The sequence below is a fragment of the Mustela putorius genome, unplaced genomic scaffold (genome assembly GCF_011764305.1).
Source record: "Mustela putorius furo isolate JIRA1106 unplaced genomic scaffold, ASM1176430v1.1 tig00000127_pilon_pilon_pilon, whole genome shotgun sequence".
Lineage (NCBI taxonomy): Eukaryota > Metazoa > Chordata > Mammalia > Carnivora > Mustelidae > Mustela > Mustela putorius.
Genome location: NW_025421288.1, coordinates 7,616,216 through 7,670,671, shown reverse-complemented (window position 1 = coordinate 7,670,671; position 54,456 = coordinate 7,616,216). Strand labels below are relative to the sequence as shown.

At 59.0% G+C, this 54,456-nt stretch overlaps 2 protein-coding genes across 5 annotated transcripts; one reads left to right on the top strand and one right to left on the bottom strand.

The window, feature by feature from the left end:
• The first annotated feature begins 4,509 nt into the window (after positions 1 to 4,509).
• On the top strand, positions 4,510 to 18,015 carry FADS3 (fatty acid desaturase 3). 3 transcript variants are annotated; one of them, XM_004770323.3, is made up of 12 exons: positions 4,511 to 4,904; positions 12,452 to 12,562; positions 13,063 to 13,260; positions 13,610 to 13,711; positions 13,848 to 13,970; positions 14,235 to 14,295; positions 14,816 to 14,892; positions 15,277 to 15,374; positions 15,778 to 15,874; positions 15,983 to 16,062; positions 16,269 to 16,394; positions 17,688 to 18,015. In XM_004770323.3, exons 1-12 carry the CDS (start codon positions 4,698 to 4,700, stop codon positions 17,737 to 17,739), a joined length of 1,332 nt encoding a protein of 443 aa, XP_004770380.1. In that variant the 5' UTR covers positions 4,511 to 4,697; the 3' UTR covers positions 17,740 to 18,015. The 3 variants fall into 3 exon arrangements, with proteins under 3 accessions (XP_044919304.1, XP_044919299.1, XP_004770380.1); XM_045063369.1 differs by lacking the exon at positions 13,063 to 13,260 and having other exon boundaries at positions 4,510 to 4,904; XM_045063364.1 differs by lacking the exon at positions 17,688 to 18,015 and having other exon boundaries at positions 4,510 to 4,904; positions 15,983 to 16,097; positions 16,269 to 16,396.
• A 4,417-nt stretch (positions 18,016 to 22,432) lies between these two features.
• Positions 22,433 to 54,080, bottom strand: FADS2 (fatty acid desaturase 2). 2 transcript variants are annotated; one of them, XM_013044579.2, is made up of 13 exons: positions 53,530 to 54,080; positions 45,472 to 45,582; positions 43,647 to 43,844; positions 43,433 to 43,534; positions 38,522 to 38,647; positions 31,111 to 31,171; positions 30,663 to 30,739; positions 25,756 to 25,853; positions 25,452 to 25,548; positions 25,107 to 25,186; positions 24,506 to 24,631; positions 24,080 to 24,171; positions 22,433 to 22,690 (listed from the first exon to the last, which is right to left on the bottom strand). In XM_013044579.2, the coding sequence occupies exons 1-12, from the start codon at positions 53,734 to 53,736 to the stop codon at positions 24,120 to 24,122; spliced, it is 1,335 nt and encodes a 444-aa protein (XP_012900033.1). In that variant the 5' UTR covers positions 53,737 to 54,080; the 3' UTR covers positions 22,433 to 22,690; positions 24,080 to 24,119. The 2 variants fall into 2 exon arrangements, with proteins under 2 accessions (XP_012900033.1, XP_044919282.1); XM_045063347.1 differs by having other exon boundaries at positions 22,433 to 24,171.
• Between the last annotated feature and the right edge of the window lie 376 nt (positions 54,081 to 54,456).

Here is a 54,456-nt window from a genome sequence, read left to right as displayed (position 1 = left end):
ATGCCAGATCCCCCCCCACCACCTGTAGGGCTGTGGTCAAAGCCCGTGGGGGTCTCGGGGAGGAGGGGAGCAGAGCAACTTCTGAGTCAATGTGTCCTGGGGCTGGTGAGGGGGTCCCTACTGGTCTGAGGCCTCAGGCTGACTGTGAGCCGGCCGGGCCTCTGTCAAGGCCACCCAACCCTATCCCTCTCTCCAGCCAGTAGCCTTTTTGCTTTTGTCTACTGCCTCACAGATTTCCCCTCTCTTCCCCCACTGCCTCTCCTCCCCGCTCCCCCTCCCATCCGTGACTTGAATTCCCGCCCTCCCCCGCCTCTCAGATACCCACTGGTCAGGTCTCTGACGGACGTCCACCCTCGTCCCCCGGGTGCTGTGTGGAGCACAGAAATCAGTGAGGGGGGTCAGGGGAGGACGTGTGTGGCCACGTTACACAGGGTTACCCCAACACCCTCTCCTACGTACCTGCCTCTTTCTGCCCTTCCCTTTGTCAGTCCTGGGTCAGCTGGGGGAGAAAGAGCATGAAGGCGTGGGCCTCGAATCTTCCCTGCCTCTGGATGAGCCACCACCAGGGCCGAGGAGACAGCAGGCCATGTTTCAGGAGCCAGGACAGAGCGTCCCACAGCCCCGACTTGTTCGCCCTGCCCCCGGGAAAGGATTGCTCGTCAGGCCCGTGGGGCTGTGGTGGGCACACAACAGCGGAGATACGGAGATAGTCGGGTGAGGTGCTTGTCCAGGACCCAGGGACTCAAGATCTGGCTTCAGGACCTCCCAATGGTGACTGATATCTGTGCACCACCATTGGCCCTGGGGCCTTTAAACAAGCCTTGCCCTAGAAGCGAACCAATGCAACCTCAGAGCCATTCTGTTTCTCCATTGTGCAGCTCTATGCCCTGAGGCACTGAGAGGTCACGTGGGCTAGCATGGGAATGCAGGATCCCAGCTCCAGAGCTCAGATCCAGGACCCCTTCCGCTGAACACCGGCCTTGGGCCTGACATAGGATTAGGCCCCTCCCTGTTTCTCAGAGATGTAGAAACCGAGTCTCAGGCAGAGGCTGAGCTGGATTTTCCTCACGTCTGTTCCCCACGTTTTTACCCACTTACATCTGCCCTCACCGCCATTCTTCAGGCTTCTGGGGGTAGCGGACTGGGGGGGCTCTCTGGAGGGAGGGGCTCAGGGCTTTGGTTCTCGGAGTTGGGAGAGCAGGGTTAACTGACATCAGCAGGACAGGGGTTGGTCCTCTTACGTGAATTTTCTAGAAAACTAAGTGCTGCCGGCATATGGGGTCACCTCTTAAAGGCGGGCAACAACCACGGCCACGAGCCCAAGCCCTCGAGGGGGCTTTCCTCTGTGCCCTGCCATGTCGTATTTTCCCATCTGCAAAGTGCATCCTGATGGGATGTTGCTGGGACTGGGTACCTGGGCAACAGCTAGGCTCCTGTCGGGGCCTCAGTTTGCCCCTCTGTGAGTTGGGAAGATTAGACCACATGCCCTTTGCAGCCCCTCCCCCACTCCTTTTTCATTTATCTTATTGGGGTAAAAAGCACAATTTAGCATCTGAACTTCCTGCCATGGTCTGTATGAGCCATGCTTTCTTTACCCACCACCCATCCTCTGTTGGACACGTGCACCGCTTCCACCTGTGGCCTAGCGTGGACCATGCCACGACGGACACGGGAGTGCGGTGATTTCTTCGAGGCCCTGCTCTCAGTCCCTTCGGATATTCACTGAGAGGTGGGTTTGCCGGGTGACAGGCCACCGTTCTGTCTTCAGTTTTCTGAGGAAAACTCCAGACCGTCTTCCGTGGAGGGTGTGCCATCTTACGGTCCTGCTAGCAGCGCACTCTGGTTCCGGTTTCACCACATCCTCGCCCACATGTGTCACGTGGGTGTTTCTGGATCACGGCCATCCTAATGGCTGTGGGGTGATCGCTCACCGTGGTTTCGAGGTGCATTTTTCCGATGCCTAATGCCCACGAGCATCCTTTCATTTGCTTCTTGGGCACTTCCGAGCAGCTGCCTTGTACCAAGGGGCACTTCGGGGAGGCCCGCCACGCGCCGCAGTGATGCCTCTGGGAAGGGACTGTCGTGGCTGGTCAGGCCACCGCTCTAATGTCATTCTGTGCCCCGGGCCCCTTCACACGGTGAAGAGCTGTGTCCAGGGCCTACTAACCAAGCCCATCATGTGGTGAGCTTTCACTCAAAGTCAAGTTATAAAACTTGCAGAACCCAGGCTTGGGCTTTAGGGCTGCTCTTTCTGGTAGGCCCAGAACTTTCCCCTCAAGCTTCCCCAAACTGGGCTATTTCTTGCTGCACCTCTGCCTCTTGCCTGAACCTCGCTGGCCTGCACAAGCATCACTTGGCTCCACGACCTTGGCTAGCGGTTCCACGGGGGGTGGAGACTTGAGTGGGTCCCACGAGAGGCCTGCGTGTCAGCTCACAGTCCTGGGAGAAGCTCTGGGCCAGGGGCCAGTTGCGGGTTGGAGGGGCTCAACCCCAAGCAGGCACCCTCCCCGCAAAATGCTCCAGCTGCCCAGACCACCCTCTCCTGCCTTTCGGTTAGCTCTCCCCTCCCCTTGCCTAAGGCTGAAGCCTGGCGGGGACCCAATGGCAGTTCAGGAATGTCAAGTGGAGCCTCTCCCTTTCCAAGTGGTCCCAGTGCCCTGACAGGGAGGGGGCGGGGAGGGGGATAATAGAGTCTCAGGTTCTCCCAGGGCCCCTGATTTTAGGAGAGTTGCAAGGTCCATTGGGTTGAAGCCTGGAAGGGTAAAGCCACCTATGGAAGGCCCCGAGGCCTGCAGAGAAATCGTGTGGGCAGCTGTTGGTTTCACTCCAAGAAAGAGACACACAGTTCAGGCCTTACAGGAACATAACAACAGACGGCTGGAGAACTCAGCCATCGCTGTCTCCTTGCCAGGGTTGAGTGCCTGGAGGCATGGCTCTGTGGCCCCAAGCCCTGTCCTTGCTTTACCTCCTGGGGGGCCCTTTGCAGGCCTTCATCAGCTGGGGCAGGTGGAGGTTCCGACCCACTCCACTCCTTCAGCCGCCTTGCACGTGGTTGAGAACCAGGTCGGGGCCCAGGGAAGGTGGCTGGGGTGAGCATCTGAACAGTGAGGGCTGCTGAAGCTGGGGTGGGGGCCACGCCCATTGTGCAGGGGCTGGAGATTGGGGCAGGAGGTTCAGTTCTGGTAAGAGCCTACCCTCTCTATCTTTGTGCTCACCTGCGGACATGGTGGCAGCTGGGGTATCTGCAGTCACCGCCCACCTCAGCCACCAGCCACACACAACATGCTCAGGGAGGGGGTTCAAGGGCACCTCAGTGATCAGGCAGCCCAGGGCCATGGTGACAGCAAGGCCTTACCGGTTGTCCTGGCAACCAAATAAAGTCTCTTGGTACCAAGGGAATCCAGAGGCCACTTCAACCTTTCTTGGCACCCCAGCCCTCTTGCCCCACAAACACTGGCTTTAATGATTTCCTACAAATTGTTAAACCAAGATAAAAGGTTAGCACATCAGAGAAACATACTTAGTGTTCTCCGAGTGCATTCCCAGAACCAGCCCAGCGGCAATCTCCCCTGCGAACCTGTTCCAAGCACAGTTCTCCGCCCCCAAACCAGCCCAGCTGAATCCCACCCTGGGGGTGAGGGCAGCGCTCCTGCCTTAGGCTCCCCGGCGATGCTGCTGGGCTCACCTGATGCCCCGCTGCAGAACCTTGGCCTGACTGCACTCCACATCATTTGGGGACGCTTCGCTTCTAGGAACAGGTGTCTTTATCTCAAAAACACATAAAAAGTAGTTTGGGGAGCACCTTACACTCTCAAAAGGACTTGAATTTATTTAGGTAAAAGTGGGGGAGGGTGCTGTACCAGGCAAGCCACCCGCCAGGGCAGCCAGAGGACGACAGCTGCCCACTACGGATTCGGGTGCCCCTGCTCCCCTTCCACATCCCCACCCTGCAGCCCCAGCCTCAGAAAGACCACGGCCCCCCGCAGACGGCCCCGCGCCGGGCGGGTTGGTGCAGCCGGTCGCTCAGCCCCGACGGCGGCCTCGCTGCGCAGAGCTGGGGGGCCGATCGTTTGAGAGCTGTTTACAGTCACCCCGAGGCGGCGTTCCCACCTCCGAGCGCTCGGGACTGAACGTTCCGGGACGCGTGGCTGGAAGCCCCGTGTGCGCAGACTGTGGCTCCAAGCCCCGCCGGCACAGACCTGGGCCCCGAGGGCACAGCCGCACAGGTCAAGGGTGTATAAAGTCCCGGTCCCTCTCCAGTGCACCCCGCCCCGCCCGCCGGGAGCCGGGAGCCGGCCGCGGACGGCGCCCCGGGGCAGCGCCGGGCGTGGTGGCCACGGCCCCCGCGGCCGGGGTGGGCCCGCCTGGACACCGCCCTCGCCGGCCCGGAGCGCGGCGCAGCCAATGGAGGCCGAGGCGCCGCGCGGGGATTGGAGCGGGTTCGGGGTGGGCCGGCGGGGCCGGGCGAGGGGAGGAGGCGAGGCGGGCGCTGTCAGCGCGGTTATAAGGGAGGGAAAAGTTCCCTGCGCCGGGAGCCGGGCAGGCGCACGCTCGTACGGCGGCCGCAGCGGCAGGGCGGGGCCGCGGAGGAGCCGGTGGCGGCGGAGGACGCCCCCGGGGCCGCGACGCGCTCCCCTCCGGGTCTCCGGCAGACGTCGCCAAGGTACCGGGGGGCCCGAGGGCGTTCGCACGCAGCCATGGGCGGCGTCGGGGAGCCCGGCGAGGGGCCCGCGCCTCCGGGGGCGCCGCTGCCCACCTTCCGCTGGGAGCAGATCCGCCAGCACAACCTGCCGGGCGACAAGTGGCTGGTCATCGAGCGTCGCGTCTACGACATCAGCCGCTGGGCACAGCGGCACCCCGGGGGCAGTCGCCTCATTGGCCACCACGGTGCTGAGGACGCCACGGTAAGGAAGCCCACCGCTGGCCGGGTGGAGCCTGCCGCTCGCTGGGGCCTGGTGGTGGGCACTGGGACCCTCTCCACTTGCGGGGTCTGGCATCCTTTCTGCTCTTCGCTGACCTTTGATCTCCCGTTCTGGGACCCAGAATTGGGATGGACAAGCCAGGGCCCGATGTGGAGTAAGGAGGCCACGTCCCCCGCATGGAGGACCTGCACACGGGGCCATGGAACAGGGCTGGGCTGGGTGCAGCGGGTATGTGCAGGAGTGAGGGGCTCTCAGAGGTGGGTGTGTCATGGTCAAGGAGCCCTCCCTGGGCCCTGAGCTTCTCCTCTGGGATCTGGGTCCCCCAGGCCAGGTTCCTTTTGCTGAGTGCCAGGAGTAGGGTGGGTCCCCTCCCCCCCCATCCCGGACTGCAAGGATGTGCCATCAGAGGCTGGGGGCTGGGCAGCAAAGCCTGGGCAGGGCCCAGAGGTCTGTGGCTTTCCTGAGAACCGCTGTAAACTGCTCTGAGGGGCAGTGACTCACCTCTCCTGGGCTGGCAGCTGCACGTGGGAGAACTTTGCCAGCCAGGCTGGGTGGGCCTCCTCGGGAAGCACGATCATCCCAGGAATAGGCTGGTCCTGGGGGACCCTGACTTCCCCTTCCCAGCCCATGTCTAGACATGTCTTGCCAAGGAGGGATGTGGCCCGGTCCACTCGGACTGCCTGGCCAGAGTCCAGTGGTAGAACAGCCTGTTGTGGGGAGCCCCCTTTCTCACCAGCCCCTTTCTGGAATCCAGCAGGCCCCATCCTAAGACGAGGAGTCGAGGCCATGTTATGCTCTGTCTTGACCATCTAAAATTCTTGGCTGGCTACTCAGGGTACCAGGAATCTTCCAGATATCAGGAGATGAATCCCTAACTGGCAGAACTCTTAAGCGGCAGAAGAGACTGTTCTGTCCCAGGAGGTCAGTGTCCCTGTTTACCAGGGCTGCTGGTTTGGACAATCCCCATGGACTCTGTAAGGGAGAAGGTCTCTCTTCGCTACATCCACCCCAGGAACCTGAGGGTTTAAAGTCAGAAGCCTCCTGGAAGTTGAGAACGTGACAGAAAGCCTTGTCCGTGGGCCAGGTGGTGGCCACGGCATTGAAACTGACTGGGGGCCGACAAGCGTGTGACCACGCACGGGCCTGTATGCGTGTGAGCACTGTACGCGTTTGTGTGCGTGGTCTTATGCGTGTGTGTTTCTGCCAGGGGAGAGGGTGGGGATGAAATGCCAGGGTGCTGGCCCCCCCTCAAGGCCACCCCAACCTTGGAGCAGGATGGAGGCAGCTGAGAGGAAGGGTGACACAGAGCATTTCTGAATTACTTGTTCCTGCTTGGTGCCCGGGCCTGTGCTGGGGGCCTCCCTCATGGGAACCCCATCAGACAGTTAGCCCTCCACCCAAGACCTCCATCAGACAGTTTTCGCGTTGGTTCAATCGCCAGTAATTTCCATTTCCCATTTCCAAAAAGCGATCTCCCATCGGAGACTCAGATTGACCTTGAACCAGGTGTTACTCCTCTGAGCCTCAGTTTCTTCATCTGTAAAGTGGGGAGAGCTGGGCCAGCCAGTGAGCCGGCTGCGGGCAGGACTGTGCCTTCTCAACAACTTTGTGGCCCTAGGGCTGCCATGTAGTCGCTCCTGGTCGGTACGTGTGGCCAGTAAGTGCGAGTGCGCCCTGCAGACCACATAGGGCAGGGGACTAGCCGTGGCATAGCCGCCCCTGGGCCACTCGGCCTTGTCTGGCTCTGTCCACGCCTGCACCAGGAAGGAGTTGCATTGAGGCCCATCTTAGCTTTCTCAGGGCTCCAAACACCAGGCCGGAGTTGCCAGAAATAACCTGGGCTGTTTGGACCAAAGAGGTTCTGAGGTGCCTGGGGGGGAACCCCAACCTTGGTCTCTGCGGGGCCTACAGCACAGATAACAGATGTGAGCAGCCCAGTGCTGTGTGTGGTCAAGTCCAGGCCCTGGGCACCCCATTCCAGGCCCTGGAGCACAGGTAGGGGTGGCATAGCTGTCCTGCTAGGGCTGTGCTCCCCCGGCCACCTCTCCGTAGCCCCAGCCGTCCCATCAGCTGTTCTCATGTCCAGGCAGCAGAAGCCTTCCTGCCAGGAAATTCCCAGAGTTCCTGTGCCATGAAGTCAGCCTGTGGCCATCCTGGGATACAAAGCTGGGTACCCTGGGGAGAGTGATCTGGGCCCCGAGCCAGGTTTGCCTAAGAGTCAGAGGCAGCTTGAGACTAGTGGAGCCAGCCACGGAGGGGCAAGACCCGGCTGCTGCTGGTCAGAAGCATACCAGGGCTGGGCACCGAGTACCTACTGTGAGCTGGGCTCCAAGTTCAGCATTTGACTCTTCTAACCCTCAGGATTCCCATGTGAGGCAGGTACTCTTTGTGATTTTTCCCACTTTACAGATGGGAAAGCTGAGGTTCAAAAAGAGAAAGTGACGTGATATTCAGTGGCAGGGTCTGAGATGTGAATCCGTAGCCCATCCTCTTAACCACATGCTGCCCTGTGACTTAACTGGTTTTTTTCCATTCATTCATTCTTCACTTACTGACTCATTAAACCCACCCGCAGATCCTCAGTGAGCATATCGCAGCCACCAAACTGTGCTCCAACCTCTAAAAATACAGCCACGAATGAAACATCGCAAGGATAAAGTTCCTTGGCAGAGGGTCGAGCTAGAGCAGAGGCTCAGAAGTGGGAAGGTGCTCAAGGAAATAAGCAAGGAAGCCAGCGGGGCTGGAGTGGAGCAGAGGGGAGAGGGCAGGCAGTGAGGTCCAGAGGTGGTGGGAGTGGGCTCCCACTGGGTGTCTGGGTCCCTGAAAGCAGAACTTTGCTTTATTCTAAGGGGATCTTGGAGGCCAGAGTGGGGAAGCCAGGGCAATATAAGGTACATTTAGAAGGATCCCTAATGGGGATGGGAAGGCAGAGCCCTCCAGGAGAAGGGCAGCAGGCTAAGGGAAGAGATAGTGGGGACCTACCTTCTCCCAGCTGAGGTCCCAGTCACCTGGGCTCAGAAGGGCAGGCATGGCCAGGGCAGAAGGCAGGAGCTGCTGGGGGCCCAGGAGCACCAGAATGGGGTGGGTGGGTGGTATAGGAGTTAGCTTTAGGGGTGTTCGGACAACAACCCATCCAAGGCACGTATGCGTGTTGACCCGTTTCACAGATGAGGAGACAGGCTGGATGTGGGTGACGTGCAGGGACCTTTTTGCAACCCTCAAAGAGCAGGGCCTGAGTCCTTGGGCTTGGAGAGTGGGGCTTGTGTCTGGGTTGGAGCTGGGAGGAGGTGGGCAGAGGGGAGGCTCTGAGGGGTGGGTTTAGAGGGGGCCGGGCAGGAACGCAGAGGACCTGGCTCCAGAGCCCACACTGCTTCCACCCAGCACGCTGGCCGCCTGCGGGGACTCCGCATGAAGGGTGACCTCCCTGGGCACTGCCTTGGTTTCTGCAGGGTCCCCACCCACTCAGGCTCCTTCCCACGCTAGTTGCAGTGCCTGGCTCCTGCCCTGGGGGCATGCTGGGCAGGAACACAGTGCCTATGGAGGGACGCTGGTGGCCCCACCCGCCTGGTGGCCCTCCGTGCATTTCTTCCTGAGGGCATGCAAGCCTCGTGCTTTCCCATGAAGCGGCTAGGGAGAGCCAGAGCTCCCAGAGGGAGCTGGGCGGGGGGGTGGGGGGGGTGTGTGGCTGAGAAAGCACCACATGTCAGAGGGCCTGGCCCCTTTGGGGTGCTGGGCGGAGCCCTAACCTGGGTGCCGGCTAGTCACTGGGGGCACCAGGAGTGGCTCTCTGGGAGGGTTGGTCCTTGTGTCAGGCTGGCCTGCATGGGTGGGGGTTGCACGAGCTGTGTGCCCTTTGGCCTCTGTCTCTATGTGTCCTCGTCTATAAAACGGGGACCCTGGTACTACTTCCCCACTGACCCCGATGAGGCAGGTGGGGGGGCATGGGAAGGAGCACACAGGCTGGGCCTGAGGGCTTCCTGTATCTTCCCACAGGGAGAGGAGGGACGGAAGGATTCCTCGGGTATCCCGTCAGGCTTACCCCCCTACCCACCATTGTCACAATTCAACAGAGGCTTAAGGAGGCTGCATGGACAGACTCAGACCACTTGAGCCCCCAGCAGCCCCGCTCCATTCCCTTCCTGATCTGGAACATTCCCAAATCTTTGGGGAGTGACCAGAAATGCTTGCCTGTCCCCACTATGTGTCCAGCTTCAGGCTGGCTAGGATTTGAATGTTGGGGTGCACACCACTCCCCTGCCTCACTCCCACAGGCCCGCCCTGGGAGGCACTAAATTCCAGTGGGCTCAGGAGAAGGGCACATCGGGCCAGTGCAGGACTCGGCCGGAGCTGGATGCCAGGCCCTTCTCAGTGCACTTCTACCTGCCCAGATCCGTCCTCCCGGCAGCCCCATGAGATGGGCACTGGTGGTTTCTGCTGTACTGTTGAGGAAATGCAAAATGGGGGGGAGGTGTGCAATCTTGTTTGTGGCTTCACAGCTCAGTTCATGATGGCTGGTCCCCAGCAGCCTGGCACGGAACCCCCCACTCCCACCCGTTGGCCGACTGCTACTGGGGGCTCACGAGGAGCTGTGGGGGCAGGGCAGGAGCTCAGAGAGCATGGATATCACAGATCTATTTGGGTTGGAATCCCCACTGGGCTGTGATGGACTCTGGCCTGGGCAGGGGTCCCTACCACTCCAAGCCTCTGTTCCAGTAAAATGGTTCTTATCCCTGCCTTGCGGACTCTTGTCCACTTACTCACACCTGCTATCCAGCGCCTGCTCTGCCAGTGGGGGAGGATCATAGGATGTTTCCCAGGGCACAGGGGTGGAGGAGGGTGGGGCCCCCCACAGTGCCCTGAAACTCAGGCAATACAGCCCAAGAAGCACCAGGACCCCCCCTCCTGTGCCTCACAGTCTAGCCTCCAAGCAGCCAGGTCCTTGGTTCTGTGGGATGGTGGCCAGCTTAGTGGTGAGAGCCACTTTCCACGTCACTGCCCCCCCCCCAAGATCCACTGCCTCCCCCCAGCCCCACCCAGGAGTGGCCACCCTGGGGCTACTGTTGAGTGGCCCCAAGCACAGTTTTGCATTCTGATCCAATCAGAATCCAATCTCCATCAGATGGAGCTGTGTGAGTGGCTTGACCTCTCTGAGTCTTCTGCCCAGCCCCTGGGTCCTTAAGCAGTGGCCCAGGGAGGGTCTGCTCACATGGCCCCCCGCATGGGTTCCAGCAAAAGCTGTCTGCTGGTGCATCAGGCTTTGGCCCAAGGCCAGCGACCCACCTTGTTGGGACTGAGCACAAGAACAGTTCGGGGCACCTGGGCGGCTCAGTCTGTTGGGTGTCCGACTCTTGGTTTCAGCTCAGGTTGTGATCTGGTAGTTGTGGGATCGAGCCCTGCATCGCGCTCCACACTATGTGGCGTTGGCTTCAGATTCTTTCTCCTCACCCCATCTCAAATAAATAAATAAAATCTTAAAAAAAAAAAAAAAAAAAAAAGACAGGCTCAGTGGTGCTGACCTGCTTCCCACGGACCAGCCACCACCCTGCCCCTTCTGTCCCCCATCAGCCAGACCCTTGTCTGTGGGCTGCTGGATTTTCTCACCAGCCCTTTGGGGCCTAACCAGCCCCTGTCATGCCAGGGGATAGATCAGGCTGGAAGTCCCTCTGGTGGCCCTTGCCCCCAGCGCATCCCCAAGCCTGGCCTGGGTGAATCGGGACCCAGGGACAGCGTCAGGAGGGAGCTCCTATGGCTCCTCAGGAGATCTGGGGGTCTGGTGGGCACCAGGGTGACCCCAGAACACAGGATGGGGGAGAAGAAGGGGCTGAAAGAGGAATGAAGAAATCCTGGGGCTGCAGCCACGTGCAGCCGGGGGAGTTTCAGAGGAAGCAAGAGGGGCTCAGAGTCGGTGCTCATCAGCGTCGGAAAGGAAGGGGATTCTGCCACCTGCTCCAACAGGGATGAAGCTTGAGGGCCTGATGCTGAGTGGCAGGTCAGCCACAAGAGGACAGATAAATATGTTTGATCCTTCTTATCAGAGGTCCCGCGAGTAGTCAAATTCATAGACCGCAGAGTGGTGACTGCCAGGGTCTGGGGGGCGGGGAGAGTCCGCGTTTCATGGGGGCAGAGATGAGAAGGTGGTGGAGGTGGACGCTGGCCATGGTGGCTCGGCCGGGTGAGGGCGCTTCATGCCTGAAAGGCGCTGGAGTCTGGAGTCTTGCCCTCTTTTGCCTGGTCCCCGCAGGAGGGTAGACTTGCTCAAGGTCACAGTGGGTGGGGTCAGCTGAGCCCCAGAGCTGTCTACCCTCGCAGCTCCCCAGGAGGCCCCGGGGCCAGGCAGCTTCCGGTGGGGCCAGTCTCCTCTCCACCTCCTCCCTCCAAAGTCAAGATCAACTCGGAGAGCGGAGAGGTCTACATAATACAGCTCTCTCCCTGCTTAGGAGCTCAGGGAAGGGTTCCAAGTCATATTCCCCAGGACCTAGGTTATTCCAGAAGCTGGACCCTCCTGGGCCCCACCCCCAGCCCCCAGAGGTCTCTAGGTTGCCCCGGGCCAGCAAGCAAGCATTGGACAGGAAAAGGGACCCTGGGGTGGATCCTGGAGGTGTGGCTTCTAAGTGGGAGCTGGAGGGGCCTGAAGGGTTTCCTCCCCGCAGGACCGTGCGGGATGTCCAGTAGCAAGTAGAGGGGCCCAGCCTTCCGTCTGAACGTCCCCCAGAAGCTGGAAGGCTTGTTAGCAGGAGAACAATGGGAGGCCCCGTTCTCAGTGTTCTTGAGAGCTGTTTCCTTCGGCAGCCAGCAGGGCCCTGTCCCAGGCCCCACGGGGACAGCCCCTCACCCCCATCCCTGCTTGTTCTAGCTGGTCAGGGCAAGCCGGTGAGGGCTAGTTCCTTCAGAGATAGCCTCTGCGAGTTCAAGGGTGAAAATCCAGTGAAGAGCTGAGAGCGAGGACAAGCCCGTTGCACCAGGACTCGATTGGCAAGACTAAGGGAGCCCAGTTGTACAGGCCGGTTTGCTCAACGTTTCAGAAGCCCCTGGGCCGGCTTCCCCACTGGTCCCAGTCCCTAGCGCTTTGCTGTTCTGGCCTCTAACCCCTGTTATAGTGTGTCTCGCCCCATTCCCATCCCCAGTGGTTTCAGAGAGCCATGGGAGTATGTGATGTTTATTTAATTTGCTTTTTTTTAAAAAAATGATATTTTCTCCTCCTGCTTTTAAAATCAAATGAGCTTAACCATTTGAGTCTCTTCCTTGCCAACCTAAGAACTCAGTCTGTGTGGCCCTTGCCTGATTTTTGGCGAGCCCCCCCCCCCCCGCCACCAGTGCTGGGGAAAGTAGCTGCAGCCTGGCTTCCAGCGGGACACCCAGGTCCTGGGGAGGACTCGGCCAGGCCAGTGGGCAAGGCTGACCCATGTGGCCCTGTTTATGTGACCGCAGATCCACCAGCTGCCTCTCCATCCCAGGCTCTCCCACCCATGCTGCCTCTGGGGACCGCTGCAGCGGGCTGGCTGTCCCCCTGACTGTTGGCTCTCCTTCAGGATGCCTTCCGCGCCTTCCACCAGGACCTCAATTTTGTGCGCAAGTTCCTGCAGCCCCTGTTGATTGGAGAGCTGGCCCCAGAGGAGCCCAGCCAGGATGGACCCCAGGACGTGAGCGGGGCCCTGGTGGAGGCCAAGCTGCCAACGGAGGGGTGGGGGTGGGGGCATCGCCAGTAGCAGCTCCGTCCACATTCCTCCCAGGGGCCCCCGGGGGCCAAGGCTGGGTCGGCCATCCCTTCCTGGGCAGGTAGCTGGCAGTGGAGGCAGAAGCCCCCAGTGGGGGCTGGCCGGGCTGCAGCATCTGCTGTGTTTCCTGCTCTGGGCCCAGTATCCCCATCTACACCGAGGGTTTGGATGCACTGGGCTTTAAGGGTCTTCCCTGCTCTGGCTTTCTCTGCTTCTCATGTGCCCCACACCTTTTGTGGGGCCAGCCCTTGCCACCAGCTGCCTCCCCAGCTCAGACCCCGGGCTGGAGCTCTCCCCTCCGTTCCTTCGGCTGCACCCCATGGGCCTGGCCCCGGGACTGGCTGGGGCATGGGTCGCTGTGGGGGGACTCCCGGAGATCACTGGGGCCTCGCTGCTGTAGCCCACCAGCCCTCCCACCGTGGCAGGCCCAGCTGGTGGAGGACTTCCGCGCCCTACGCCAGGCGGCCGAGGACATGGAGCTGTTTGAGGCCAAGCCCGCCTTCTTCGCTCTCCTGCTGGGCCACATCCTGGCCATGGAGGTGCTCGCTTGGCTTCTCGTCTACCTCTTCGGCCCGGGCTGGGTGCCCAGCACCCTTGCCGCCCTTGTCCTGGCCACCTCCCAGGTGACTCCAGCGCTGTCTTGCCGCCGCCCAAGCTATCTAGTAGATACAGGGCCTGGCACCCGAGGGCACTCTGGATGTATTTGCTGAGTGAATACATGAATGAATGAGCCGCAGAGTCCCCAAGAGGCGTGTATCTGTAGGTCAAGCTGCGTGTTAAACAAGCTCGGTGAGAGACTTCCAAGTCCCCAGGCCTCCTGATGCTCAGCTGTCCTCATCTGTCAAACAGAGGAAGATGGCCCACTGGGTCTTAAAATGCAGCAATAACTGTGGGGGTGCCCTGGGAGCTGGGAGGGAACCCTGGGCTGTCCGGTCCTGGGTCACCGGCTCCTGACCCTGCCTCGGTCCCCAGGCTCAGTGCTGGTGTCTGCAGCATGACCTGGGCCACACGTCGGTCTTCAGGAAGTCCCAGTGGAACCACGTGGCCCAGCAGTTTGTGATGGGGCAGCTGAAGGTGAGGGTGGGGGGGCAGGCGGCGGGGAGCCACGCGCAGAGCTGGGGGTGTCTCCCTGGCAGCCCGAGTGTGCAGGCGGGGACGGGGGGTGCACCCGGCCTCGCCCCGGCCCTGAGTGCTCCCTCATCCCCTACAGGGCTTCTCGGCCCACTGGTGGAACTTCCGCCACTTCCAGCACCATGCCAAGCCCAACATCTTCCACAAAGACCCAGATGTCACCGTGGCGCCCGTCTTCCTCCTGGGGGAGTCGTCTGTTGAGGTGCGTGGGGAGAACATGGACTCACCCCGCTGGCCCTGCGGCTTGGTGGTGGGAGTTGGGAGGAGGGACTGTGGCCACTGAGTCCCTTGTTGTGGCCCAGGCCTGGCCCCTGACCAAGCTCCCCAACAAATCCAGGCTGAGCCACTGCTCAAGGGGCCCCCCTTCCCCACTTGCCAGCCCTCCGGGGAGGGGGGATGGGCCCAATGGCTGGAACCTAGGGCTGCCTTGGCCCCAGCCAGCCTCCAGCCTGTGCTGTCTCCGCAGTACGGCAAAAAGAAGCGCCGGTACCTGCCCTACCATCGCCAGCACCTGTACTTCTTCCTGAGTGAGTGGGCGTGCATTGGCCCTGAGATGGGGGCACAGCGGGGCCGGGCCTGCCGACCCTCTCGACAGCTTCCGCTGCCTCCCAGGGCGGGGGCCCACTTGTTAAAGCCTCCCTCCTACGGCCCCTGCTGGCCTCTCCTGCCCAGTTCTCTCTCTCCCCCCAACCCCCCCATCCCCTCAACCATTCCCCCCCACCACCACCACCTGCAGCCAGGGCTGACTCTCCCCTCGCCAGCTGCAGCCTCGGCCTGGGCATTCAGAGTTCCTTCCTGCACTCGCAGCACGGGGCTCCGGAGCCCTAGAGCACGGGGCAGTCGGTGGGGAGGCCTGCTTGAGGCTGGGAACCTGGCCCTGGCCTGCAGAAGACTCGTGGGTGACATGGGGTTGGGTACCTGGAGGGGACCGGCACCCGGTAGCACGGGCGTTCCCGGGGTAACAGCGCCTCGCTCCCCCACTCCCTCGGCCTCTCCTGCTTGGCAGCCCAGCCCTGTTCCTCCTGACCCCGCTGTTCCCTCTTGCAGTCGGCCCACCGCTGCTCACCCTGGTGAACTTCGAGGTGGAAAATCTGGCCTACATGCTGGTGTGCATGCAGTGGACGGTAAGCGGGGGTGGTAGGGGCGTGGGGGGGACTCGGCGCGGGTCTCCCAGGGAAGCTGGCGGTGGTGGGAGGAGGGGGGGCACGAGGTGTGCACGTGCAAGTGTGCACAGGACGTGCTGGGGGTCTGTCCGGGTCAGGTTGCCCTACCTGGAAGCGGGGACCCCCTGGGCCGACTCTGCCAGTTCTGTGTCTCCCAGGGAGGGGTCCCTCCATGACACCTTCTCCTCCAGAGTTAGCCCCACAAGGCTGGCAGGGCCAGGACCCTGGCCCTCTACCTTGCTAGGAAAACCTTGCTGAGGCACAGCCAGCAAGAAGGGGTGGGTGACCCCAGCTCCCACTCCCGACTGCCTCAGGGCCTCTGTGCTCCTCTCCCCTCTTCTGCAGGACCTGCTGTGGGCCGCCAGCTTTTACTCCCGCTTCTTCCTGTGCTACGCCCCCTTCTACGGCCTCCCTGGGGCTCTGCTCCTCTTCGTTGCTGTCAGGTATGGCCAGACTCGGAAGGGCCGGGAGTTGGAGAGACCACACGCAGGCGGCAGGGGACCTTGGCCACAGCCCTCCATGCTCAGAGCCTCCACGTCCCCATCTGCAGTATGGGGACAGCGGGGCTTCCTGCCTGGGGTGGCTGAGAAGCACGAGGGGCGGGGTCCCAGGGGCGGCGGGTCTGGAGGCCGTGGCCCGGCTTACAAGCGGCCCCATGGACGGCCATCCTTGTGCGCTGGGCTGCTCCGGGCTCCGCCGAGCCATGGCCCCTGCTTCGCTCAGCTTCCTCAGACACCAGTGGGGGAGGGGTTACAGCAGTCCCGGGGCACAGATGAGGATGCTGAGGCCCAGGCCTGATCTAAGCAGTGAGCTAGACACGGGCAGTGCCTGAGCCTCTCCTCTCAGGGTCCTGGAGAGCCACTGGTTCGTGTGGATCACGCAGATGAACCACATCCCCAAGGAGATTGGCCACGAGAAGCACCGGGACTGGGCCAGCTCTCAGGTGGGCTGCAGGGGTGTGACCTGGCCGGGGCCCCGCTAGCCCCTGGTGGGGCTCCCAGGGCAGGGCCCTGTGCCCACCTCTCAGCGGTGCCCCACCTGTTTCTGGCAGCTGGCGGCCACCTGCAACGTGGAGCCCTCGCTCTTCATTGACTGGTTCAGCGGCCACCTCAACTTCCAGATCGAGCACCAGTGAGTGCGGCCCTGGAGGCCCCACGGGGGTGGGAGTGAGTCCTGAGCCTGGGGGGGCTGGCCAGGGGCCCCTGTGTCCAGTCTTTCCCTGGGGAGACCAAGACATAAGCCCTGGACTCCCTGGGGGCCTGGGAGGGGTTGGGTGGGGAAGGGGGCTCCCTCTGGCACCCCCCACTTCAGGTGCCAACCCACGCTCTCCCCACCAGCCTCTTCCCCACGATGCCGAGGCACAACTACCGCAGGGTGGCCCCGCTGGTCAAGGCACTGTGTGCCAAGCACGGCCTCAACTACGAGGTGAAGCCCTTCCTGACCGCCCTGGTGGACATCGTTGGGTAAGGACCCCCCATGCACGGCAGCTCCCCTCGGGCACCTTCCCGGACACCTGGCTCTCAGAGCCCACACGGGTCCCTCTTCAAGAGCTGGCACTTGAGGCTTTTCCGATCAACCTCTCTGTCCTCAGCCTGTGCCCTCCCTCCCTTCCCGGGGCTCTCTCACACCACCGGGTTTTGGGGGCACCTGTCGTGGGCCCAGGCCCTGTCCTGCATCCCTGTCTCTGAGCAGAACAGACTGAGATCCCAACCTTTCTGGAGGTGACGTCCTAGTAGGGGCCATAGGAAGGTTAAAATAAGTCAAGTACAGAGGACGTGGGAAGAGAAGATACGCTTTGGCAAAAGAAAACCATAAAACCTAAGAATGGGGATGGGTGAGGGGACGTGAGTGCCAGGTAGGACTCGCGGGTTTCTGATAGGGTGACAGGGAGGGTGGTATTGAGAAGCGGCCACGTGAGCAGGGACGGGGAGGAGGGGGGAGGGCTGGCCATGGGGTCAGGTGTGACGGGGTGACTATCTGGGGCAAGGGAACAGCCGTGCCAAGGCTGTGAGGCAAGAGTGTGCCAACGGGAGTGGAGGAGGGACACGCAGGACTGGGGTTCTGGAGAGATGCCCTGATGGGGGCTCGATTCGAAGCAGAAAGAAGCAGAGCAGAGGTTCCTGTAGCTGTCCACGCGAGGGATGGGGTAGTTGGCCCTGCAGGTACCCTTGGCCATGGGGAACCGTGGTCAGATTCCACAGCCAGAGCTCGGCCCCCTCTGTGCTCCGCCGCACACTGTTCCCTGGACTCCGAGGCCCTTCCTTCCATGCTGGGGTTGGACCTCCTGCGGCTTCTCCTGCACGACCCTTCCTGGCCCTTGGCTCTGAGCGCCTGCCCTGGGCACAGAGTTTCCCTGCGAGTTGTGGCTGGTTCTGGCTGCTCTGTCTGCCGTCAGGCTCAGGGTAGGGAGGGTGGGCAGGCGGCAGGCTCCTTGACTTAGAAATGGGTCCCGGGATCGCAGGGCCCAGCAGAAGGTGACAAAAGAGAGAGTGGGGAAGAACGAGGGACAGGCCCGTGCTGACTGCAGTCTGGACTTGGCCTTGGTGCCCTGTCTGCTCCCAGGCAACGTCTAGATTCTACTCCAGTGAATGAAAGTGGAGCTTCCACTCCCGGTTACCTGGCTGCCCCACCCCCACCCCAGCGGCCTGTCCCAGAGGAATGGGGACAAGTCCATTCACTCACCCTCACTGTCCTGGGGGCTGGGGGTAGTATCTTGCAGTCAACAGCCCCCCCCACCCCCCATCTCTGTCTCCTAGGTCACTGAAGAAGTCTGGCGATGTCTGGCTGGAAGCCTACCTCCACCAGTGAGGACAGCCGGACCCCGGGCCCGGCTGCCACCAAGCTGGCCTAGGCAGACTTGTCCGCCCCCCTCCCCACCTGGCCTAGGGGGCCCTGCCCACCCTTCTGGATCTGCTCACCTCAGCCCCCTCACCTGTGTGCTTGGCAGCCCTAAGGCCATGGCTCTTGGCCAAACAGGACCAGGGCTAGGGGGATGGTACATAAAGCCACACAGCATGGCATGTTTTCCTAGAGCAAAAATTTAGGGAAAACTGTTATTTTTATATAAAAACAAACCCAGATACATGATGGAGTATTGACTCTATAAGGCTCTTGGGGCTGGAGTTTGCCCCAGACTTCCTCAGAGGCATCGGGCCCTTGGGCCATTGGGGTGCTGGGAGATGGCAATTGGGGGGTGCCAGTGAATGATGGCTTTTAGAGGTCCCCTCTGCCAGGGGTTGGGGAGCTGGCAGCTGCCCCAGGCTCAGCTCTCTCTGTAGGCCTGGGCCTTCCCTTCGTGTTCTTGGCCCACTCACCAGCAACCTCCGGCAGTCACGATGGGCTCCCCTCGCTTGACTCCTCTGCACAGTGGATCTGCACAGTGGGACCGGGGCCTGTCCAGCAGACCAGGGCTCAGGGCGGAAGGCCATGTCCAAGGCGCCCCCTGAGCACAGAAAGGGGGAGCCAGCATGGCCCAGACGTGCCCTGGCCTCCTCCTGCAGCCTCCTTGTTGAGGGGTCTCCTAGGACCACCCACTGGTTCCGCACTTGGCATCCGGCTGGTGGGGTGCAGCCTGACTGTGCTCAGTGGCCCCCAAGGGGAAACACAGGCTTTCTCGCATGCCTGCCTGGGACCAGGTGCCTGCTTGGCATCAGCAGCTTAAAGAAAATGAAATGCGAAGCTAGGATTTCTCTGAGGGCCTTTCTGGAGAGGGAGCTGGAGTCCCCTGACCCCACCCCCATCTGCCGCAGGATCGTCCCTCCATTTGTCAGAGCCGCCATTGTCCTGGGCTGGGTTCTCTTGAGGAGGTCAAGGGGCACACGTCCTGGAGGTCTTATCCAGTCCTTTCCCAAGGACACCTGCCCCCCCGCCATGCGACTCCCGCCCCCACTTCTCTGGTCAGGAAAACCCTGGTGGGGTGGAGGGATCCTGCCTTTGCTGGGAGTCATGGCTATATGACTTTGTGGGAAGTTATTCAACCTCTGAGCGGTAGTATGACCTAGGGTGATGGAAGGTAAAAGGGGATGCTGTGTGGAAGTTTCTTTGCATAGGGCTTGGCAACAGGGTTCAGAAATTTAAAAAAATGCACGTGTGCAGTCCAGCACCCTGGGGCCCCACCTGCTCTCACCTGGGACAAGCCGGCGGCTGTCTCTGACCCAGTTTGTTTCTTGAGAGGTACTTCCTACCTTGAAAGCAAACTCTGTATGTCTAGAGCAGACCTCACATTCAGGTTCCCTGCCCGGGCTGTTCCCTCTGCTGGGAGATCCCCTTCCTGTGGCCACCTACGGAAATGCTGCTGACTCCGGGTGCCGTGTGAGCCCTGGGTTGGCATTCCTTCCACCTCCTGAGCAGCCAGGGCAGTTCCTGCAGTTGCCCTGATTGCTCGTGCACTTAGGGGAAATGTCAACACCCCGTACTTGGGTGGGGGGGCAGCACCTCCCTGCCTTAGGGAATGCTGAGCCTGGGGCGCCACCTAGGGGCGTCCAGAGTACCTGCCCCGTTGTGGGGCAGGCCCCGCTCCGCGCTGCCCCTAGTGGTGGCCTCGGGGAGCGCGCGCTCCCTCTTCAAATCAGGGGTGGCCTAGTGACTTGCTCAGAGGACCCTTGTGGAAGCCGCCTGGCCTCAAGTAGCCAACCGATCTGGATCTCCCCTTACTGCCTAAAATCCACTGGCGGGATGTCTTGGCCCTTGCCCCACTCTGTCCCGCATGTGCGCAGGTCATCACCCCTCTCCTGAGCTGAGCTCCCCCTCTCCATCAGGAGTTCTCTTCCAGAGTCCCGAAACAAAAAACTCTAGGCATTGTGGGCCAGCTTTGTAAAAGGAGGGAAGGAAGGGCCTTGGGGGTGCCTCCAAGAAACCCCGGATCCCTTCCTGATGGTGTACACTCAGTCTTGAGCGCAGAGGAAAAGCAGAAAGGCTGCGGGCAGCTGGGACTTGCTGATTTATTCCTTCCGTCAACCAGCACGGACAGAGTCTCCCGTGGGCATCCCCAGCAGGTGGTGGGAAAGCAGATTCACAAGAGCCAGCCCTGCCTGTAATGGTGAATGGCTCGTCTGGGTTATGAAGGAACTCGTATGTGATAGGCCAGATCACAGACCTTTCACGGGGCTTACACACCCACACACACACACACACTGCCCCGGCAGGTCTGAGAGTGCCTGGCTGCCTCTTCCGCTTGGCCCTTTCCAAGCTCTCAGGACCTGACCTTAATTCTCCTGGACATTTGCTCTTGAACGGGGTGATTTGGCTTGGGCTAGTATGAAAAACGTCAAATGCAGCGAAAAGAAACCTGGAGTTCTAGACCTGGGCCATGCCTTCCCCTTGGGCCTCAGTTTCTTCCTTAGAGGTTGTAGGCACTCCCTGAGACCCACAGCTTATCGTTTCCAGGCCAGGCATCAGACCAGGGTCTCTCTGAGAAGCTGCATCCCATCCAAAGGGGCACATCTCTCCAGGGACGGAGCAGCTGGGACAGGGAAGGAGTCCTGATTGGCGCAAGGCACTGTCTCTGGAGCAGTGGTTGGCGACTCCCAAGGGCAGCGGGAGTCCGGGGCTGCCAGCCACCTCCACCCTGCCCTTCGTCACCAAAGGCCTCCTCGCTCCTCCCAAAGGACCAAGAGGGTTCCTGAGTGTCCCACCGGAGGCCTCAGCAACTTGCCAGGTCCGCTGGGGGGCTCCAGGTCCACACACAGCCCAGGCCACTCTGTCAACCCTTCCTCTGGGCCCCAGGGCCCTGCACATGTTCGGGCCATCCACCATGCTGAGCGGACTCTCGGCTTCCCAAGGCCTCCCTCCACCGCCTCCGCCCCTCTGGCCAGCTGCTGAGCCTCTTGGGAGTGGTCTGACATTTGACATGATGGTGTCAGGGGACATCTGGTTCTGGGAAACAGCCCTTCCCTTGAGGGAGTGAAGGAGATGGGCTGGCGGAGTGTTGGGTGAGGAGCAGGGATCTGGCTGCCACCACCGCGTGGCCTCCAACCAGCCCCTTCCCTGCTGGTCCCAGCCTCCCCCGAGAATGGAAGCTTCGGGTCTTGTGATCACTAAGGACCTTACAAGTCAGGGACTCATGACTTTGCGGGGAAGGTGCGGGGGTGGGGAAACCCATGATTCCGTGTTGGGCAAGACCCTCCATGGAGTATGTGGACAGAAGGGATTCAGCAGAGAGCAGGTACAGGTGTTCCCAGCTTCATGCCACCGGCGTAATAATATTTGAGCACACAGATGGCGCGGTGGGAAAAAGACACAGGAAAGATCCCAGTGCCCCCTGACCCGAGCCCACATTTAGCTGGTGCCTTCAGAGCCACAGTGTCCACCTAGACCATCAGTCCTCCCTGCGACCCTCCCCATCCCTGGGAGCCTGTACTGTCCCATCCTGGGGGACAGGGTACCACGCCCAGCCCAGGCAGGAGGCGGAACACAGGCACAGGTAAGAAGGATGGAAGGTGTGTATCTCATGGTCTCTCAGACTCAAAGTCCTCTCTACTGCAAGGTCCGGGCCAAGGGCTCACAGGCGGGGAGAGTGACAGCCTCACTCTAGCCTGGTGCCTTTGGTGAATCAACGGCGGGACCCACCCAGAGAGCCAGGCCAGAGGACTCACCCAAGGCCACTCAGTGGGTCTCTGTCTTCTGGCTCAGGGCTCCTTCTGCAACCTTGGATCCCACTGCCGAATCCCTGGACCCACTGGGGAACCACCTCCACCCTACCCGGGACAGCTGGCTGTCCCTGCGCACGATACTGGGGTCCCAGGGAAAACACAAAGGCCACAAGGGTCTACTCTGGGACTCTCTGCAGCCCTGCTGGGAGGAGAGGCAAGGCCGGGCGCTGGCTATGCTGAACCCTTCCCGGACACACCTAGCTTGACCTGCCGCCTGAGCCAACCCGGAGGCAGAGGAGCAGAGCAGCATTTGGGCTCCTGGCACAGCCCTCCGGACTTCCCAGGCTTGGTGGTAGGACAGACCCAGGACTCTGTCTGCCGCTGCCTGTGAGCTGGTGGGCTGAGCTGAGATGGCATGCGCGTCTCCCCAGGGTGTGGGGACCCCAAGACGGAAGCGTAGGTCTCTAGGGCTTTCTAAACTCCCTTCCGAGATTCTCTTTGCTCCCCAGCGCTCTGTCCACTGACCAGAAAATGGGGGAACGGGAGTCTGGCAACAGGCCAGTCAGTTGGCGAGGTTGTGAGCAGACAGCTGCTCCCAGGAGGAACTGGGGACAGAGATGCGGAATGGGGAGGTCAGAAAGGTGGCCTGGGCCAGCTTCTCCTTGCTGCCCTCCAGAGACCTTCCAGGAAACCTCCTTTGGCTCCAGTGGCCACATCTGGAGTTGGGTTTGTGTGTACGCACTTCAGTGGAAGGGGAGAGAAGTTCTCTCCTGAAGGGAGGCAGCAGGGGATGGGGGTAGGGCCACCGCAGTTGGGGAAGGGACAGCAAAATCTACCAGCATGAGTCTTCTCCCTGGTCCCCCGGCTACAAAGCCCCTTCCTTCATCCGCTTAGCATTAACGTGCAGAAAGTGAGAATAAAATTACTTTTATTTCCAAAAAATGTAGGGGTGGGGGAGCGATATGGTAAAAATTAACATCAGTTCCCTATAGATCCATTCTGTGTCCCTGGAAGGACAGCCCCTGGGGCCTGTGTTCGCCACTGGGTCGCCATGGCAACCTGCAGGTCCGTCGCACAAGATGCATCTCCCCCTGGCGGGGGAGCTGGGGGACTACAGCTCTCTCCCATAGGCGCCCCCGCTGAGCTTGTTCTGCTCCCCTCTCCTGAAGCTAAATATTGGTTAGTGGGTTAGATTTCCGAACGCAGCAGCCCGGAGCCCCTCCCTCCCGCTCACTCCCCACCCCCTTGGCTGCCTGGCTTCCGGCCCCAAACTCCTTGTTGCAGTTTTCACTTGACCTTCATCACGTCTCCCTCCCAAACCCCCAGATCTTTAGGGTCACGTCCTCTGGGACTGCCTCCCCCCCCCGGGCCCCTACTGCCTTCTCGACAGCAGCGGCCTCAGCAGCTCCCACAGTTGGGGTCCCTGTGGCCTCCATGAGTGAGCCGGGCTCAGCCCACCACAGGGGCCTAAAGAGGCAGCTGGAAGAAGGTTGTGACAAGGCCCAGCCCTGTTGTCGCAGCTCCCCCCAACCCCGTCAGAATGTCTCTGCAACAAAAGATTAAAAAACCAGAGGACAGGCGAGAGCAGAAGACAGTGTGAGCACGTCCCCACTAGCAGCCCCCGCATGGAGCTGGGCTGTGTGAGGCGCCCTCCGGCAGCTTGAAGGGCTCAAGGCCACTTGGCCAAGCAGTTAGAAACTGGTGGGCACTGCCTGGCAGGTAACAGAGCACCTTGGAGAAAGGTCTGATCGCCCAGCCCGGACAAACAGCTGAAGGGGATGTTGGGGGACGAGGAGACAGGGCTGAGCCGACAGGCCAGCTGATCCTCTGATCTGGCCAAGCCCACTTTCAGGATGGCCCCCTTGGCCCCCGGGTCCCAAGCTGTGGAGCTGGGGAGACGTGGCAGGTGGTGAGATGGAACAGCACAAGCCCCGGGTCAGAGGGCTCCTGCGGGGGCGAGGACACTTGCCTGGGCCCCGAGGTCTGAGCTGGCTGCGCTGCGGGCAAAGGGAGCCGGGATCAGGGTCAGGACTCTGGGTATCTGAAGAGAAGGGGTGGCAGCAGGGAGGCCCGGGTCCCAGTGCAGGCCGCGAGGGGGCCGGGGGCACCGGGCGCACACACCCCCTAACACCATGACGGGGACGCTGACAGTGGGGCCAGGCCTACAGGCCAGGGAGCCGTGGCGCCCAACGAGGACCCCCACCCGCCACGGTCCTCAGAAGTATCTGAGGGAGACAAGGAGGTGTGAGGCCTAGAGACCAGGCAGCAGGACAGGGGTGTTATAGGCCGTCTCTGTGGACCTCTGGCCTGGCAAAAGTTTGGGGACAGAAGTTGGGGGCCGGGACAGAGCACCTCTCTTGGCTCCTGGGGGTGGGAGGGAGCAGGTGAAGGGCCATCTGAGAGAGGACAGCCCCATGGAGGGTGTCGGAGACAGAAGTGCAGGGAAAGCGGAGGAAAACAGGAGATAGACCAAGATGGGATTCCCGAACCAGCATGTACCCCAGCCTTGTGGAACCCCTCAGAACAAAAGCCCCCCTCCCTGTGGCCAGCACTCCCACCTGCTCCCCCTTCCCCGTGGGCAGCCCCAGGGCTGCTGCTTCATTTGTGGAGGTAAGCGTCCAGCCACAGCTCCCCGGACTTCTTCAGGGACCTGGGAAGAGGAGGGGACCGTCAGGACCCAGGAAGGGGGGCGCTGGGGGGTGGGCGGTGCTTCTTGGCTCTCAGAGGGACTATAGGGTTGTCTGCTCAGGGCTCCCGGGGTACAGCCTGAGGGAGGACCAAGGGAGGGTCCCCCTCCAGCCCAGAGCTGAAGCCGGGTCCTTCCTAGTAAGGGAGGAGCCCTGGTGGGGACACTTGGGCCCCAGGGGCTTGCGTCCTCTGGTGGCCATTAGTCTCACCATGGCCAGTCCCAGCTGCGCACCTCTCTGTCTCTTTGCTGAGCCCCAGGGACCTCCAGGGGCTCCAGCAGCCGCGCCCCCCCTTACCTAATGATGTCCTGAAGGGCCCTCAGCAGCGGCTTCTCCTGGTACTTGATGCCATGCTTGGCGCACAGAGACTTCACCAGCGGCGCGACCTTGTGGAAGTTGTGCCGGGGCATGGTGGGGAAGAGGCTGGGGACAGCGGGGACAGAGTGAGGACGTTTCCACCCCCTACTCACAGCCTGCACAGACAGCAGCAGTCAGGGTGGGGGAGACCCCATCTGCGGCTCTCCTTGTGTGTGTCCCCCCCACTGAGGCTGGTGCACAGGAGGTGGGGAAGAGCCGTGCCTCAGTTTCCTTGTCAATGAAGGGATCGGTCCCCCTGCCCTGCTAGGCTCGAAGGTTCAAGAGACCAGTGGTGAGCTCTCTATGGTTACAAAGCTGGGGCCGCATGGGAAGGGTGGCTGTCCCTCGGGCTGGTGAGCCCCTCCCCCCGACCTCAGTGGGTGGGCTGCAGAACCAGGCTCCAGGCCTGAGGCGTTTGGGAGGCCTGGCCAGGGTGGGGAGGGCGGTAGCCCCCATGTGCTGCCCACGCCCAGACAGGGTTGGTGACCTCCCTCCTCCAGGGCCACCCACCTTCCCAGCCTGCCCGCCCGCCCGTGCTCACTGGTGCTCGATCTGGAAGTTGAGGTGTCCGCTGAACCAGTCATTGAAAAAGGACTGCTCCACGTTGCAGGTGGCTGCCAGCTGCGGAGGGGAGGGGTGAGAGCCCAGGAGCAGATGGGAGAATGAGCGCTCCATCTCTTTCCCGAGAGGCCCAACCCCTCCCTGTCGAGCTGCCTGGCCGGGAGACCTTGGCCCATCCAGATTCCCCGCTGGTCCCTCCCTGTGGAAGGTTACAGGCAGGGAAGCCCAGCGTGGTCCAGGGCCCACTGAGCAGCCAAGGGCTGGAGGCGTGGAGACGGACCCACAGGCTCCATGGGGCCCCGGTGTGAGCTCCGGCTGCCCTCACCTGGTTGCTGAACCAGTCACGGTAGGGCTCGTGGTCAATCTCCATGACGATGTGATTCATCTGCGTGACCCACACAAACCAGTGGCTTTCCAGGAACCTGGAAGACAACACAGCTCAGCGCGGGAGCCATGGGAGTGGCCACGGAGTCCGGCCAGGTGGGAACAGACCTTCTCCCCTAGCCCCAGCAGCCCGGCAGGTGCACCAAGAGGCCAGGCCGGGAGGCCCAGGGCAGGAAGCAGGGAGCTCGGAGCCCTTCCCCAGGGGTCCCCGTGTCAAAGCCCTGTCAAGGCCAAGCAGCAGGTACCTGATGAAGTTGAGGAAGAGGACAGTCCCCAGGATACCATAGAAAGGGATGTAGGTGATGAAGAACCGAGCGTAGTAGCTTAAGGCCCAGGCCAAGTCCTGCAGAGAGAATGGAATTTGATCCGGGGCCGGTACCCACCTGGCTCCGCGTCCTGACCACCCATGTGCACACAGCCCCTCACAAGCCCCTCAAGGCAAAAAAGTGTCCAAGAACCCCCAGTGGGCCTCGAGGAAGCTGGGCACCAGGTCCACGGAGCATGTGACGCTTGCTTGCACAGGGCTGGTGACTGTCTTTGCTTCTGGGGAAATGCTGAGTGTCTGAGCAGCAGGAGGGCGCTGGGACTTTGCTTCAGGGAAACAGGGCAGGGACCAGGTTGTCAGCCAGGAGCAGCCCTTTCGTGGTCCCAGAGATTCTGAAGGTACATAGACTGCCCCACCCCCACCACTTAGCCCCTGCCCTTCGCTGTCTTCTAACCCATCAACACCTGGGAATCTCCTTCTTAGCAGGGCAAAGGCCAGCGCCACTGCCCAGCCTCTCCATAAGGGCCCCCCAGCCATCTCTGACATGCTGGTCCCCCTCCCATGCCCAGTTCTCCTCCTGTCCCGTCTCCCTTCCTGCCCCTCTCTGGGGTGGCCATGGGATCCTGAACTTACAGGTCTTCCCTCACCTGGGTGAGCGCTTCCCTCAGCTGCCCTGCCGCCCGCCCCTCCACAGCAACCCCACGGGCAGGCGCCCTGAGGAGGGGGTCCCTATCTCCTCTCTGCATCCCAAGTCTGAGTGCCTCCACGGGGCCATAGCCAGAGTCCCCATGGGTCTCCCGCTCGCCCTCGGCTACCATGGCAACCAGAGCCGCCTCCTTAGCCCCAAGCAGAACCCGCCTTTCCCACAGAGCTCGGTGGGATCTGGAACAGCTCTCTCTTGAGCCACCCTGACCCAGCTTATTTCTGCCTCAGGGCCTTTGCATGGTTTCCTCTCCCCCATGACTTTTCCTCCCCAGAGTCCCAGCAGGGTAGTGATCCGAGCACAGGCCCCGGGTCAGGCTGCCGGTGTGAGTACTCAGCTGGGCCTCTGTGCCTAACGTGGACCGTGACACTGCCATCCTCAAAGCCCCCACCCACCTCCTTCCCCACTAGAGGATACTGGATGAAATCCCACCCTCAAATGCCGACCCACACACCCTTATGCGGACAGCCTCTGGACCCACGTGCACCCGGCCTCACTTCCACCTGGGCTTCCTGTCCCCCCCCCAGCCCCCCTTCTGCTTGACAAACTTATCCTCAAGTCTATGTGCAGTCAAGCTCCACGAATCCCGTGCATGCCTCCTCTCTACCCGCGGGCAGAGCTGGGTGCTAGGAGCCAAAGCAGCTCCTTCGGAAGCCTGGTGTGTGGAAGGACAGGCTTATACAGAGATCCCTTCAATATCATATGGAAGGGGACAGCAGCAAGGGGAGCACGTGAGTGGTCCTGATGTGATGTTCGGATTTAGGAAAGGCCCTCGTTGGGAGGTGGTGCCTGAGCTGGGCTGGGCTACGTCAGAGGTCAAGACCGTGTGACACATTTGCAGAATGACGGTATGGACAAAAAGCCCAGATAGGCAAGACTGCGGTGCGATGAGCAGAGGCGCACGGGCAGGGGGCTGGGCATACGTGCAGATCCTGTGTCCCATGTGCTCGCCAGGGGCAGGGGGATTCGGCCAGGCCGTGTCTGCCTCAGGATGCTGACCGCTACCTCTCAGCCAACGGAAAACCGCCGCGAGCTTTACACGCCGGAAGAACGCAGTCACATTCAAATCTTAAAATAGAGCTCTGCCAACTGGAGATGGAGGGATTAGGTTATTCCGGTAGCCCAGACACGAAATGATGGAGACTGAGAGCAGGGCCCACAGCTCTGAGGAGGTGATAGAGATTCCAGAACAATCTAGGAGGCCGGGGCAGTTGCATTTGGGGACAGCTTAGTCGTGAGGAATCCATGCTCGTCCCCTCATGGGTGCTATCAGCTGAGAAGGCGGTCCAGGGGAAGGGAGAGTCTGGAGGTTTGGCAGTAGGCCCCGGGGCATGACCTGGGATCCAGCGAGGGCTCTCTAAGGGGGCAGGAGAAGCAAGTGTGACAGGTTTGCTCCTAACTGTCCACCACATTCCCCTTCGTTTCATTTGTGTGTGCAACTAGTGCGGCAGAAGGAACTGTATATCCACGGGGGAAGATGCTTATTTCTTCTCGTGCAGGACCCATGACCACGGGACCACGGGCTGCAGGGGTAGGGTGTGAAGCAATATGGGGGAACAGAGAGGTGGAGAAGAACCAGCAGAGATAGGATCTGGAGGCTGACAGGGAGAGTTTCAGGAGAGAGAGGTCGTGGTGTCAGACACAGAGACCCTCCAGGGAGGGAGGCTGGGTAGTATCTCCAGGATGTGGCCACCACCCAGCACTGCCAGGACGGTAAACACCTCTGTCCTTGAGGCTCTCAGAGTGCATCAGCCCCTGTACTCCCCATACCTGGCATCTGGGCCTGGAACAGCCCTCACCGTTGGGGGTTGTGCCGTGCCTGACCCGATACTCGGCAGGATCCCCGGCTAGGTGCCCCCCAGATGCCCGATTGCCAGGAGTGCTCCATCTCCCCTGTGTTGTGACCATCAAACAGGTCTCTAGGTGTTGCCGGCTAGCCCAAGAGAGTTGTTCCCGTTGAGGACTATGGCCCCAAGCCAGGGCTGCACTTGGCACCTAAGCTCTCTGTTACCTTAAATCAGAAAAGCCGGGGGGCGCCTGGGTGGCTCAGTCATTAAGCCTTCGGCTCAGGTCAGGATCCCAGGATCTTGGGATGGAGCCCCCACATCGGGCTCCCTGCTCACCCGGGAGCCTGCTTCTCCCTCTCCCACTCTCCCTGCTTATGTTCCCTCTCTCGCTGTCTCTCTCTCTGTCAAATAAATAAAATCTTAAAAACAAACAAACAAACAAAATGAAAGAAGAGCCCACCGCCGGACCCACCTCTGCCCCACGCAGTCTTGGACGCCTGGGGTGGTGGCACCAGAACTTATCTGCCCTGAATCCCCAGTCCCGAGCATGGACTGCAGTCCGCTGTTTCGGAGAAGGAGCCCAAGGCTGGAGGCTCGTCCCTCCCACCCAGCCGGAGACCTGCTCCCCAGCAGGGGCAAAAGCAGGGCTGCCCTGTCTCCCCACCACCGAGTTGGGGCCCTATCAAATCTCCCTGAGTCGGCCACCCGATCCCAGGCAGGCACGCAGTCTTCTCTCCTTCCCTGCGCTGTCCTTAGTGAGTGCTTTGTCCCTTGGGGGAATAAGCACAGCTTTAAAAAAAAAAAAAAAGGTATATATTCAGGCAGGAGTCACCTGCCACAAAAGCTGATGGAAATCCGCCCAGCAGTGGATTTCCACGAAACCCCACCCGGCCAGGGTCGAGCTCCTCTTCAGCTGTGTGGCTCCTTCCAGGGCCCGGGGAGCCCCATGGGAACAGCAGTTACCATAGGTGAGAGATCTGGGTTCAAATTCCCATGGCACAGCTGACACAGAAACTCCATCTCTGCGGCCCATGTCATTGTGCTCTTAAGCCAGGGTCAAAAGTCATAACGTGGGGGGCCATGCTGGGACACAGGAAGTACAGAAGAAACGCTCACTTCTGGAAAAATATCGTGTCCTAGCAGTGGGTGGTACAGGTTCTACCAATACAGGGCTGGTGGAGACTTCTAGAACACCAGCGGAATCACCAGGTGTGGCCCCTTTGCCCACAGTTCCAACGAGACAGGACAAAGCAAAGTACTTGGAAGCCCTGCAGACGCTCCAGAAACACGAGGGAGGTTGGTGTTATTCGAGAGAGGTTGGTAGCTGAAGTGGGGGGACAGTATGGGACACGGCCTAGGTCCTAGCGCTCGACCCTGGTGTCACCCTGGGTAAGTCCCAAGCTCTCAGAGTCTCAATATTTTCATTGATGAAACTGGATTAAAAAAAAAAAAAAACCCGCAATACCTAAGGGACCCTCCACTGAGTGTCCCCACAAAACCCATTGTCCCACAAGCAGGCTCCGCCCATGGCTGACTGCTCCATCCAGGTCATTCCGTCCACCTTTTATGCCGAATGCCACTCGTGCACACGTGATGCCAAGGACGGGGACGTGCCCCTTCGCACTCGCTCTCTGGACACAGAATCTGGTGACTCCAAGCCTGGTGTTACAGGTTGGATTGTGTCCCCTAAAATGCACATGTTGAAGCCCTAATCCCAAGGCCTCGAATGACCTTATTTGGAGACAGGGTCATGGCCGATGTAATTCACTAAGCTGCAGCCCTAGTCTACTGCGACCGGCGTTCTTAAGAAAAGGGACCCCGGACGCAGACACAGATGCTCATGGGGACAGTGACGCCGAGACACAGGCAGAAGACCCAGCCGCCCAGCAGCCGAGAACTCTAGCCTGGCCCTGGTCCTCCTTAACCACCCTCAGAAGGACCCGCGCCGACAGCACCTCGTCTGGGACTTCTGGCCTCCATAGTTGTGAGCACTGCGGTGGGACAGGGAGGCCTTGGTGGGCAGCTTGAGCAAACAAACCCCCCTATCAGCCCAGTGACTGCTCAGCTGCCCTCCCTTGAGCATGTGGAGCGTGGTGGTCCCGGCCCATGGGCTCTCGGGGCCGCACAGGACACGGGTTCGTGGGAGACAATGGCTGGAGTGGCGGACAGATGGGCCCAGCTCTCTGAGGGAGCTCGGCCCCACGGCCCCACTGGCCCCACGGTGTGTGGGTAGCGGGGGAACATGGAGGGCTGTGGCCTCCCTGGCTCCTGGCCACGTGGCCCAGAGCATGTTCCCTTACTGAGAGTGATGCAGGGCCCAGGGGGAACCGAGCCGATCCCCAGGCCCACCTGCCCCTGTCCCCCCACAGCCCGGCCCAGCCGTACCCCCTGACTCACCACCCAGTCGTGGCGTACGATCATGGTCATCATGATCTGGTACTGGAAGTACACGGGGATGAGCAGCGGCGGCCCGACTGTGGGGAGAGCAGAGGCACTTACACATGCCCTGATCTGTCCTGCCCCGCCACGCCGGACCAGTCAGTCAGGGGGAGCCCGGTGAGCACGGAAAGGGGGCTGGGAGCACACACACCCCTCCCCCAACCAGCGCCCCTCCCCCACCCCTCTCCGCAACGGCGGGGGGTGGGGTGGGGGGGGCTTGAGTGTGGGACCCTGTGCCTCTGGGTCCCATCTACACCACAGGCCAGGAGCAGTTCTCGGGGAGGGGCGGCCCTTCGTGCTCGAACAGGCTTAGGGGCGATTCCTGGGTCTGAAGGGGCAGCAGGTGGTTGGCGGGAAGGCAGATGGCCGTTGTGGAGTGCGGTTCGAGGGGGCCCCCAGCACTCACTCAGGAAGAAGTACTCATGCTGGTGATTGTAAGGCAGGTATTTGAGTTTCTTCTTGCCGTACTGAGGAAAGAGAAGAGATGGTGAGCACCCAGCCCCCGTCAGGCCCCGGGCACCGGCCCCCCTGCCCGCCCCAACCCCCGTCAGGCCCCAGCCACCGGCCCCCCTGCCCGCCCCAACCTGCTCTGCCGTCTCAGCTCCTGTCCCGTCAGTCTGCACCCTGGGCCCCCAGGCTGGGCCGCTCCGGCCCTCTGGCTCCCGGCTGCTCCGGCCAGCAGTGGCCACCCTTTCCTCGGCCCCAGCTCCCGGCCTCCTCCGCCAGCCCACAAGGCTGGGGCTCAGGGTCAAATCACGGCTCAAAGCCACATGAGAAATGCACCCAGCTGGGATCTGAGCCCAAGAAAGCTGACTCAGAGCCCCCATGACAGGCGCTAATAAATAAATGTTTGGGCGGCGAAGGCACAAATGAACAGCTCATACGGGGCCCCACCAGGCCCCACCGAGGGAACTCCTTGGCTCTAGTCTCCAGCCCTTTGAGAGTGAGAGAAGCCCCCGGAGCACGCTGGGGAGCCCCCCGGGGACGGCAGCAGCCCGGGAGAACGCAGATAAGGGCCCCGGGAGTTGTTATCAGTCACCGGGCTGGGAGCATTTTTCCCCATAGGGCCTCCAGCAATTTTCCAAAGCTAATCACTTCTCTCAGGCAGGTGACTCTCAGTCGAGGGTGCTGACAGGCTGGGGACCCACCCTGGGGACCCTGATGCCCAGACGGTCAGAGCAAGGAGGGCCACGCTGGGCGCTGGGGGTCCTCACTGCCCAAAGCCGCTCAGGCCATGCTGAGCACAGGCTTGTAGGGGATCCCCTGCCCCACGGGGTCCCTGGAGCCCTTGAGTGCTAGGGTCCAGCCCTCTGCAGACCAGCCCACCTCGCTCCTTAGGGACTGAGACCGTAAGATGTTGCTCAAAGAGTGGCCCCTGTTCTTGCTTTTGGTGCCAAGATCTGCCAAGATCAGCTGTAAGATCACGGAGCCCCCGCACCCCCACCCCATCTGGCACCCAAATCACTGGTGGTTTAGAGGAGCCGATGAGAACACATGCATGAGCACCAGGGGCTGGCCCCTGGGACACGGCCCCTCCCTTGCTATTCCCCAGATCCAGCCGTTTGCGGGGGCTCATTCCTACGTATTGTACTCAGGGAGATGGAAGCATGGATGGAGAGACCCCGGATGTTGGCTAAGACGATGCCCCTGTCTGCAGGTGAGAGCAAAGAGGGAAATGACTGTTAAAATCACAGGGGGTGCCCCCGACACCTGACAGGAGGAGCCCTGGCGGGGAGGGACCTCTTGGCACCAGCGGCCACAGTGACGGCCCGTCAGGCTGAAGTGCCACTAGAACTGACCCCTTTGTCCCGTGCGGTCTCCTGTGCCTTGGCAGGGGTCTCACTCATCCCTGGAAAGTGTGGCCATTGGCACAAGGACGATCACTAAGGCCGGGCCCGAGGCTGGCCTTGGAAAATTTCTCAGAAGAGGGAGTGGAGGGGCATCCCTCCACCCCCAGTGGCCCGTCAGGTGGGGAACACTGTGGTCTGGGGTTCCAGGGAGCACGCGGTCTACAGACCAGGCCCCTGGATCCTGCCCTAACCTCCTCTCAGAAGCCAGGAAACAGACCCGCAGGCCCAGCCTCTGTCTGCAGGCTTCTCGGCCCAAACAGGAGCCCTCCCTGCCCCAGCTCTGCCCACGGGTCACCCCAGGAGGTGGCCCGAGGCCCCAAGGACCCTCTCGGGTTGGTTAGACTCTTGGGAAGAGAACACTAAGGGCGGCCCAGGCAGGTGGGCAGACCAGAGAGTCCCCGTAGAAGGACTCGGAGGTGCCTAGGCTGCTGGGGTTGGGCGGGGGGTACCAGGGAATTCATCTGAAGTTGTTTCCGTAGTAGGTACACCGCCCCCACTGATTTATGGTGACCCCTGGAGAGCGACAGATCACATACGCTGATGCTTGCCTGGCTGCCCCTGGCCTGTGGGCACACCCATGTGGCCCCTCTGTGTTGCAGATGGTCCTGCAGGAGCTACCGGGTCCTCAGGCCTCTCTGTTGGACCCTGGCCGTTCCCAGGCTCCGGGAGGCAGGGCCTCGGGCCTCAGACACAGTTCAGTACTTGGGCAAAAGGCTTCACACACATGCCCCCCTCCTCTGCCCCGCCATGAGCTGTGGGTCCTAAGGGGTCTGATGGGCACTTCCCAGGGCCACTGGGGGATCAGCCGATGAGGTGGACGTCACAGTCCTTCGAGGACAGAACGGTGAGCCGCGGTCACAGAGACACACACAGAGACACACACACAGAGACACACCACACACAGGCCGTGTGTGGTGACACACTAGACCATCACTGCATGTCTGTTCCCTTCTCAGTGACTTCAGGTGGGGCTGCAGACTGCAAGGCCACCTGTCGGGGTCTGGCTGGCCCACAGCACCAGTTTGTGGCTAACTTGCTGGCTTGGTTCTCTGCCAACATCTAGCCACGTAAGTCACGGGTGCAGGGAGGGGTGGAAGAGGGGTCTAGAACGTACTGAGCTGGGGGTAGGGTTCCTGGCATCTCAAGTCATTGGAAAGCCAGAGTGACCCAACAAGCCCATTCCCTAGGGTCCAGCAGGTGGTGGCCCCGGGCAGGTTCCTGCAGGACCCAGAAGCCCCGGCTTGGAGCTTGGGTGGTGGTGCTGCCTTTTCCCACTGGAACCTCCAGCAAGTTAGCTCACATCTCTCGGCCTTGGGTCTTCCATCTCTAAAATGGGCGTGTTGGTAGCCCCTCGTCCATGGTTAAGCAAAGGTGACGTGACATCCCACGTGCCAGGCCTGGCACAGTCCTGGATGTGCGGACTTTGAGTCAGAGTCTGCCCTCCTCCCCGCACCTCCTCTGTCTCCCGAGAAAGCTCGGGTGGCAGGTCAGGTGGCAGGGCTGTCCTAGGCGAGACTCGGGGAAGACAGAGCGTGCTTTCACTCGGACAGGGTGGCTCGTCGTGGTCGAGACCGACGGCTCCCTTTGACGCATTCTCAGGCAGAGGCTCACAGGGGAGGCAAACCGGGGCCACGGGAGGGGGCACCCTGCCAGCCCTGGTGGCCCCGGTTTCCCAGAGGTCCCCCCCACCCTGCCCAGGCTGGGCTGGCCCTCTTGGGCCCTGCCTCTCCACAGACCCCGGTCTGGGCTGGGATCGCAGCTGGAGTGCACGCCAAGGGCATGTGCCGGGGACTTTCCAGCTTTGGAACAAAATGTCTGAGGAGTGACAAGGGCCTTCCTTGTCCCTTCAAGGTTGGGGGAGGGGAGCTGTCACCAAGCCCAGTCCCTGCCTCTGGGAACCTGCAAACTCACAGAGAGAAATGAGCTATGTGGCCAGGTTGGGCATGCACAGAATGACAAGGCCCCCGGCCCATGGGAGGGGGACCCTGGTTGTTCCAAGGGAGGACTGGTCCCCTTGGCCAGTTCACAAAGGTCTGCCTGAAGCAGGCAGCTGGGAGGGTTGGCTGCAGACAGGCGGTGGGGCAGAGAGAGTGTCCCACATGGGTGGAAAGGTAGGATCTGGGGTGGGGAGGCACAGACACTTAGGTTCCGAAAGCCGGCCTCAGTGCCACAAGGATAATGGCATCTCTGTTTTCCTCTGGGCTGTGACAGGTAGATAAAAGGAGGGGCGAAGCCTGCCACTGACTTCACCTCTGTTTAAGACTGTTCTGGAAGCTCCAGAAATAAAAGGATGGAGCTATGAGAAAGAGCACCTTCTCGTTATTTTCAAGGATGTAACTGTCTACCCAGGAAACCCCAAAGAATCAACTGAAAGACAACTAGAGTCCCAGAGAGGCCCGAGTGGACACCAGCTGGGCAGAAGCGAACCATCCAGAATCAACAGCTTCCCGAAACACTGGAGACACACCGATCCCCATAACCAAAGCAGGATCGACCCAGGACTGAACTGGAAAGAAACACCCACGAGATGCATAAAGAAAAGTATAAAACTCTTCTAAGAGAAGGAAAAAGAAGCTTAAGGAACAGGCCTTACTGACAGAGCATGAGGACGGCGACTCTTGCTAGGAGGGCTGCCGGCCGGGGTGGATGGAGGGCTGCCCGAGGCTCGCAGACGGCACCCCTGTGTGAGGCTGACCGCCCAGCCTAGGCACGAGGCTCAGATGTGCCCCCAGCATGGGTGGGGCCGTGCACCCTGACAGGGGTGCTGGGGAACTTGGCTGACTCCAGAAACGTGAGAGGCGGACACCAACCTACCCACGGCCCTTCTGGCCAAAGTTAGTTCAAAAGCAAAGCTGCAAAACACTGAAAATAATACATATGAACAACTTTCTTGGGGCCCCTGTCTGGCTCCGTCGGTAGAGCGTGGAACTCTTGATCTCGAGGTTGTGAGTTCGAGCCCCACAGTGGGTGGAGAAACTACTTAAAAATAAAGTCTAAAAAAAAAAAAACCAAAAACTTTCTAAGCATGAAAGAAATGAAAGGAATCAGCAGGTGGCAAAAAAAACCCCAAAAAACAAAAAAACAAAGCGAATACCTCTTGTTACATAAAACAAACAAAATCCTCCCAGAAGTCATAAATGAGACCAAAAGGCAGAGAACTCACAAGGAAAGGGGCTTCAGTGCTGAGATCGCGCTACTTAATTTCTCCCTAGCCCTTTGGAGCTGGTTTGTTTACCTGGGCTTGGAGATAAGAGGCCTGACCTCCTTGCTCTGGAGGCCAGAGGCTTGCTCAACAGGCCCAAAGTCTGGTGATGTGGGGCCGGGTGGGTGGCCCTGCTGTGGTGTTCCAAATGGGCCTGGCAAAAGACAAGGCCATTGGACCCACTGCTGGCAAGGCGGGAGCACGCCCTTGGGGACACTGCTCGACCAGGAACAAAGCAAATAATCTGGCCTTTTCCCTCACACGTGTGTAAGAGGAGAGGATGTCCATGGGGTACTGTGGTCCTAGCTGTGGTCTTTCAAATGCTACTAACAATGGGATGACCAGATTTCCGAAATCTCGCACCCAGCACCAGCCTCAAAGCTAACGTTCAAGAGGTGTCTGGGGGGGAGGTGTTGGAAGAAGGCTTCACAGCCCGTATCGAAAAGCGGAGAGCCCTCCTGCCAGCAGAGCTTGTGAGACTAGGTTTCTGTTGCTAGGGACGCAGACGACATCTGGCAGAGGACAGCCACCAGCTCTCCAACTTGGAGCCTCACACAGAAAGGGAAGCCTTGTCTTCGCTCATCAGAAGGCCCCCAGTTAATTAGCTGCATTATCTGGACACCACTAACCCAGGCTAGCGAGCCGCTTGCTAGAAGGAGGAGGCAAACAGCACGTACTTTGGAAGAGAATATAATCCCTGCCTGGTCAGCGAGACTGCCGGCTTCCCAAGCACGGCGTGTTGGCTAATTTCCTCTACGATCGACAATGTCGCAGAAAACCCACATTTTGACTCAGATATTCTCTTGGATGGAACTGAGATGGGAAAGGCAAGATGCAAGCCAGAACTGGAAGAACAGGCCCTCCCCTAGCCTCGTTCCAAGCCTCGGATGCCAACAGTGTCGGGAATACAGCACAGGTGGGAATCCGAGGCCCTGCTCCTGCCTCAATGGGCCTCGTCTGACAGGGGCTTACTGAGCCCCTCCAGAGCCCCTCCTCTGTTCCTGGCACTAGGATGACTAAGAGCTGCATAAAAGCAGCAGGATCTTCTAAACTTGAGCTTACTTCATCACCAGACTTCCGAAAAGCAAAGTACAGGTAGATTTTTTGGTAAATTAAACCCTAACATAGGGGCTGTTCCAAAGGGGCTCTATTTTCAAAAAAAAAAAGAAAAAGAAAAAAAGAAATGCGTTTAAATGAGGGCATTCTTTAAATGAATTGGGGGGTGCTTTGATTAAAAAGAAACAGAATTAGCAACAGGTTTCCTATCTTACAAAATAACATGGGTTAGATCATGGTTTAGAAATACACTGGACCACCAGACAGACCCAGGCAAAGACCAACGCAGTTGGACTCCCGAAAGAGGTCCGGGTCTGGTAAGGTGGCAAGTCACAGAACAGAATGTCTAAGTTTTAATTTTTTTCTTTTTTTAAAAATGTTATTTATTTATTTGACAGAGAGCAAGAGATCACAAGTAGGCAGAGAGGCAGGCAGAGAGACAGGCTCCTTGCTGAGCAGAGGGCCTGACACAGGGCTCGATCCCAGGATCCTGAGATCATAACCTGAGCCAAAGGCAGAGGCTTTAACCCACTGAGCCATCCAGGTGCCCTGAATTTTAGTTTTTAAAATGCATATGTGCTGGGGTTCCTGGGTGGCTCATGTGGTTAAGCGTCTGTCTTCGGCTCAGGTCGTGATCCCAGGGTCCTGGGATCGAGCCCCGTGTCTGGCTCCCTGCTTGGCAGGGAGTCTGTCTCTCCCTCTCCCTCTGACCGACCCCTTGATTGCACACGCACACGCACTCTCCCTCTCAAATAAATAAAATCTTTAAAAAATAAATAAAAACAAAATGAATGTGTACATAAAAGCAACCTCGAAGGATTTATGTCCTGCGGGCTATCCTCAGGGGAATGGGATTTGGGGCCAAGGGGGAGGATGGAGGGAATAGCAGATTCACTTCGTAATTGTGTATACTTCTCTGATATTTAAATGTGTGTCACAGGTAAGTTCTCTATTTATAATAAAAATTGGGAGCGCCTGGGTGGCTCAGTGTCCTGGATCGAGCTCCGCATCGGGCTCTCTGTTCAGCGGGGAGCCTGTTTTCCCCCATCTCTCTGCCTACTTGTGATCTCTCTCTCTCTCTGTCAAATAAATAAAAAAATCTTTAAAAAATTTATAAAAAAAAATTGAGCTAACATAAAAATAAGACCGTGTCCTACAGGGGAAGTAAACGACCTCACTGTCAGATCGGGGCCTCGCCCTAGGCTGGCTACTGAACCATAGGATTCTGAACCATCCCCCCCCTTCCGCAGAGACTCCCTGTGTCACGTCCAGGGAAGCAGGTTGGACCAGTCCAAGCTAGGTCCCTCTTGCCATCGAGGACTGTGACTCTTTCAGCAAGGTTTCCTTGAGCTGGTTTTGGGGACCACGTTCAAGGCTTGGACCTGTGCCTGCCTGCCTGCTGACCCGGGACGAGAGCTCCCTGGCCCCCAGGAAGAAACCAGCTAGGAAGTGTTCTTCCCCAGCCCACGGGAAGAAGAAAGGCACCTAAGGCTCATTATTTATGCATAAGGTCATTCCATCGAAATTCCAGCTTGACTCATCCAGAAATTCCAGCTTGAATCATCCAGGGCGCCCAAGAAGGATTTCCAGGTAGACACCAGGTACAGACGTGTTCGGATGACTCTGCAGCCCACAGGATTCCTTCCCGGGTTCCTGCCCAGGGGGCACACTTTCCCCATCTCCACATCAACACTGACCCTTTGGCCTACCTCAATGGGCTGCGACTCGCCCAGGACGAACACATGCAGCATGTTCACATCGGGGTCCTTGTGGAAGATGTTGGGCTTGGCGTGGTGCTGGAAGTGACGATGGTTCCACCAGTTGGCGGAGGCACCCTGGGGTGGGGGTGGGGGACACAGGATGAGTGGCACAGTTCTCTGGGTGACCCATCCCCAGCACCGCCAAGACTCAGAACCGACTCCACCCACCGTCATACACAGGGCCTCGGCCCCCCATCCCCGCCCCCTGAGCCTCCGAATGCCGCCCTGCCCGCCCTGAGGCCAAGCCAGGCCGTCCCTCCGGGCCTGTCCCCCCCCACCCCACAGCAACGGTTGAGGCCAGCTGGAGCCACAGCGCGCCGGTGTGAGCCCCAACCCCCACCTCTGCCTCCACACAACCCCCGAGGGCCGTGTTCTACGAGCAGAAACACTTCTGTTTCAGGAACGGTAAGAAGTGGTCTCTGCTCCGGGGCCCAGGATTGTGTTCCTAGGTGTGTACCCAAGAGAAATGAAAACGTGGCCACGCAAAATTGTACGCGCACGTTCCCATTGTTCAAAGTGACCAACAGGTGGAAACGGTTGGACCGCAGCAAGGTAGGAGGTAGAAGAAAGGTAGGAGGCACCCCCACACGGTAGATGAGCCTTGAAAGCTTCATGCTGAGGGAACGGAAGCCAGACACAAAGAACACGGACGTGACTCCATTTAGAGGAAATGTCCAGACTAGAGAATCTAGAGATAGTGAGGTCTGTGGTTGCCTCGGCCTGGGGTTGGGGACACGTGGGAGGGATGAGGACATGGGGAGGCAGCAGCTAAGAGGGGTGAAGCTTCTTTTGGGGGTGACAAAGGTGTTCCCACATCGATTAGGACAACGGTTGCATAAATCTGTGAATATTCTATAAGCAGTTGGCAGGAGACACCCCAATATCCAGATGGGTCTTGCTGCCCTGAGCGGTGAGGACTCAGGGAGGTCTCCCCCCCCCCGGGAGGCCACAGGAAGGCTTAATATCCCATCACAGGCAGGAACAGGGAAGAGCTCCCAGGTTCTAACATGAAAATATAAAACCATGAGCCCAGGAGACAAGAAGCACTGCCTGGGTATTTATTTCAAGGTCATAAAGTTCTGTCTCACCAACGCAAGCTCTTGGCACACGTGGGAAGCATGCCTGTCCCCCAGGTTGTCCTGTGGCCATAGAAGGAAATGGAACCCTTCTGACTTCATTCTACTGGTGAACTACATCTTGATCAATCAACGCTTAGGCCAAGGGTCTGGCCATCCACAGGGAGAACTAACTGCTAAAACAAACATCTTACATGGAAGATACTTTTGGCCCAAACACGGTCTTTGGACTCAGAGATGCATGGACAGGCACTGCTGTGGCCTCTGCCAGTAAGCACGTGCGTCTCAAAACCCATCACAGCAGAAAAACAGCAACAAAACAAAAATGTCAGTGAGCGAGGGCTCAGAGGACTGAAGAACAGCCGACACCTTGACCTTTCCAGCCAGAAGGAGCCCGACTCCTGGGAAAGGTCACATGGAAAGTCTCCAGCACAGAGAAATTGAGGGGCCAGCCATGTTAGGAGTACGGCGATGTTTAAAATACACCGACCCAGGGATGTTCGTGGAATGAAAGAAGGAAAGAGAGGTGAGCTGTGAACGCTCAGCGAGGGGAGGCTGTCGGGCTCTTTCCGGACAGAGCTAGTCCTCTGCTGGGATTTTCTCCCTTCCTTCACTCGGCAGAGCCCTACTTAGACTTCCCACCCAGAAGTCCTGCTGGGCCTGGGATAAGGAGCAGCCCTGGGGATGAAGCAGGGGTCCCGAGGCAAGCCCTTGCCTGTCCAGGCAGAGTAGGGGCCCTGGGCACACTGAGATGGGGCCAGGAAAGACAAGAAAACCTGGAAGATGGGGCCAGGCAGAGTGAGAGTGAGGGTTATTCTCCTGACAGAGGGAAGAGGCTGGGCGAGGGCTTGGGGGCCCGGGCAGGGGTTGTGTGGACTGCTCCAGAAGCCAAAGTCCCCTTGGTGGAGCCGGAGACCCAGGATCAAGCCCCAAACTCCTGGGCTGCACCCTGTCAGAGCTCAAGGGAAAGCAGAAACATGGGTACTCCTGGCCCGAATGGTCCCAAAGACATCAGCAACACTTTCTACCCGACTTTACGGTTTGTCTCATTTTCAAATGAGAGAATTGCCAAGTTGGATGACTTCTCCCCACCAACTGTCAATCTTAATTTAAAAACTAAAAAAAAAAAAGAAAAAAAATTTAGTGGGGGAAGGGCAGAGGGAGAGGGAGGAGAATTTTAAGCAGGCTCCGTGCCCAGCATAGAGCCCAGCATGGGGCTCAATCTCCCGACCCTGAGATCATGATCTGAGCTGAAACCAAGAGTCGGATGCCTGACTCGGCCACCCGGGCGCCCCTTAAATAATCTTTAACTAACTTAAACCAAAGTAAAATAATAATAAACTTTGTCTCGGTACAAATAATATACTTTCTTTTAATGTTGGGACTTTTTATCCATCTGGCTTCCCAACTCTTAAATACTTCTCAAGTAACTTTCATGTTCTGAGGAAAAAGACTAACTCACCGTTAAAAAAAGAATACACACAAATGCAAATACAGGGCCACAGATTCTTCCTTCTGCCTCAGGTTCCCATATGGCCCAGCCCAGCCCTGATCTTTATTCAAAATGTCACTATTTTGTTCTCTGTAGATTTTCTTTGGCATTAACTTTAACTTTAACTTTGGCATTAATTTTTTCTTTGGCATTAACACATTAGAGGGGTGCCTGGGTGGCTCAGCAGGTTAAGCCTCTGCTTTCGGCTCGGGTCATGATCTCAGGGTCCTGGGATCGAGCCCCGCATTGGGCTCTCTGCTCAGCGGGGAGCCTGCTTCCTCCACTCTCTCTCTCTGCCTGCCTCTCCGATCTCTGTTTGTCAAATTAAATAAATAAAAATCGTTTAAATAAATAAATAACACATCAGAATGGTCTTCATCTTGATTGCCGAGTCTTTTTGGTCTCCCCCTAAATTTTGTGCCGGGGCGAGTGCCTCACTTGCCCCTCCCTAGTCCCCGGCCCTTGGTGGCCCGAGATGATGCATGGAAAGGCTGGCGGTCTCCTGGTTTCTGAATCCAGAGTGGAGTCTGGACGGTGCTAGCCTTGTGTTATGCATCTTATCTGGCGTGCAATGCCCAACAATGAAAGAGGTATGATGGTTCAGAACTCTTTGTACAGGGTCATCCTCTGGAAGAAATGTCCGCCAGAAGAGACCAGAAGTCGGGATGGGGACAGCCCATGCTGGAATCCCGCAGTGGCTTAGGCTGCCGGTAGGAAGCAGGTCCCAGCCCCTCAAGGTACCCGGCACCCTGTTCTCTGCTCCCTACCAGCTTGTGCTAAACCACTCAAGGGAGCAGAGCAGGGCCTCTGGGGACCTCCCTGAAGCCGGCCCCCTTTCTTCCCAACAAAGGGAACCAGGAGAGCAGACAGATCTACAAGACTTGTCCGCAGCCGTGTAACTGTGGGGTGCCGGAGCAGTTTCTGCTGGCTGTGAGGCTCCTGGCTCTGGGGCACCCCAGGCTGAGGTGCATGGCTGGGCCCCAGCTTACACACAGCAAGGACGACATAGCCAGGGGGAGGACCAGCCAGCCGTGAGTGCAGAACCTCCGAGCCCAAGGACCCCGTCCTTCGCCCACTCCAGAGCTCTGACATCATGAGCCCACATTCTCCAGGGAGGCCAGTCCTCTGTCCTGGCCTCATCCTCCATCCAACACGAGAGCTGGGCCCTGCAAAAACTGAGGGACCGTCAGGCGGGAAAGGCCCTCTCAGCTGCCATCCAGAATCTGGAAACAGGCCACAGCCCATCTTTGTTAAGCGGGTGGAGATACCGTGGGTCGGGTCGGGAGTGAAATGTTACTTTCCAACACTGAGGAGGATTTCATTCAGCAGACAAGAGGATGAAATGAAACAAAGCGTTCCACTGTGCACGCCCTCTGCCTTCACCCCTGTACTTCTGGAAAGAAACCAGGTTCTCAGGACTCCGCAGGCTCAGGGCCAGGCAAGCTGCAGGCGGCTGATTATTAGCTCGGCTGGAGTTTGGCCCCCTCCAGATCCACAGCCGGCCGGCCACGGGCTCCCTGGGATCTGGGTCATGGGGCAGGTTGGGGGGGACCCGCTTAACCCAGACAAGTGAGCTCTTCCCAAGCCGGGGTGAGGCGGGATGAGATTCTTTAGGACACAGCCTTTCTTACGACAGTAGCTGGGTGCTGCTGGGAAAGGGCCGAGTTGGGGAACGAGATGTTTCAGAATGAGCTGGCAAGGACTTCTTTCCAAAATCAAGGAAATGGGCCAATCGGGTGAGCACAAGGTCGCTGGCAAGGACAACCTGTCTTCTTACGGACTTGCCTTGCTGTAACGCGTTGTGGGGTGACCTCCTCATCGGCGGGGGGCCAGGGAGGGGGTGTGAGAGGAACTACTTCCCCATGAGCTTAAACAACTCTGGTCCTGTGGCTCAGCGGATCGTTGTCTCTTATCTAGAGACTTCCCTGACAGCATCTCCCTTTCAGGCTAATAGGGATTTTTAAGATACGTTTTTAGATAAAGAGTAAACACTATAAATAACATCATCAACGCAGTCAACACACAAGAGCGGCACAGGCCTGTCCTCATAACCAGTACCCTGCTTCTCCGCCTAATAGGATCGGAGCCGGGCCGGGAAGGGCGGAGGTGGGGAGGGCTCGCCGAGTCCCAGAGCCCAGCGCAGCCCAGCAGGAAGGCCTGGCTCCCGGGCACGCCGCGGTACTCTGCGGCCACAGACGCTGACCCGAGAGGACACCTGGCCCCAGGCAGAGTGAGCTGAGGCCGTGCCAGCCGCTAACTGATGGGCAGACGCCCAGGGCTGCTGGTATTTACCTTTAAGTGGCCGATGATGAACTTGTGGACAAAGTGGTTCCAGGTGGACTTCTTGTAAACAGACAGGTGGCCGTAATCGTGTTGCAGCCATCCAGCTTGGGCCTGCGGAGAGAGGCGCTTTCAGGACACCAGCTTTCCCACGTCCCCGGCCTCTGCAAGCGGGTGGGGGCAGTGGGGGGACCTCACCGGCCCCTCCCCGGACGCCACGCCTCACCTGAGAGGTAGCAAGGACAAAGGCCGTGATGATGGTTGGAATCCAGCCATTGCCAAAGTAGAAGAGGATGAACCAGGCAATGCTCTCCATGACGATGATGTGAGCCAGCAGGACGAGGAAGAACAGGTGGTTGCTCTTGAACAGGTTCATGTCCTCGGCCACCTTCCTCAGGGCCCGGAAGTCCTCGGTGATCTGGGACTGGGGAACAAGAGCACAGGGGAGGTGTCAGCCACCCGGCTGCGCTGGAGGGGACCAACGTCTTCTTGCCGGGGGAAATGGTGGCCGAGAGGGGCCCCCCACAGGCCTGTGACCCGAGGAAGCCCGGCCACGGTGCACCACGCCCGAGCCCTCTGCCTGGGCCTCCCCAGCGCTGCACATCACGAGTTCGGCCCCAGCCAGGTCGGTGGCAGAGAAAGGCTCCGACTCGAAAGCTGGTATTTTGCACACCATGTGCACAGCGGCGTTACTCCCACGGCACACGGCACGAGCAAACCACATACGCATCAGTGGACGCCTGGCGAGCCTGGACGTGGTCTCTCTGCACGACCGAGTCCGATTCGGCCTCTGAGACGCAGGAGAGCCCGACGGCCGCTGCCACAGGGATGGACCTCACAGACCTCGCGCTCCGTGACATTAAGCCGGACATAACGGGACAAATATGTATGATTCCACACCATGGAGCCACCGGGAGTAGGCAAGTGCCAGACGGGGCTGCAGGGCACGGGTGGATGTCCAATGGGGAGTTAATGTTTCACAGGGACAGTTATAATTTGGGGTGGTGAGTAAGTCCTGGAAATGGATGGTGGTAAAAGTTTGCAGAACAATGTGATGTGTCCCAAAGCCACTGAACTGTGCATCTAAAACGGGCTAAAATGGTAAAATGTGTGCTCAGGGTAAGTATGTATAACACACACACACACAAACACATACAAGCTCGCACTTTTGCACCACCCGACTCTGCCCCTACTTGCTCTGGCACTCTGTGGAGTCTCAGGGGTCGTGGTCGGGGGGACCCACCATAGGACAACATCCCTGCCCCTACAGAGCTCAGGGAGGCAGGACAGCTCAGTGGGTCCTGGGGATGGGGGGCCGGGGAGGCCCAGGTGGAGCCAGGGGCGACTCCAGAGACACGAGCATGGCTAGGAGAAAGGAAGCCACTGGGAGGCCAGGGTCAGGCAGGTGGGGGGAAGAGGTGCTTTGAAAGGGGTGGAGTGCCGTATGGGTGGAGGGAGCCAGGTTTGGGAGGCTGGGTGGTAAGTAGCAAAGGATCAGAAGAGTGGCTGACACCCATGTAAGTAGGGAAAGTGGGGAAAGCAGGTAGGGCCAGAGAAGCAAGGTCGGGAAGGAGGGAGCCCACAGGACCCAGAAGAGAGGAGAGAAGCTGCCTGCCTGCGGGGGAGCTGGGGAGGGCGGAGGATGGAGCCACGGGTGGAGGGAGCAGGATGGAACCCCAGGTCAGCTCCAGGGGCAGGGAGAGCCGGGGGAGGGGGAGCTGGCCTCTGGCACACAGAATGGGCTCTATTTCCCAGGGAAGGAGAGAGAAAACAGCAGGACTGGACCAGAACTGAAGACCCTGGACCCAGCCTAACTAGAGACCTGGGAGGTGAGGAGGCTGGGAACGAATCACCCCAAGCGAGGGGCCAGCCCAGGCTGGCTGGCGGCAAGGGAAGGGGCTCACCGAGGAGGAGTCTCGAAGTCCTGCCTGACCCCAGGTATTGGGCGGGGGGGGGGGTCCCGTGGCCTATACCTGGCACTCTCTGTCTTTAGGCAGGCACCCCTTCTCCCCGCAAGCCCTCCCCTCCTTGCTTGGTCTGGGCACACTCACGTTCTTGCCATGGTCCTGGCTGGGCTCCTCTGGGGCCAGCTCTCCAATCAGCAGAGGCTTCATGAACTTGCGCACAAAGTCGAGGTCACGGTGGAAGGCGAGGAAGGCGTCCTGGGGAGGCGGAGAGCAGGCAGTGAGTGGGAGACCTCAGACCCGGGGAGGGCAGGGCTAACCAGCAGCAGCTCTCCGTGTCCCCACTTGGACCCTGATCAAGGCCTTCCAGAACCTGGCCCAGATGCTCTCTCTGGCCTCATCTCGGCAGATCCCTCGGTGCCCGGTCTCCACCCTGAGCACACCAAAGGGGTGTGTGCAGACATTCGGGGCGCCTCCAGGGGAGTCAGAAAAATGCACCCCTGAAGGGAGATGCACGGGCTGGGACCCAACTGTTGCTTTGAAAATTAAAAAAAAAAAAAAAATAGGGGTGCCTGGGTGGCTCAATCTGTTAAACGTCTGCCTTCAACTCAGGTCATAATCCTGGGGTGCTGGGATCAAGCCCCGTGTCCGGGATCCCCGCTCATCGGAGAGTCTCCTTCTCCCTCTGCCCCTCCCCCCACCATGCTTAATCTCATTCTCTTGCTCTCTCTCAAATAAATAAAATCTTTAAAAAATTTTTAAAAATATGGTATACTAATAATATTATTATTATAAGTCCAATGATAAAGTTATAATGTGCATGATTTGGGCAAGTTTAGAGAATGTACACAAGAACCAAGAGGAAAATAGATACCACCCAGAGAGCAAGTAACACTGGCTAATATTTTAGCTGGTTTCCTTCCGGGGTTTTTTTCTATTTGCGTTACTAAAATCATTATTTTATATTCTATATTAAATCTATATTATTACATAAGTTATCTCCTTAACAAACATGGCATTTTCATTGGGGATGAGCTGGCATCATGGGTATGATGTCCTAGCGGCAAACACTTAGCGTGCAGTGAGCCAAATGTTGACACACTGCAAGATAGAGAACAAAGTCAAATGATACCATGAGAAACCAGGAGAAATATCAACATCGTGGGGGAAAAAGTGTGTGTGTGCGCGCAAGCGTGCGCGCGCGTGTGTGTGTGTGTGTTGGGAGGAGATATTTGGCTTTTAAAAAACTGAAAAAGATAAAACAAGAAGATTATAAGACATGCAATACTTAGAGCGCCTGGGTGGCTCAATGAGTTAAGCCTCTGCCTTTGGCTGTGTGTGTGTGTGTGTGTTGGGAGGAGATATCTGGCTTTTAAAAAACTGAAAAAGATAAAACAAGAAAATTATAAGACATGCAATACTTGGAGCGCCTGGGTGGCTCAGTGAGTTAAGCCTCTGCCTTTGGCTCGGGTCAAGATCTCAGGGTCCTGGGATCCAATCCCGCATCAGGCTCCCTGCTCAGTGGAGAGCCTGTTCCCCCTTCCCTCTCTCTGCCTGCCCCTCTGCCTACTTGTGATCTCTGTCTGTCAGATAAATAAATAAAATCTTAAAAAAAAAAAAAAAAAGAAATGTAATGCTTGATTTGAGAGGCTCCTATTTGGAGGGGGGGAAAAATAAAGACCCAGCTGTTCCACAAGACCTTTTGGGGGCTGACTCGGAAAATTTGAATACGGACCAGGTATCTGGTCATAGGAAGGACTTACTGTTCATTTTCTTCATCACAACAAAGGTATTGTGATGATGTTAGAGAATGTCCCCATTCTTAGGAGCAGGTGGTGAAGAACTTAGGGACGAGATGGCATAACTGAGATGATTTATTTTCATGGGATTTGGCAAAAGAAAATCATATACAAAAAAAAAAAAAAGAAATATACAAAGAAGAGGGATGCAAATATGGCAGGATGTTGAGATTAGTGCATCTTGGATGAAGAAATGCAGGCGTTCCCTTACTCTTTCAACAGTTCTGCATGTTTGGAAATCTTCAAATTTTTTTAAAATGAGGGATGAACCAGGAAAGTACCCACAACTCGTAAGCATGTTTAAATTCCCCACTAAAGTATCTCCTGACTGTGATCGCCAGGCCTCTCCCAATTCCTTACTGCATGCCTGGCATTGCGTCTTTTTACCTGGTCTTTATTCTATTTGTGTCTAAAACAGACCAACAAAACAATTTATACAGTTTTAAAAACATGTCTGTGCCCCCCTACGGGAGGGAGGCAAAGGGTCAGATCAAGTATATTTTCAGAGAAGAGACGTGAGGCCCTTCCGGGGCCCAGGGCAGGCACTGGCTGGCACAAACCAGTTCTGTCCTCTGGGCCAGCTGACCCCACCCCGGCCTCAGCGACCTCTGCTAAGTGAGGCCCTTCCCTGCCCCACTGAGCCCAGAGGCCCTGGGGAAAGGCCCTCCAGCAGTATCCAAGGCAGGGCCTGGTGTCAGCGGTGTGGTGGTGAGCCGGACTGCCTTCCAGAGGCAGAGCCTACAGAAGTTCCTTCATTGGTCCTCCCCCGATCAGACCACGGCTTTCCAGAAACGACGGGAAGCCTTTGGTAAGGCAGTTTCTTGAGAGCCAGCTGCTGTGTCTGATAACTAAACCACCACTCTCTACTCCTCACTGGGAGGTAAAATTCAAGTCTGCAAGCGACTCATTTCTCAGCCAGCACCCACTGCCCACTCCAGCCCCCACCACCCCACCCCCAGGTCCAGGTCATGCCCTCAAGCCCCCGCCTAGACTGGGGAGCTTGGTGGAGCCGATGGACAGACAGACAGACAGACTCCTGTCCCAGCCCACACCATTCGTAGGCCATTTCTGGAGGGCTCTCAGGTGGCCTCTCACCTCCCGCCGTGACAGGGAACAAGTCAGGAGCCTCGTTTACGTTCCAGAAGGCCCAGGGCCTGCGGTGTGGATGAAGACCCTGGAGCGCAAGCAAGGAACATTCTCTGCTCCAAGTGCAGAGCCAGGATCAAATCCAAAGTTCACCCGACTCCAGGGCTGTGGCACCACACGCCTCCTCCAGCTGAGGAAGCCAGGCACTGAGAGCGCGTCTGGCTGTCCACGGTAGGTCTGACGGCGTTCTGAGCAGGCCAGGTGAAGACCACCTCTGAACCCACCAAGCTCGTGCTCATGCCGGGGCCTTTGCTCGGCACTTCCTTCCGCCTGGGAGCCCTGTTCCCATAGTGCCCTGTGGCTGGCTTTTCCCAACCACCCTCATTTCTCAACCACTCATTTCTCAGCCAGCACCCACTGCCCACTCCAGCCCCCGCCACCCCACCCCCAGGTCCAGGTCATGCCCTCAAGCCCCCGCCTGGACTGGGGAGCTTGGTGGAGCCGATGGACAGACAGACAGACAGACTCCTGTCCCAGCCCACACCATTCGTAGGCCATTTCTGGAGGGCTCTCAGGTGGCCTCTCACCTCCCCACGTGACAGGGAACGAGTCAGGAGCCTCGTTTACGTTCTTTCTTGGACATTGCCCGGTTTTGCCTTCTTCATAACAGTTACCAATTCACAAGCTGTAGGACTTACTTCCGTATATGTCATTCTCTCCCCTCTAGACTTCAATGAGCTCCACAAGGGAAGGGCCACAGCCGTCTCACTCACGGCAACTCCCGGGCCTACGAGGAAGCCTAAGGAGAGCTCACAAGTGAACGTGAGGGTCCGGTCTGCTCCCTCTAGCCCCAAGAAACACCCACTCTGCAATCATGTTCATACCCTTGTTGCACTCCTTTGGGCAACCTGGCTTACACTCCTGAGACAACAGAACTCTTCAACCTCTCCAGGCCCCACTGCGGTGGTGGCAGAGTTGCCACATCCTGAGACACATAGGGCTTGCCACCGAGCCACGGGCTTTGGGTGCATAAGCCACTAATCCTTACCGAACTCCAAGGCAGGTCCTATGCTAGAGACAGAAAGAGACGGAGGGAGGTAAAGCTGCCAGCCCACCATCTCACTGCCCGTGTGCCTACTTCTAGAGTTTTCCAATGCTGATACACACGTCTCAATCAAAACGAGCTTCCTTCCCGCTGAGAGTTGAGCACTTTTGGCATCTCCCCCTTCAAAGTGTCACAAAAGAACCTCCCACTCCTACAGAAGGTTCCCAGGAACTGCTGGGTTGTTAAAGTGTCTGGCTGGGTCAGGAGGTCACCATGCAAAGTAAGATGGGGCCAATCCAAATGTTGACTTTGGAGCAAGAATTGGACCTGCATCTGTCCTCACTTGAGAGGAAGAGAGGCCAAAGGCTTTCTGGAAGCCCTGGGCCAAGGGTGAAGAGAAAGGAGCAGCAGCGGCTTGAGAGCAGACTGGAACAGTCCTCAGGCGGGCAGGTGCGTGTGCTGCGGGTGCAGAGGGCAGGCTGCGGGAGGAACGGCCAAAGATTCCAGAATGGAAGATACCGTGTGCCACACTCCCTGCTTCTGCCCCACCCAGCGCGAACGCCAGCCAACTTCTGCCTGAAGGACCCCTTCCCCAGCCCCAGCCCCACGGCGTAGAGTGGAGACCAGCTGAGACCGCGGGACCCGGGGAACATGGGAGGAGCACCCCAAGGGCTCTCCAGGCTGCAGGGAACGGTCCTGGGAACCGGGACTCTGCAGAACAAGGGATTAAAGAGGGAGAAGCTGAAGAAGTTCCTTGAGTTCTCAGCTAGAGACAGAGTCCCCGACGTCCTCTCCACGGCTGAGCAGCTGGACTGTGCGCCATCCCAGGGAAAGAAGCAACAGAGGCTGCAGCAGAGCATGTCAGCTGACGTCTGGCACATGCGAGGCCCCAGGATGGGATGGGCCTGACTGCACAGAACGTAAGCACCTGCATGGGTCCCACGGAGACTGAAGGGACCCTCACACGTGTTAAGTAGTGGGAGGAGGGTGAACGGGTGCTCTCCTAAGGATGTAGCCCAGGAGAATGGGACTGCCCTGCCTTAATCCCGCTCAGAAGGTACAGCCTCCAGGCACAAACAGAGGCACAGTCAATGCCTTTTCCTTTGGCGAAAATGGGGTCACTCAACTTGTCATCACACTCTTGTCTCTGATTTCCTGAAGTCCCGAGCCTGTGTGCCGGGAACATTCACATACACACACAGGAGGCTAAGGCACCCCCCATTAAGATCCCTCACCCCCGTGTCCTAAAGTTGGAGACAGCCCCCTGGAGCCTGGTGGCAACGCCTTGCCTATGAATTCGTAAAGCTGGGATAAAAACCTAAGTCCTCTGCCTCCAAACACCACAACCCCCTCCCCCCACCCTGTCTAAAGGAAGGAGGTTTGTTCTGTTTTCAATCGGTCGCCTTTTCCTAAGAACAACATGGGAGCAGGTCCGCAGATAGACAGAACCTTGACCTCGCCTCGCCTTCCCTGGGTTCCGAGAGGCGACTGACGCGGACGGGGCAGGAAAAGCTGGAGAATAGACCTAGAAGGAGAGGGTCTAGCGTCAAGCCCCAGCGTGAGAGGAAGCAGGGAAGCAAACCCACCAGATGCAGTCATGGTCTGAACTGTTCAATTTAACGCCCAGGGCCAGGCTCAGAGACGCGGAGACACTAAATAAATGTGTCATGAATCATAGCTGAAGATGAAAAGCCCCAAGTGGGGAAAGTTCTGCATCTGCCTTGAAAAGCAGACATCCTGGGACTCGGAGGGTTCCCTCTGCCAATCGGGAGGGCAGAGAAGTGCCAGAGGGCAGGAGAGCTGGAAAAGGAAGGGAGCGGGGGAGAGAGAGAGGAAGACGGGGAAAGGGAAGGTGAGCCGGAGGGCTTGGTAGATCCTGAGCTTAGGGCTGAGCGCAGCCACTGGAGCAAGTTTTTCAAACTCAGCAAGGTTTTTAAACCTAAGAGCAAGGAGAGATCCCTGCGGGTCTGATCGAGGGCGGGCTGCACTTACGGGCATGAATGCGTTTTGTGAGTTGAAAACATTAAGCACCTGTATTCTTACAGGCAAGGCCAAGTTCTTACTTCTGCAGAAGCACCAAATGACAACTACCCTTGGCTAGGTCACCCTTTTGGGAAGAGGTGGTCTTGACTTTCGAGGCCTTTTTCTCAGAATCAGGAAAACCCCTTACTGAGGTCCTGAATTGTCCCAAGAATGGCTTCCTTGACTTCTCGCCTCTTAGGAGGCTGTTACTGCACAGGGATCGGCTCAAAACAGGGCACTGGGAGCTCCTGGGGATCTGAACTCTTATCTGCTGACCCATCCCTCCCCGACTTGCATGGCCTGAATACTCTGTCCCCAAGCTTTAAGGAAGAAGTCCGTGCTCAGAGGGGCAAAGCCACCTGCCCCACGGCCTGTGACAAGGGTCTCCTGATTCCTCGCCTATCCCTGCTCTTGGAGCCGTCTTCCCATACAACCTTGTGCTGCCCATGGCCTTTCCCTGCCCTGGTCCCAGACAGCAAAGAGAAGAGAATCTATGTTAGAGCACCGTATCCCCAGTTAGCCCATGCCAGGCCCTAAAAGCCTCATCTTAGAAAGTGGTGAGCTTCGGGGATAAGGGCTGTGCAATGCGTCGCCAGAACACATAAAATCAACATAAATCTCGACTTTTTCCCACCTGATTCCTTGTTGCTCACTTTCCATAGTCCTCGCCTTCTTCCCTCACTTGCCAGATGGACGAGGGACAAGAAGCAATGTTTCTAGTGCTTCCTCGCGGCTTAGGAAGCACTCTGTCATTTTCTCCACATCAGAGAATGTATTTCACAGTAGGAAGACCTCGACCAGGAGGCAGGTCTCTTATCTGAGAATTGCCCTTACCCAGCTTCCACAGACTGTCGCGGGAAGGGCCACGGGACATAACACGGATGGTCTGAAAACCGTATGCCTGAGAAGTTGTGGTGGGCCGTCAAGCCCCCAAGGCTGAGGCAGTGTTCCCGAGCAAGCAGGTAAAACCAGATGAGCCCAGAAGCTGTAGGCACCATCTCATGATGACCACTTTCTCAAGCTTGCACACGGCTGGACCCCGCTCACCAAAGCCGTAAGCCATTCCCAGCCAAGACTGTAACTGCCTGGTCTGGCCTGCCTGTGTAGGCCTGTCCCAAGAAGACTTGGAAGAGGTAGGGAGATCCAAAGTTCCGCTGGTAGGGCAGGGGCCCATACAGCTAGGACTGCAAAAGCCCCCTACTGGTCAGCACACTAGGCGTCCTGTGCCATGACCTCTCCCCTACTCACCCCTCCCCAGTGGCTTCCAACTTGCTGCCTCCAAGAGGCCCCTTTCTTCCCTCCAGGACTCCCTTGGGTTCCCTCTCTCCAGTTCCCACCCTCTGAGCTCCAGAAGCATCTTCAAGAGATGCCAGGATTGCAGACTTGGGGATCAGGAGGGGCCGAAGGGGCCTTCTGGTGTGGGTACCCTGGGCTTCTCTGCACCCAGTACCTTCAGGAGTGCAGATGAGGGAGGGACATTCCTGGCAGGATTTTGAAACAGAGAACCATTGAGTAGTTGCAAGGTCCGAGAGTAACCCCGGCCAGGCGGGACCTGTTGCCAAGCCAGCCTAGTGCTGCTAAAAACACGCTGCTGCCCCCCGCCCTCGCCCGGGCTTTGCAAACCCTCCTTCCAATTCCCCACCCCAAAGCCCAAGAACTGAGCCTTGGGGTGGGTGCTGGTAGTCCCTGAGAGCTTGAGAACAGCAGCTCCCGGGCGGTCTGTGCGCGGCAGCCATTGCGGACCTTCTCAGGGCCGCAGCGACAGGCCTCTATCTTCCCCGCCCCCTACTCTGGCTGGAAAGTGAGGGACGCGCGCGGAGTCCCACACCTGGCCCGTCTCCCGCTCCGGTCCACGGCGCCCAGGAGCGGCCATCTTCCACGCTGGGGCTGCCAGACTCCTGGGGCCCAAGCGCCCCCTTTGGGGAGTACCCGGCTCCGCGCGAACCGGGCGGAAGGATGGGAGGTGTGTTTCCTTAGCGCGCGCGGCAAACCCGGCTCGCCACCGCTTGGATCTCCGCCGCGCTCCTGCCTCCCGGGCTCCAAAACCCGACCCCGCTAGCCAGGTTGCCCCCCGCCGTCCTAAAGGATGAGGATTTGGGGCGGGGGACGAACGCAGGAGACGCGCTTTCCTTGCCTCCTGGACGCCCCGCGCTCCATTCAGCGTTGGAGGTCTGGTTTGGAGCCCCGGGATCCGTGGCTTCTGACTCCGGCCTGCGGCACAGAAAGGTGGCCGCAGAGCCCCCACGCCCTTACCGTAGCATCTTCCCCCGCGTAGTGCCCGATGACCCGCTGGCCCCCTGGGTGCCGGCTGGACCATTTGGTGATGTTGTAGACCTTGCGGTCGATGACGAGCCACTTGTCCGTGCGCAGGTTGTGCTTCTGAATCTCCTCCCAGCTGAAGGTGGGCATGGGCGCCCCGCGCTCTGTGGCCCCCTCGCCCTGGTTCCCCCCTTTCCCCATGCTGCCTGCTGGTCGGGATGCCGCGTGCACTGTGGCCTCCACGCCCGCAGCTCGAGTGTGCGGCCCGGGCCCTCCTTGCTTTCGGCTTTTGTCTTCTCCTACTCCCCCTCCCCCGGCGCCCCCTCCCCCAGCCTCCTCGCCCGAGCTAGGCAGTTTCCCCTGCCTTCCCTCCGACTCTTCCCGGCTTCCCAGTGCCCCCAAGCGGTCCCTTTCCTCCGCCCCTCCCTCCTCCCACCAGCCCCCCGTGGACTTTTCCCTCCTGGAAAAACTCCCGGGTCGCTCAGGACCTGGACGCCTCCTCTGTTGGCCCCTCCGGCTCCCCCCGCCCACGGCTCCGCATCCTCCCGCGTTCCCCGCCGCCCGGGTTTCCACAGTGATCAGCAGAGCGCCTGCACCAATCCGGGCGCGTCGCCCCGCCTGCCATTGGCCCAGGAGGATCTTTCGAAGGCCAGCGGGCTGGAGCGGCGGTCCCCGGCTCCCCCGCCCGCGCGCCCGCGCGGAGTCTAGCCCAGCCGCGAGGCCGCTACGTGTCCGACCTCCTCCCTTCCCCGCCCTACCCCCCCCCCCCCGCAACGGCCCCGCTCGAGCCCCGGGGCGCCGTAGGAGATCCCAGAGGAGCGGGGGCGGAGGCTGGGCGCCGCGCGCTCCGGGGCATGCACCTGACACAGGCACGTTCACGGGCCACCCGGGTGACGCCCTTCCCCGGCCCGCCGGAATCGG

What these genes read in the sequence shown, in the direction of transcription:
- FADS3 (XM_004770323.3), top strand. Translation starts at nt 4,698, where the DNA reads ATGGGCGGCGTCGGGGAGCCCGGCGAGGGGCCCGCGCCTCCGGGGGCG. An exon ending in TGGGGGAGTCGTCTGTTGAG is followed by an intron (nt 13,971 to 14,234) that starts GTGCGTGGGGAG and finishes CTGTCTCCGCAG; the next exon opens with TACGGCAAAAAGAAGCGCCG. An exon ending in TGGTGTGCATGCAGTGGACG is followed by an intron (nt 14,893 to 15,276) that starts GTAAGCGGGGGT and finishes CCTCTTCTGCAG; the next exon opens with GACCTGCTGTGGGCCGCCAG.
- FADS2 (XM_045063347.1), bottom strand. Translation starts at nt 53,736, where the DNA reads ATGGGGAAAGGGGGGAACCAGGGCGAGGGGGCCACAGAGCGCGGGGCG. An exon ending in TTGTCCTTGCTACCTCTCAG is followed by an intron (nt 43,535 to 43,646) that starts GTGAGGCGTGGC and finishes CTCTCTCCGCAG; the next exon opens with GCCCAAGCTGGATGGCTGCA. An exon ending in TCGTACGCCACGACTGGGTG is followed by an intron (nt 25,854 to 30,662) that starts GTGAGTCAGGGG and finishes TTCTCTCTGCAG; the next exon opens with GACTTGGCCTGGGCCTTAAG.